The 72089-nt window shown below is 35.6% G+C and overlaps 3 protein-coding genes across 3 annotated transcripts; 1 reads left to right on the top strand and 2 right to left on the bottom strand.

Annotated features, from left to right (window-relative positions):
• Nucleotides 1-2528: 2528 nt before the first annotated feature.
• Nucleotides 2529-12879, bottom strand: LOC150093073 (very long chain fatty acid elongase 1-like). The gene is made up of 7 exons (XM_090414146.1): nucleotides 12825-12879; nucleotides 10542-10732; nucleotides 9991-10080; nucleotides 8512-8568; nucleotides 4840-4945; nucleotides 4500-4636; nucleotides 2529-3126 (listed from the first exon to the last, which is right to left on the bottom strand). Exons 1-7 carry the CDS (start codon nucleotides 12877-12879, stop codon nucleotides 2797-2799), a joined length of 966 nt encoding a protein of 321 aa, XP_090270272.1. The 3' UTR covers nucleotides 2529-2796.
• A 20955-nt stretch (nucleotides 12880-33834) lies between these two features.
• LOC150093072 (very long chain fatty acid elongase 7-like) lies at nucleotides 33835-60008 on the top strand. The gene is made up of 7 exons (XM_090414145.1): nucleotides 33835-33892; nucleotides 35003-35193; nucleotides 37325-37405; nucleotides 39378-39434; nucleotides 41034-41139; nucleotides 41513-41649; nucleotides 59811-60008. Exons 1-7 carry the CDS (start codon nucleotides 33838-33840, stop codon nucleotides 60006-60008), a joined length of 825 nt encoding a protein of 274 aa, XP_090270271.1. The 5' UTR covers nucleotides 33835-33837.
• A 442-nt stretch (nucleotides 60009-60450) lies between these two features.
• LOC150093071 (protein ZBED8-like) lies at nucleotides 60451-60918 on the bottom strand. The gene has a single exon (XM_090414144.1). It carries the CDS (start codon nucleotides 60916-60918, stop codon nucleotides 60451-60453), a length of 468 nt encoding a protein of 155 aa, XP_090270270.1.
• Between the last annotated feature and the right edge of the window lie 11171 nt (nucleotides 60919-72089).

Genomic DNA, 72089 nt, shown 5'->3' with positions numbered 1-72089 from the left:
CATTTGACTTGCCTCCGCAGAGCCCTCATCTCAACCCTGATGAACATCTGTAGGATGAAGTGGAGATTCGGTGAGGTCAAGGGGCCCAACAACAGCACAGGACCACGTTACATGCCCACAGGAAGAGGAGTACAATAAGGATCGCTATCGTACGCTAGTGTAAAATATGCTCCGTAGGCATGCTGCAGTCAACGCAGCAAAAGAAGGTTCGACATTGTTATTATTATTATTACACTACCTTATTAAGATGGGCTCCGTAGCTGTTGGTTCCTCGCACTCTGATGTTCGTTGACTTCTTTACAAGCAGTTTACTTTATCTATACTTGAGGTGGAAAAGCCCATCAAAAAAGTTAAAATGAGGAAAGGCAACTGGAATAGACAATATTCGACCAGAAATATGTATGTGTAAATGTTTCGTAGTGGCTGCATTGCATTATTTTGAAAGACTGATCAGAGGATCAAATTCCAGATGATTGAGTAGAGCTCTCATAGTACCCAACTATGAAATAGAAATAAACCTACATGCGAGAATTATAGCGATATTTAGGCACTAATTGTTCCAGGTAAGATTTATTCAAGACTACTTGAAAATTATATTAAGAATAATTGTAGAAAAAATGTTGAAAATGATAGACCGGTTTCAGGCTAAATAGATGTGTTCAGGAACAGAAAAAATTGAGAAAACACTGGAATATAACGAGAATCTGTATTTAAGTTTTGTAGTACCTAAAGTGAAAAGCTGTTACATTTATATGGCATAAATCGGACATTATATCGGGCACTAAATGGCCAATATTTATTCGTAAGATAGCAGATAGAATTGGAGGTGCAGGAGGATGGCTTGTCAGATAAGGTTGCATATTATCTCCACTGTTATTCATAATCTATATTATTGAACACCTTATGAAGGAAAGTATCATTATACCTGATAACAAAACTAAAGATTTCAAATCAGCTCATTATTTAATGCCGATAACCTTATACTCTTAAAGAAATCCAGTGCAAATATCTATCTACAGGATTCCTTAACTAATTTGAATAATTGCTCTATCAAATCTTGCATGAAAATTGCAAAACAAACTATGCAAATAACTTTATTTTGTTAGGAATGTAGACAAAAGACCGAGAGGATAACTAAATTCCAGATGGATTGATACAGTTTAAAGTGCCTACGAAGATCGAATTTTAAAATCTGATATATTTGTCATTTTGAGAAAGAAGAGATTGACTTGGATGAAAATTGTTGATAGGAAGTTGATGATAGTTTTTTATCTTAAGGTCCTGTGAATCTGCTGAGGGCACAGATTAAGAATGAGATAATGATGATGAGAAACATTTCTTATTTGTTTCAGGGGGGGGGTGTCTATTGCCTTCTAACCCATTTTGAGAGTCTGAATTTTATATTTATTTTGTTCTGGTGATTTATTGAATGTATGAAAGCGATAGAGAGAGAGAGAGAGAGAGAGAGAGAGAGAGGTTGAGCTTTCAGATTTAGTCTTTGCTGAACAAGTTCCTCTTTCAGAGGACGTTTGTCTGCTGTACCTCTGAGAAAGGGATAGAAATTAAAATACATGATATCGTGAGGATATGCACTTACACTCAGGGGCGAATGCTGGTCTTGAAATTCACGCTTACTCTCCTTATCATTCAGGGAATGAGAGGTATGATTGAAGTCTGATTAGCGGAATAATGAATCACTGACCATTTAAAACTATGTATTTAGAAATGTATGTACATTTTAATCATAAAAATACAACATTTATTTTACAAACGATATTCTATCTTTTTCAATTTAGCTACTTGAATACAAATTCTACCCTACGGTTCTTCTTTATAAACTGGTCAAGAACATCGTCATGAAAAGTTGGTTGTAACTTAATTTTCCCAAGCAACACGTACGCTTGTAAAGGCTGACTGAAGTTCACTGGCTAGAGCTACTTTGACTGCGTATGGCCTTGTGTTTAACACGACGTGAAGGGGAGCGGAAATGGCTATGCGCACGCATGAAATCACAGTGCTGCAGCGAGGACCTGGGAACTCCTACAACAGAGCAAGCCAAGGTAGCTTTGACTAGACGAGCAAGCATCGGCCTTCGATACACAACGCAAAGCTCAATTATTGCCACGCAAGCTTAAGACGCCTTCTGTCTACGAAAATAAAATCCTAAATGGAATGCTTATAAATGTATGCATTTATTAACAAATAAATATTACTTCTTTCTCAATTAATGAGCTTGCGCAGCAACCATAGCAAGCATGGAGAATTCGCCCCTGCTTATACTTCAGTCATATTTCATTTAAAATATATTTAAAAGCAATAGATAATTTTCAGATTTAAAATTAATATTATTTGATAAAGTTTTTAGCTACTCTAAGGAATGTGCAGGAGGATTTAAATTTAAATTATATTCTGATTGTTCCAAATTTATGTCCCTATGAGATTAAATGCATTAATATCGATATTAAAATATTCTGTGCATAATGATATGAAAGCTAAATCATTTAATTTTAATAATTAGTTACCTAAAATAATTTTTAATTCATTTAATAATAAAATTCCAGTTTAAAGTACAGGCATTGTTTACATCAGCGAAGTGTATTTTCTGCAAATTACCACGAGGCAGTAATATTCCTAAATATTATTGTCAGACATACTGGACTAATGTTACATTGTTCATTATTCTAGAAATGAAAATAAAATATAACTCAAAAATCACTGTACAGTGCTACCAGTTTCATGGATGTTTTATCACTTTTACAAAACAATTCTTACACATAATATCTGTGCTATTACACGTCATGAGCGAAGACTTGACAGAAACAAAGAACTATTATTAGACACCGATTTCCTGAATACTGTAGAAGTGTTTCTAAAACTAGAAGTATTTGAGATAGTTCTTGTTTGTTTGTACCCTGCAGAATCACCATTTAATATGTGACTTACGGATTTAGAGTATTTGGAACTTTCTTTGTGAGACTTGACGTATGCTTGATAATAGAAATTCACAAACAAAGCAAGATTCAATCCATAATGAATACTGTGAAGAAGGCAGATTTTTCTCGGGTAGCCACAGTTCTGGAACAAGAGAATTTGAAGATAATAGATCCACAGCATGAATAGTTGGACCTGCAATGTATTGAAGAGACTATATCAATATTCTCTTTAAATCAAGAAATATATTTGTTAATATTCTGCTATATGAATATATGCAAAGATTTTCAGTGTAACTGCGTTAATTTGTAAATAAATAAATAAAATTAAATTAAAAACAAACAACTAAAAAGCAAAATACAAACAATAGTATTCAAACAATGCCGAAGATATGTCAGCTGTCGCTGGTATTAGTGTAGAATACATTACTTCCCTATAAATTAAAAGAAATAAATATAGCAAACGATTTCTTACCTGTTAGCTCTCAAAGAACACTGAAAAGTTTGTGAATTTCAGTGTGGGTCGACTATGGAATTCTATAGACGGCGATGATTTTTACAAGGGTATATGAATAGGCATTTAGAAACAAAACCTAAACTAGAAAATGCACTAACAGTAGCTTTGTCTGTTTTTTGTTTATTTATTCTTTTAATAAAACATACATTCAGAAAAAGCATGAAATAACCTTATGTATTTCATGTATATTTTCTTGGTCGCAACCATATGTCTGGGAAATGAGTGTCTTGCGTGTTCGATTCGTGAGGATCTTAGGATCTTTCTCAACCATAGCCAAGTTAGCCGGTCTTGTGCTTGGACCGCAGGGTTTTTCTCCCCAGTTTATCGGGGGGTTTTCCTCCCGCAAGCAGGCAAACAAGCCTCGTGAACACACACCTCTTCAGACATGAGATACCTCCAGGAATGAGGGGGTAACCAATCTATTCCGTAGAATTTCGGTTCCGAATGCCTACACGGTAAAAAGTGTAGGTCTACGCGTGAGCATAAATTAGGATAGGATATTTTCTTGTTACGTTTTTTCCCTCTTTTTTTAAATGCTTATCCATATCTCCTTGTATAAACACAGAAATGAATTGTATGTAATTCTGCAGGTTTTCTAGTTGCATTTTTCTGAATGTCAACTTACATCCTATTAAACTTATATCCTCTGTACAAAATAAGAAACTAATTGCCCAGTTGATATTTTATATGAAGCTAAACAGCAAAGTAAACTTCGCACTGTGCGACGCTTTTTGAGCGTACGAAGGTGTCGTTGTTCAAATGATTCAAAGGGCAATCAGGTTCGATATCTTTAAAATATGAATTACATTTAGAATAAACGCAGAGGTTCCAAAAAGCTTCTGGGGTATGGCATTTCCAAGGGAATGATCTATTCAGCATTATCACCATAGCTCTGCTTTGCGCTATTCGCAGCAATTTTCAGGAGACGTACAGAAAAGGGTAATAATGAATTAAGCACTTCTTTAACTTATTATTCTACAAAATTGTTGATGTTTATTTTTACAGTGAACAGGAATAATAATAAAAAAACAACAACTGAAGTATGTAGTTACCATTTGCAACTGAGTGAGATGTTTCTTCCACCAAGTGTATTTACTCATATGTGGGCCTAATGACGTCAATGCGTAGTAAAGATACATAACTGCATGCACGAAGCTGTTTATCATTGGGGCTGCAGCACTACTGCCACCTGTAGGAAAATGACTTAGTTGATCTGTTAGTTTTTTTAATTTTTTTTTAAATTGCTTTATTCATGCTCTTTATGAAAGGTATATTTATTTATATTTTGGTATTATTTATTGTTGCATTCAGAATTGCATAAGGAAAACTATAGTAATATATATATTTACGTTTTTATGATCAAAAATTTGCATACAAAAAATCAAATCTTACCTGGAGCATACTTAATGATGGTCCAAGTAACCATAAAAGTTCCTGAGTGGTGAATAATATGTAAATTACTAACATGATTGAATTTTTTTCTCAAAATAAAGAAAACCTGAAAAGAAAAATATTTGAATGGAATAACACGTGAAAAACAATCAAAATATACTAATAATAAATTAATTTATTATTAGTATATTTCATTATTTCATTACTGTATATGACGTTTTAAGGTTCTGCTTGGTTTTCTTGATTTCGTTAAAAGCATAGAGTTGTTTTCAGATTAAACATTTAATAATAACGAATAGTCATTCTTCGCCTATTATATGGTAATCTAACCAAAGATATGGCAAATGCACTCTGGCGCTCTGAGTATATTAAAGGCTATATAAACAAGAGACTTTTTCTCGAGACAAAGCGTGATATTTTATCAGTCACTCACGGACAGCTCCCACAATATCAATGCCATCCACAGACATTCATAAACGTGTGTTTATAGAGAGATTCGAAACAGAGCATGTTGGTTGTAGAAATCAAAAAAGTCCAGTTGTAGATATATAATAGTGTTTCTTCTTGCGGTCCTGTAATATGGACGTAAAAATGTACCACAGGAATAAATAACAATAAATAGTGCTGCCATCTCTTGATGATTTTGAAAAGCACAGTATTTTCATTTTTCCGTAAAATTAAGTGATTTTAAGGAAGAATTTCTACTGAATGCTACCGTTGGTACTTAAATATTGAATATTAAAAACTAAAATACTAAATGCTAACATAATAAATCAATAGCATGTTATTTACACAGAAACGTTTGGATCAAAGTAACCTGGAGAACACTAATACATTTGAGAAAGAGAATGATAAACAACAAATCTTTCCCATAACCCAAAAAAAGAAAAACTCAGAGTCCAAATAGCATATTTTCTCTTGCTTTGAATAAATTTCAATTGCTTCTAAGCTATATTTTTCACAGACTATGCTGAAGAATTTAAGAAACCATTTTTATCTGGTTTAGCAAAAACAAGTGTTCTCTGCCAAGTTGGCAGGAAAAAGATCCAGAGGAAGACTAAGATATAGATGGATACAGTAAAAAGTGACTTAAAAGACAGAAATAAGATCTGATGATGTTGGAGTCTTGATAGCTTTGAAGATTGATTTGGAGGGAAAATGAAGATAGGGAATTAGTAATGATGTACGTTTTTCATGTAGTACTATGATATCCTGTACAAATCTAGAGGGAGAATGTCAGTAAGAATTTCATAATGATGATTATGACGATTTATCTGGTTTACTTCCAAATGGACAGAAAAATAATCCTCGGCTTTTGTGACGAACATTTATAGATACTTGGTTCTGATCATGCAAATCACAGTCATCTGCGTTACAAATGACTGCAAATTCGTCTGGATAATTTAGTGAGAGGATATTTGAGCATCACAAATATGTCTTCAGTAAAATGACTTTTACACAATATCTTTCCCAAATTCCAATAAACATATTGCAAGAAATTTCCAATTCGGTGGAAAGTATAAATTATTGCATCCCCAGGATGCTGACCTTTCGCAAATTTTATACTCTGAGAAGGATTAACGTGGAATAATGGAAGAAAGCAAATAGTCTGCATGTTTTATTCGGTAACGATTATGCTCATTATTTGAAAAAAAAAAATAGTCGGATTTCCGTCCTGAACATGAAGATCCTTTGTAAGATTCATTTCAAAGGTGAGTTAGGAAGTCATTTTCTCCAGTTATTTAATCTGTAAAACAAATAACGTAGACAGAAAAAACAGTCATCGAGTAGATATATTACATACTGGCCTCATAATCTTAGTGTATTTGGCTAAAATCCAAACCTAAAGACACTTGTTTAGTTTAGATCGTACTCAGTATATATGAAAGCATATATCCGTTTTGTATCGCAAGAGTATCACATTTTTAATTAAATATCTCGCCTTATGCATAAATCGAAATGTAAAGCTAATCATTTCTATTACTGAAGTCCTCAATTTCAATTCAAAAAAGCTTCTCTAGTTGAACTTTCACCACCAGTGTTTGCATTTATTGTAATCCAAACGTAGAAATATATCTGCTACTTCCGCAGAATCCACATCTATATGAAACATTTCACAGTATGGTTTCTGTTTGCTTTTGATCCATATATAATTGCTACGGAAATTAATTACAGTGTCTTCTGAAAGTATATCTTCTTTGGGGAATAAACAACAGTTCACCCCAACAATTTACAAGAACGTTCAGAAGAACAAGAAAGTTATCAGTAAAGAAGGGGATACAAATCCTTTGATGTTTATCTGCCAGTAAGCGAAACTCTAAGAACTAGGACTAAGATCTATGAGTTTCATACCGAAAAACTATTGGCAAATCCAAGTGTACCAAGGCAACTCGTATCAAAGGTGGAGCAAGCTCCCTCACTATCCTTGATATTTTCTCATAATGTAAAAACACAGCCCCTAGGGGATGTAATACTGTAATTACATTATGAGGAGAGGTCACTACCCAGACCGGTTTCAACTTTTTTTGAGGCCTCATCAGTGAGTAGGTAGACCTGGAAGATAACAAGGTTTAAGTGAAAAGAACTTAATACCTTATTATTATAACATAGAAATTTTCTATGTTATAATATACAGGCACACCTTTATGGCATTCGTATAGTGAAGGTATGTAAGTTATTTTTACATTATGTTTTTACATTATGAGAAAATATCAAGGATAGTGAGGGATCTTGCTCCACCTTTGATACGAGTTGCCTCGGTGTTGTACTACCAAGTGGTTACTTGCACTTGGATTTGCCGATAGTTTTTCGGTATGAAACTCATAGATCATAGTCCTAATTCCTAGAGTTTCGCTTACTGGCAGATAAACATCAAAGGATTTGTATCCGCTTCCTTATTATTAAGGTTGCCAGAAAAATAGCCTTTTGGCTTCCATTCTATGTTATAAGATAACAGTAATTGCGAGATAAACTGACAAAATTAATTCGAGTTTTAATAAATACACACAAAACTGTTGACAAATGGAAATAATGGTGTTCAGCATTAGATGCTGAACTAAGACGGATAATCCAGTAGCCTTTTTCTGCGTTAAATTTTTTTTTTCATGACACTTCGGATCTTGTCATCAACAAGGTGGTGATGACGCTTGGTTTTCATACAGGCTAATTTCATAAACTCAGCTCAACCCACTCACTCAATCTAGTTATACACAACGCATATGCTGTTCAAATACGGAGATTTTACAGTATTTTAATCAATATAACTGACTTTATTCTTCTCACTACTGAAAGATATTAATAAAACAGTTCTGAATGAAGCTATCAGGACTTTCCCCAACTACAGGACGCCATTTTCTCAAAAAATATCTGATTTACGCTTTCCACAGGGAGTGACTTTCAAGCACAACAGATGATCGCTAGAATTGAAATCATATTAATTCAATTCATTCGTAAAGAATCCCTTGATAAACTCGTTTTCTTTACTTATTGCATCACTGATCATCTTCAATTATATTAATTTTAAATAACCTACACTCACATTATGAATAATTTCATAACAATAACAGTTAGTCTTAACAGTTCATATTTAGAGATATTTATACTATATTTGGTGATCAAATAGATCTTTAATGGAACAAAGCTCATCTGGAAAAAAAAAACAAAAAAACTTACTGTATCGGCAAATTCCATTATTTTTGAAAACATGAAGAGCCATCCCCACATATTTCCCTATAAAAAATAAATGTATTATCTTAAAAGAAAAATACAAGCATTATTTTCATATACTCAGTAAGAACTTCAATTACAATCAATTACGAAACGAGAATAATCAAGGAATGGAATTATCGTAAAATAAGAAAAAGATTTCTGCCAATCGTTTATTCTACACGTTACAAAATCATCATCATCTCTCACAGCTAAATCAAAACTCGAGAAAATCACACAACTGTTTTAAAACGATCAGAACAAACAAGTTCCATACTTTTGTGACTCGTGCACATAGCCACTGGTATCAAATAATAACGGCGATCATCGCACCCATTTATAAAGAGGGCAAAATAAACAATACACTACAGAATACATAACCTACCAGACATCTTCAAAACTCTTGAAAATAAATAACACGCACTAGACTATAGAATTACTTATAGAAATACAAAATTATCACGGTAGATATATTTTGCGATAGCATCGCTTACTCTGTTTCACATATACAATAATGACATTTACAAGTTAACAACATGAAGTCAAATATACCAATGCATACGTTACACCGCGCTACTAATAATCCAAACATACATGAACCCGTGCTTTTTTCCAAAGAGCAACAAAACGTACGAGTTATAATCATTATTTCTTTCACTATATTCAGTTTTGCCCATATGAAAGGGTTTAAGGTATGCAAAATAATATTAATTAAATATCTTAACGTTATTATACATAAACATGATTAAAATGCATAAATGTATGCACAGGGGATGCGAAACAATCCCTGCAATTTGTTAGAATTTAATATACGATTGATTCCGAAATTTAGGTCCCCCCTATGGAACCCTTTTTTTCGCTGTAACCTTAAATAACGGAGATTTAATACATCTACAGTAAGTTACTGTAGATTTAATACATCTACAGTAAGTTAGGTACATCCTTCAGACTGTCACTCGCACTACGTGTAAGAGAAAAGTGGGGGTGGGGGACAGAAACCCAGAAACCTCTGGATATCAGCTTTAGAAAAAGCCACATCAGTAGATGACTTTCTTGACAGGACCAAGAAAGTCATCTACTCTCCAGGCTTAGATGGGAATTTCCACCAAAGAGGGAAAAGCATGCCTTTTGAGCAGCAATACTCGACCGTATCTCGAGTTATAAAAATGAACGCTGAAAGGGGAGATTAGATGAGCAGGGAGACATATATTGCATTTCATAGGGCATAATTGGTTAGTTGTAGATTTAACTAATAAGACCTTAGTGATATACATTATAGGACATTTTGGTAACTTTCCGATATATACATACATACATATACATAGTCGATGGACTCGATATGTTACAAGTTTGTTATGCCCTGTTTAATTTATTAAAACGACTTGTGTCCAACTAATCGAGTATTTTGTAAATTTAAATAGAGCTTAGTGTAATTTAATTACTTACTCTTTCGATTCCTTGTGGATGTTTGTGACTCACTGGTGCACATAAAAAAACGTGGAATGAGCCTAGCTCGTGCCAAAGTATATTCAGAGTCTGTAAAATACAACAAAAAGAATAATATCTACTATGATTCCTAATTATATAATTTACATTTTGTGCTATGAAATTAAAAAGAGAAACCAGTTAAGCGAGACAATCAACAAACTGGGTTGATAACATCTCTACTATTGATTTACTTACAGAAAGAATACGAAAATGTTTTGCAAGTTTGGTGACCATATTTTTAAACAGTCGAAAATTCAAACAAATTTAAGAAAGAATTTCCAAGGTTAATATTTTATGCTTTCATGATCAAGTTGCAGTTAATTATTTTTTAAAGTACTAACAAAACCTTACTTTAAAACGTGCGACTTTTTTTTTTAATTTTCACATATTATGTAATTTTCATATAATCACTTTATATGCTTTCGAGTGGTGGGCAGTGCCAAGTCGATTTATTCGCTTATTATTTGGGTGTTAAAATAAATTCACTGTTCGTTAAACTCAATACTTACTTCCAACGTCATTGCTGTGCTAAGAACTATCATGAGCAAGTTGTAGATCATCATTTGATGCCTAAGGTCGAAAGAGTTCTTGTTTTTCATGAGCGATGGTCCCACAATCTTAGAAAACACGACATAAGAGATTGCGATAAAAAAGATGGCATGCGATCTGTTCATTAAAGGGTATTCGATCATGTACTCATCTGAAGACAGAAAAAATGCAATTTCAAGTACATTTATTTAGACAAAATGATCCTAAATTCATTAAATGATTATGATTAGTTAAGCACAGAAAAATTAAATTATTTAAATATTAATTTAAACTTAACAATTTAAATTATTCGAAAATTTTACATTAATAAACAGCATCTCCGAAGTTCTTTTAAAGATACAAAATTCAATAAAAAAAAGACGTCGTTTGCTGCATTTCTATTTCGGCGAAATATTGTTTGGTGAAGTACTATTCCATGAATTGTCTTTCTATTAATAGTTTTTGATGATTTTTCATTGAAGATTAATTCTAGTCTTCCAATCTAGAAGATCGTTCTAATTATTGAGACAAACGAATGGAAAGAAAATTAGTAAATTGGATGTCAGAGAAGTTCGCAAATCTTTCAACCCTGCACCCTTTTCACTTCCATCACTGTAACTTTGATAAATAAATAGAATAATTCTGGAAATCAGAATGAAATCTCATATAACAAACAAATTATCGCACGCTATACCAGAAATCATGAACGATAACAAAATTTCAATAGAAAATTATAAAAACAACAAATGTCCGTTAAAAAAAAGCTTTCCGTCAAAACTCACATTTAAAGAGGCTAAACCCATGAGTGAGTTATTATAAAGCAAAACGAATTAAATTCTGATGGTGGTGCTCATGCATCGGTTAGATCTCATTTTTCCACTTCGGAGAATATCGGACCTAGAATTCTTAGTTCTTGCATCGTATTACTCAAAATGTTTGCTCCACTTCGTTGGTCTTACATTCACCTTATTCCTCTCAAAATTCTGATAAGCACTACTTAAGATTATATATCTTTGAAATAGTTTGAATTCGAGGAGAGAAACCACTCAAACACTGTGTTTCCCTAGCTTGAGAATCCCATTATATATACAAGACATGCATTATATACATACATATATATATATAGTTTTATATCCAGAAATGGTAGGGAATTGTTTTCCTTATTATTACCATAATAAGATGCTTCAATTACTTGGAAATAATACATATTCGATACTACAGGAAGATCCAATACGGGAACTTCAAGACCGCACAAGCAATTTATTGAAGACTACAGCTGAACTATCTTGCAACATTCGACTTTCTCTACGCTCTCTGCATCCACTCATCCCACGTATTTATGGAGTTCCAAAACTCCACAAGGAAAAACTTCAAAATTGAATGAAGATTTTTCTTTATATCACATCTGACTCTAATTAATCTCACCTTTGAATTAAAGTTTGTATTCAATATTTTGGATGGGTTTTCAGTTAAAGATTAAAGTAATGCGAAATGCATCTGTTATTGTTCGTTGTCTATGGCCATCAGGTAACAAAGGACAGATTGCGGTGCAGAGTTTCAGGAAGTTGAATATAAAACAGAGTTTCTAAAACTCATTACTATAATTCTAGACTCAAGTTAAGTATACAAGACATGCAGTAAATTTTGACCGTATGACGAACCTACTTTTGGAAATATATTTGCATAACAGACTGTAACAACACACGTTTTCTCCATTTTTCTAGATTCAAGTCTTCATGTTGTGGACACCAAAACAGAAATGCCTTTATAGGAGTGCCTTTCTATAAAGAAACGCATCCTTCCGTATCTTCAGCTTTGGAACTCCCATAGATGTGAGAATGAAGTAAAAAGTCATCTGGGATATTGTTCCTTATTCCTGTGTCTTCATTGTTTAACTCCGATATCATTGGTGGCAAAACATTGGCTGTTGTCCAACCCATAATACTATTTTTACATCACTAACACGCCAACAGCATCCACTTTATCTGATCTTTTCAATTTCATGATATTCAGATGGTTTTGTCACAGCGGTGCATTCTATATACACATAAAACATTACTATCCCTGAATAATCCAGAAGGTAAGCCTTATTCAAGCCACATGCACAGGACACTCCATTCAAATTATACCCAACATCTCTCTGATACTTTCATTTACATTTCAATAGACAGACATTGATGAGCATGGTAATGATTCAATTCTAAATGAGTGTACATAACTTTTTTTATTTTTATTTCTTGTTCAGTACTGCGTCTTTAGCTTACCTGGCTTGCCAAAAATAGAATTTAAACTGAGAGTAGAATTGAGAGACTCCTCCATCTTCATCCTAAACAAGAATACCGAAATCGATTATTAAGATGAAAAAAAAAGTTTATTTTCAATGCTAATTATTTATCAAATATTTTTATTTGAATTATATTTTACTAAAAAGAAAGAATTACATCTCATTCAATTTGGATAATGAACCTGCGGCATCTACGTCGGGAATTCAAACAGCAATAGAGAAATAGTGATATAATTTGCACTAATCATATCGTGTAACTATACAATTCTACATGGTTTATTTATTTCTTTATATTGTTGGACTGATAATATTTTTCGAGTTCAATTAACCAATAATTTTGAAACAATGATTCCTATAGAAACAGTAGTGATGCTTTCTGTTTATATTTGGACGACATGATGGTAGTGGATTTTCCGTAAAGTGTTTCTAAGAAGAAATTCTTAACAAAAGTGAAAAGTATAACTTTGAACTAGCATCTAGTATCTTGTAATATGTGTACTAAGTTGATGTATAATATAAGAAGCCGAGAGTGTCACATTTAACTTCACAAACCACCTTTTCAATGTTATGCTATCGTTGGACATTACAAACCCCACACTCTTGGATGATCTTAAAGCTGAGCCTTCATAAACACGGGCGTTTTAAGTGAGTGAACGACATGACATGATCAAGTCATTCTCTCACTTAAATGGCAATCTGATACTCATAAACTGTACAGCGTTCAACTTTCCACTTTCATTTCTTCAAGCGTAGCAAGCATGTTAATATGAACGTTTGAAGGTCGTTGTTCAGGACTTTAAACAAAGAGTCATACATCAACCAAAGACATGTTTCTCTCTCGTATTCAAACTAGCAGAAGCATTCATACTCTACATTACAGCCACTGCCACTCTTAAAAGATGGGTACTCCCTGTAAATGAAGTCCGTCTAAATTGAAAACTGTATGACTGAAATATCGCTTCATCACACTGATATCCAAAAACCAGAAAATCGTTTAATATCAAAATACAAATCGTTGCTTAACGAAATATAATTCATTAATGGCAAGTTAAAAATCATAGTCACTGTCTGGTTCTTCTTAAATGTTGAAAGCTATGATAGATGATGCACTTATCCATTTCCGGGTCACACTGCTTACATTCTGGGAATTTTGCCAACTTTTTGAATGATATTCCTAGTGACCTCAAGTTACGTCTAATTATAAGTTACTCATAGAACTTATTCATCATCATGAATTTCATGATATATATTCTCGATGTTGTACAGGTGTACTTTGACCTGCTAAGGTTAAGTGACTAAGGTTACATTATTACTAATCTTCTATCAACTATTTTCTTTCAAATGAATATATTACTTGTCAGCAACCCCCCCCCCCCCACCACCACCACACCAGCATTGTCGTATCTTACATTACGGTTTTCTAAGAACTTTTGGAGCCTTCGTAGTCAGTTGGACCAATGAGCCGTTTGGTTGGAATGACCCTGGTTCGAGTCCCGTCTATGACGCGGGGAACCTTTATGAGTGGTTTTCAATCAAATGATGAGTTAGCCGGTTCTGATATGGAAATGAAGGATTTGTCTCCCAGAACTTCTGTTTTTTTTTGCCCCTGAAAACGTGCAAACCAACCGGAAAGATACACTCAATATAGAGAATTAGAACACTAAGGGAATAAGGATTAACCCCCTCCCCCACCTCCCCGTTGTCGGATTTGGTGTCGAATTGCACGGTGAAGTGTGAGTCTAAGAGTAAGCTTAAATCAGGAAGGAAGGTATTTTTCTTACTAATTTTTTAGCTAATTTTTTTCTCTTATGGATGTTGAAATATGCCATGAGTTTATATATAGCTTTATGTGAAGAATTTAATTTGGCCAATGGAATATTCCAGTATTTTAGATGGTAAAGACTTTAATCTTTAATAATATAGAGAATGCTCACTTACTATCAGCATATATTAATCAGAATGTACACACTATAATAAAAAATTGAAGATTTCAAAGTGATTAACATCTATGTGTCTCCTCTGGTAGAATGGTCACCTCAAGTAATTCCCACATTTCCACATTCTACTCTCTACACAGGGGATTTTAACAGCTATCACACCTTGTGGGATTATAATGGAAATGATGAAGCCTTAACAAACTGGCCTGAGCTTAATATTCGATGCAAAGGACAAAGGAACCTTTAATGCTGCAGCATGGAATAGGAAATACAACTCAGACTTCTCCCAAAATTTGCAAAAGCAGCCAGTAAAACACAAGACGAGTCCTTGAAGATTTTTCACATAGCCAATATAGCCCAGAACTGGTAGAAGTAGGAACACAAATACCAATAATATGATCCATTCCACGACCAAGACGGAATTTTAGGAAATTGAACAGGCAGGATTTTTCACAAGAACCGGATTAAGTAGTAAAATGGATAACACTTGTGTGAGAACCACAACAGATTAATAGGAGCAGTCATGTCAACAGCGAAGATGTGTATTCCTTTCGGAAACCCCAATGAGGTTTCCGAAAGGAATACATACCTGTCTGGAATAAAGACTGTGAAGAGCTGTCCCCAGTCTGTTTAGAATCTGACGACTGTGACATAGCTGACGAATTACTCCAGAAGCTTGATAACGAGCGAAGAGTAAAATAAATAAAAACTACACAGGATTTAGACTTTAAAAATGAAGTAGAAAAGCACGGAGCCTATCCTATTCAATAAGGCAGTTGAAAGTAGCCAAGTCACCCGCACAGATCTTTTGGTGACTCCAGATCAAATTGTCTATCGAATAATCTCGCTGTTATTCGACAAGCAATGCGGCAATACACAGCCCCTCGAGATCATCAACACACATGGAGGTTAAAAGATCACTCAGAAACTTATGAAAACGTGCAGCTGATAGTTCCCAATTTTCAAGAAAATTTACCGCACACGATACAATTGTGGCTTTAAAGGAGGTTAAAACCGTCAAAACACCAGGCTTTGATGGAATTCATCCTGAATTTTTGATTAACTGTGAGAAAATATTTGTCAATGGTTCACAAGATTCTTTTCTCATATTTTAAGGAAGGGATCCTTCCAAGAGCCTTTAAGAGAACCAAAATAATGGCCATATTAAAACCCAACACGCCTTACGATCGAGCAGAGAGCTATCGCCCAATTGCGCTCCTCAGTTGCTGTTATAAGCTCCTAGAAAGACTTCCCCTTAATAGAATTGGGCCAAAAATATTATCCCTATTGAGCAAGTAGGCTTTAGGTCTCAACGTAGTTGTGCGGACCAAGTACTAAGGCAGGCTTTCAGAGCTGTTTGAAAACGTCTGTTGTGTTTGCTGACTTTACTGTCGCGTACAACAGGGTATTGAAAGAGGGATTGCTATACAAGCTGATACAAGTCATACCATGCTAATCTATCGTACAACTTATTGGTAACATGTTTTCTGAGAGGTTCTTTCATGTGATAATGGGAAACAAATGAGCAAACAGAGAAAGCTAAACAATGGTCTCCCGCAGGGCTGAGTATCAGCACCCATCTTATTCAACCTGTATCTCGTGTATATATCTGATCAACCGACAACAAGGTCAAGAAAATTTGCTTATGCTGATGATATAGCCCTCGCCATCCAACATAAGAACATTGAAGTAACTGAATTTATTCTCACAAATGACCTTAAAATCATTGAGAAGGAATACTTTTATAAATGGTGACTAACAGCAAACCTTAATAAGACCGAGATTAGCTTTTTCGCCTAAATACCAAACTGGCAAATTGGAAACTTCAGGTTAACTTTAACAACACAACGCTGCGATACCCAGATGTCCCTAATATATCTGGGTGTTACCTTGAACAGAACACTATCGTTCAAAAGACATCTGGAGAATATATCTTTAAAGATTACAATCCTTAAGAGCAATCTTGCCAATCTTGGGTAACATTTCAGCATCGAACCTCAGCAGTCAAGACGCTCTTGTAAAAGAGTACAGAAAACTAAATAGTAAACTCCTGGTACCAATACATGACGACCTCCTATATTTAAGTATAAATCGCCTCAAATCCCGACGGTTTCCAATAATATTGGCTGAAGAACTTGTAAATAGCGAATTCAACGGAAAAGGCAAGAAACTTGGAAGGAAAGACCGCCACCGGACTTCTTCCTAACCAAAATCCGAAAGGGATTGAGCTTCCACACCTACGGAAAAGCTTAAATACGATACACACAAGACATGGTATCTGTTCAGATAACTTACACAACTGGGGAAGATCACTCAATGTGACTGTGGGTCCACACACCAAACCATCCGACACATTGCAAAGGACTGTAGCATAAGAGCCTACCCTGGTGACCCAAGAGACTTTTGAGGAAGATCCTTCAGCTCTTGAATGGCTATCAAAAGTAGATTTAAAATTTTAGTGATTTTTAATCGAGTTTTATATCTTCACTAGTTATTTGTATGTATACATAACCTGTCCTATTAATCTCCTCTACATAAATATGTAATATATATTTTGATGTCATGTGTATTATTGATTATGTCATACGCTAAATAAATAACCGGACTGCTTTCAATTTTGTGATTTTTTTTGGTATTTTTTGTGGGGAAGGGATAGTTTTCTAGTTCTCAGCAGTATTGTATATTTAGGATTCCTTTTATTGTTAGCGGTAAGAGAGGAGTTAAATGATGAAGTGTGGGTGTTCAAGACCGGCAAAAAGTATGTACCATATACGAGGGTGGTCTGAAAGGTTCTCGGCCTCTACCATACATGGCAACACTATCGGCACAACTTTTTTCTAAGTTGGTACGTGTGTCATAAGCATCCATGTGAAATTGCAAATCATTCTTGTTTTATACAGCTGTCTGAAGCAAAAGTGTTTTCTGTATCCCTTGAAATGGATAAAATTGAGTATCGTGCGGTTATAAAATTCTTTGTAAAAGAAGGTTTAACGCCAAAAGAAATTCATTCGAAGATTACAAAAAATTACGGGCGCTCTTCTCCATCGTTTTCGACAATTAAGAAATGGGCTGCCGAGTTGAAACATGGCTGTACCATCCTTGAAGATGATCCGCGTGAAGGACATCCAATAAGTAGTGTAACAACACTAGAAATCATTGATCAAGTGCACGATATGGTATTGGATGACCGACGAGTCGAAGTGCATGAAATTGCTGAGACTATAGGCATTTCAAAAGAACGTGTGGGATATATTTTGCATGAAGAATTGCAAATGAAAAAGCTTTGCGCAAGAAGGGTGACGTGCTTGTTCACATAAGGACATAAAAGCACTCGCATGAAAATCTCTGAAGAGTTCTTGGAGTGTTTAACAAGAATAAAACTGATTTTTGTGCGTCACTTTATTACTAAGGATGAGACTTGGATTCATCGTTACAGATAGCAGAATCCAAATAGCAGTCAAAACAGTGGTAAAAAGCAGGCTGTTCAGTGCCAAAGAAAACAAAGTCGGTTCCATCAACAGGAAAGGTCATGGCATCGATGTTTTGGGATGCTAAACGCATCATTTTGTTTATTAATTATCTTGAAAAGGGTAAAAAACAATAACCGTGGAATATTATATTTCTCAAGACACCAAAATGCATCTCCTACTTAGAAATATAATATACACAGAAATGCATTTAGAAGAATAGTAACCACATCTCATTATAAAATGAGTAATTATGCCATTTAAGAAAAAACAATTAAATAAATATAAATAAATGAATAAAATTTAAACAAAAAATTTCTTTTCTGACCACCATGTATTATTATTATCGTAGGTTGATCGTTACTACTTTTGTTTCTGTGATGACACATTTATTTCGTACACTTCTGTCAATGGATTATTACTTTATTTATAACGGCAATAATTCATCGCCAGAATACACTTCTGGCGATGAATTATTTCCGGTATGGTAATATAAGTACAAAAGTGGGACAAAGCTTCCTATTTCTTATATATTTTCAATTTTCCTGACATTTTGCAGCTTAATTATTCAGCCATACAACAAGCCGTACGTTCTGGATTTTAAATCTGGAAGTTTAAAAAATGTCGCTGAACTCTTATTTACCAGTTAGGACTAAAATCATGAATTCGAGGTAGTTGTTTGCTATCTTTACAGATCATCGATCGAGATGAATTGTCGGAATGAAATGGTGCTAGAGTATGTTTGGACATGATGGAATTCATTGCATACAAGAAATCAACCCACACCAACAGATGCTTGCATGCTAATTCTCATTATGATTAACATCAAAAGCTGGAAATCGCATCCAGCAAATTGATATTATGAGCGTCTTCCACTATTATTTCATAATCTGCATTCGATACCACAAGTGGCACTTTCATCACGGAAAGAACCATTAAACATTTGATGTTAGTGATCGATAAGACGTAATCTGACAAATTTTTTAGATATAACGTTTAGATATAGTTTTAGTATTTCGAATTATGTTAACATCGATTTGTATATTGTTGTATCTCTTGAATAGATATTTGCTTTATGACTACGAGTGTGTACTAAATTTAGAGTTTCAATCATGCGCATTGCAAGTGTATAATCGATTTTTGAAACTAAGAATTAAACATCCTTTAAGATTGATAATATTTTTTTAATTTTATATTCCTTCGATAAATTCCAATAATTACGCATGAGAATGAGACAGAAAATATTTGAAAAAAATTCAGTTACTTACCAACGATTTGAATTTCAATGACTTGCTGCTGTCTTCACATTTCCAATTTCAGTTCGTTTAGTTGTTGTTCTTACACTTCGTTCATTCAAAACCAGTCTACTTTTTTAAAGATCTTCTGTAAGTGAAGTATGAATAACAACTATCTTACGAAACAAGTGAAGAAAATAGTCATAAAAGAAAACGAACTATACTTCGCAACGGATTTAATTTATATGACCTTGGTGAGGATGCTAGAGGAGATATTTTTAGAATACAAAATTAAGCAGAATTTGATTCAGAAACAAGACGAGGAACACAAATATGTGAAAAAAAAATCAAGTTTCTGATTTCTGATTGGTTAATGCATGACACGGTCACGCATGCGTTCCGTGGAGAGGACGGAGCTTTTTTCTTTCTTTATTTCTTTTCTTTTTTTATACCAACTAGTAAGGGACACATTACCTAACAAAGCGGTAAACAAAGCATTTTGCACGACGACGTATATGCAATATACTAATGCTTCTTGCTTTTCATCTTTCGATGACGAGAATAGTAATGAATCAAAAAAAGAAGCAGAACCACCTCTCCTCTTAACAATTAAGACGCTTTGTTCATTATACAATAGTAAAATAAATTAATTCTAAGTTCATTGGGATCAGTGATTAGAGACACATGTCTATGTACATCACAAACTACCAGATCTTTTGGATTGCAAGTTACGTTCATTAATTTTTGAACAAATATTTCCTAAATAGTTCCTGTCTATATTATTGACGTTTTTACATTACCACCTCGACTTCGACATGGATACGTGAAGGATAGGTCATGTCTCAGTTACTTGCTCACGTTTTATGATACAGCGAGAACTTTGCAAAAGCCTTTGACAGGATACCAGATGCAATTCTAATCAATACCCTACAGCATATGGGGATGGATATAGGGTTGATGAGGTGGATAACAGGTTGGTTGTTGGAGAAATATCATAGAATAGTTCATTCTAGGTTTTTGTATCATTTAATATATTAGCTGTAGTCTATTTCTCATAAGTATATCTGGGGTTACCCAATGATCGCTTATTTATTGTTTCATACTAATCTCAAAGCAAGGACTCGTGTACTGTGACATTCTTTAGTTATAACTTAAGTATCGTGGATTGCTAAACAATCAAGTTCTGAAAGCAGACTAAAAGTACGAAGGTCGTAGAATGACTACTGTAATTGGTGAATGCAACAATGAGCTCAATACCTCTACACTGGATGAGAGAATCTAAGTCTATGAGGAGGATGTACTAGAACTGTTCCATAAAATGAAAACGATTTCGGTAATAAGTCTTGATGGGACATCTGCAAGGATGTGAACAAAGAGTTCAACTGAACTGGCTGTTCCGTTGACCTGGTGTATAATTTGTGTTTCAGCTAAGGGATGATTCCACAGGAGTGGAAAGATTCGATTTGCACAAGGGTGGTACAAAGGTTCGTTCAGGTATGCAGTCATCTAGTTTTATTATCTTTGGAGTGGTGGGGAAAAGTTTGTAAAAGTTGACACGAGTTGCTCGTATATAGAAAGAGATTGATGTAGAATTTATTTTGGAAAGAACAGCATTGGTTTACTGAAGGAAGGTTTTAGTAACTTGATAACATATTATAATAAGGATCCGATTCAATTATGTAAAGGACATGGATACGTGAAAGTGATGGGGAATTGTCAGTGCCTTTGACATTGTTTAATCTAAACTCAGCTCTGGGTTAGTCCCAGTGGGTAGAAAGAGGAGAAAATAGTTCCATTGCATATTTATACATGAATGATATGGAAAAGGATCTGAGAGGAACTGATCAGATTTTTGCCGATGATGCAAAGTTGTGTATATCAATAGTTAATACCGATGATGTTGTTGTAGGATGATTTGGAGAGAATGGCTGCCGGTGAAAAGGAATGGAGGTCATTGTAATGTGGAAAAGCGTAACGTTGTGCATTTGGGTGAAACGATTACCAGCTGCGTACCATATTCATGGAACTGTATTCCAGGAAATTGACGAAGACAGAAATCTGGGAATGTTAGTGGATAGGAAGCTTAAGTTGAGAGGGCACGTAGCAAAAATGTAGAGAGCTATCAGTAACCTGTGGAGTTCCACAGGGAGCTATGCTCTCCCCAACTCTATTCAACGTTTATACGCTGGATATTAATCTACTACATTTCAAAAGTAAGATCTTCCGATACATATGATTTATTTACGTGACAATACGTGAGTATGACAAGCTTAGGAGATTGCTTGGATCAGTGCCATGGCATGTTAAACTGCAAGGGCTGGAAGCTGATAGGGCATGGAAAGTATTAAGGAGCGTTTGAAGGAGGTAATGGCCGACTGTATACCTAGAGTCCGGATAGTAAATCAAGTAGGGGTTAAATGAATAAATAACACCATTAAGCTTGAGCTTAATGGTGTTATTTATCAAAAAAAAAAAGAAACAACTGTGGAGGGAATTTAAGGAGAAAGGTGACCTGCAGACCCACTAACAGTATAAAGCCCAGGCCAGAAGGGTGACGAGTGTGGTGAGAAAGGCAAAAACGGATTATGAAAGGAAATTAGCCAATGGAAGCTAAAGAGAATCCCAAACAGTTTTTTCGATATGCTGCAAGTAAAAGAAAAAAATATATAGGGCGAAATGATTCTAAGGAATGCCGATGGTAGGGAGGTAACTGAATCAGTGGATATATTACTGAGCACTTTGCAACAGTATATCATCCAGCTGGTGATATTGCAGGAATGAAGGAACCAATAGCTTATACGGGAATTGAGGTGAATGAAATTGTGGGGAATAGCATATTACAGAACCTTAATGTAAATACATCTATGGAATTGGATGGTATACCAGCTCGAGTTTTACGTGAAGCGGCAAAGGAACTGTCAGTTCCCTTTTCCATTTTGTGTAATTTGAGTCTCGGGTCTGGGTTAGTCCCGAGGGGGTGGAAAGAGGGGAAAATAGTTCCACTGCATAAAGGAGGATCCAAGACTACTGTTGCAAATTACCAACCGACCAGCATATCAGGAATCGTTGTCAAGGTCTTGGAGAAAATAGTCAAGGGATAGATGAAAATGGGTTACTGTATGGAGAACAGCATGGTTTTGTGAAGGGTAGATCATGCCTCAGTAACTTGCTCACGTTTTATAACACAGTGACGGCTGAACTGGATAAAAGTAATGGGTTTAGAGCGATTCTACTTTTCTAAGGCCTTTGACAGGATACCACATGGAATTCTAATAAGTAAACTGCAGCATATGAGAATGGATATAGGGTTGGTGAGATGGATAGGAGGGTGGTTGATGGAGAGATATCAGAGAATAGTTTATTCAGGAGTTAAGTCCAGAAGACAACCTGTGGCTAATTCTTGGACCACTGCTATTTAATTTGTTCGTTAACGATATAGGAAAGTATATGAAAAGAACTGTTCATTTGTTTGCTGATGATGCAAAGTTGGGTAGAGCAATAGTGAATGCACATGATGTCAAAATTTTGCAGGATAATTTGGATAGAATTGTTGGACTGGGCTAAGTAGAATGGATATCAATTTAATGTGGCAAAGTGTAAGGTTATTCATTTTGGGTGAAAAGATTAGCAGCAGTATACCACATTGGTGGAACTGTACTACAGGAGATTGACGAGGCCAGGGATTTGCAAGGTGGATGCGTTGGTGGATAGAGAGTTAACGTTTAGCGGTCAGATTGCAAAAGTGGCTAAATCAGTTCATCAAATCACTCGGTTATTGAAGAATACTTGGAGGAGCAGAGACACGCAAGTTATTTTTTTTATGTATCGGACTTTGATAAGACCCCATCTTGACTACCGTGCCCAGATTTGGGGGCCAGGGTTTCTTCTTGATGGGGAGAAGGTGGAGGGGATCCAGAGGCGAGTGACCAAGATGATAGCAAGTCTATGGAATAAACCTTATGAGAACATGTTGAAGATTTGTAGGTTGCAGAAATTGCTTCATAGGCAGAAAAGGGGTGATATGATTGAGACATTCAAATTACTGAAGGGGTTCTATAAGATTAATTAAGAGGATAGTTTTAAGAACTGGACTAGTGGTGGGAGGACTAGGGGCTATCCATGGAAACTGAGCAAGTGTTGGGAAGCTACAAAATCTATGATTGAGAAATTCTCGCGCGCTAGTGCACGCACGCACGCGCACGCACGCACACACGCACGCACGCACGCACGCACGCACACACACACACACACACACACACACACACACACACACACACACACACACACACACACACACACACACACACACACACACACACACACACACACACACACACACACACACACACACACACACACACACACACACACACACACACACACACACAATAACTTGGAATATATTGATGCGTCGCTAAAATGGAAGCCTCAACGAATATATTGTGTTTCATTAAGTTGGGTGGGTGTTTCTTGCTCATAGTATGTCCTTAGAGCTCTTTTCAGGCTATTATAGTTTTTAAGGTTTCGGTATTCAAAAGGTAATTTGTTTATCATGTCTGGGATGTAGAAGTCTCGCGTGGCCTTTCCGTAGTGATGATTGTATTTATATGTGATATAATTAGTTGTCTGAGGTCTTGTTATACAGTATGTATTTCTGACTGTCCTGTAGTTGGCATCGAAATAATGTTTTAGCAAAGCTGCATAGTGACATAAATGTTTTGCTGTCAGTATTTTGTGTTCTGACATTGCAATGTCTATAAGGTCGTTATTTTCTCTTTGTTCACAAAAGATCAGTTTTATCATTTTGTACTGTAGCGACATTAATCTACTTAATATGTAGGGTGCACAGAAAGCATACGTTGTTATAGCGTATCTTAGTATATTTTGGCATAGTGCTTTGTATATTAGTGTTTTTAGGCGTATGAGAACTATGTATTTTAAGCTGTAGAGTTTGCCACTTATTGTTCGGAGTTTGTTGTGTAGATGGTTTATGTGGCTGTTCTAGTTCATATCTGCATCGAAGTAAATTCCAAGGTATTGCATTGTTTCAACCTGAGTGATTGTATTGGTTTTGCTGTTCTGTGTGTTTTTTATGTTGGAAAGTAATGTTGGATGGTTATGTATTTGTTATCAACTGGTCGCGTCAGTGGATTTCTGAATATCATCAATTTTGTCTTTTCTGAGTTTAGGTGTATGGAGTTTTTCGTGAGCCAGTCTATGATCTGATTTATGTCATGTTGCATATTTATTTGGGCTATGCTTGCGTTATTATGGATGGATATTATTGCTGTATCGTCTGTGTATTGGAATATCTTACCTTTGAGTGGTAGCTGATTAATATCGTGCTTGTAAATGTTGAATAGAGTTGGGGAGAGTACAGCTTCCTGTGGCACTCCACAGGTTACTGGTAGCTCTCTGCTTCGGTTTGACCCGATACGTGTGATATGCTTTCTATTTTGAAGGCAGTTTGTAGTGAGGAGGCGCGTCTATTCCAACATGCCTCAGCTTTTCTAACAAGGTTTGATGTGTGAGTGTATCGAATGCTTTAGTTAGATCGATAAAGACTACCATGGCAATTTTGTTTTTGTCTAAGGCGGTATTAATTACGTCTGCGAAGTCTTCCAAGAGAGATGTTGTGCCCTTAGTTTTCTGAAAACCATATTGTGTTTTGGGAATAATATGAAAGGTCCCTGTATATGCTGTGAGTTTCTTTAGTATGATCCGATGCATAATTTGATTGATAATTGGTAATGTTGCTATGGGTCTGTAATTGCTGATTAAATTTCTTTTTCCATGTTTGTATATGGGTGTGATTATGGCGGTCTTTAGCATACTTGGTATCTGTCCTGTTTTAAATATTTTATTTATTAATTTTAGTAGGATAGGACTTAAACTAGTTGTATATTGCTTTATACCTTTAGGTCTTATACCATCAATTCCTGGGCCTAACCTAATAATAATAATAATAATAATAATAATAATAATAATAATAATAATAATAATAATAATAATAATAATACCAAGTTTTAGCAGCGTAGTGTAGAAGTGAACATGAACAATATACAAACTGTAGAGATGAGATTGAACATCAACGAATTATAAGACAAAATAACAGTTTCCACTGTCATAGGAATGATAGAACATACCAAGTCATTTTGTGAAATACTTTGTAATGCTGAGCCTCCGATAATTACACTATTTCAACTTAAGAAAACACCACTATTAGAGATGGCAATATTTACCCGATTCTTAAGTATTTTGGATAATGCTCGAATTTTCCTCCTTTGTCAGTGCATGGTATAAATATTTTGTGACATGTTTATTGTACTCTTTGCCAATGAATTCGGTTAACTAAATGCACAATTATATTAATAATAAATGATTTTGTAATGTAAATAAAAATGTGTTGATATTAATAAAACAATTCAAGTGATTCAATAAAGTGAATCTGCAGTCTCGCACAGAGGATATAAGACTATGCTACATTAAAATGCTTAAAATCGAGGCTAGATTAAAAAAAACATTTCGTGATATTAGGTGTGTTCATTTGAGGGTTCATAATCGGAAAATCATATTTCCAATAAAAATAACCTGTTCACTATTTAGAAATTCTGTAATGTTTCATGTAATTCATTGGTTACACCGGAAGGTAACACTCAGCATAGATAATTGTATCTGTTTCATTTTTAGCTAAGAAAGTACCTTATCCGTTGTACATCCTTAGAAAGTGTATAGTTGTTTCAACTGTTCCGAACACGAATTCTGCTTGTTGTAATTTTAGAATAAAAAGCACCTTATCTGCAGTTTTAGCTTAAAATAGCGTTCAAATTTCCAGTTTTAGATTCCCTAAAACCTCAACGCAGAAACCGCACTACAAGTGTTAGAATTCATCATGCCTTGAATGGAGTGAATAAATTAGGTAATTAAAAGTGAGTATTAAGGAGAATATACGACTACGTATGACATTTACCGGGTATTTCAGGTTAATCCGATGAATGCTCACGTTCTTTACTTTCACATTCTGTTGCTTGAACAGTAGTTGCCTCAATGTTATAATCAGAGTCTGTTTATCATCATAAGTTCAGTGCGCAATAATCTACCACTTATTCTAATTCATGTCTTGAGCTTATCCAATGATCCACGCATGATGTCCTCCGCGTATATACTAAACAAGTGATAAGAAAGTAAACATCCTTGTCTAATTCCTTTTTCAACTTGAAGCCAATCAGTTAATCCGACACGTGTTCTTACCGTGGCTTCTTGTTCCCTGTTCAAGTTGGCTATCACCTTGATAGTGTGTGGAGGAAAACCCATTCTTTTCATTACCTCCCACAGATTCACATATAGCTGTTAATTGCATATTAAGATTTCAATACTGTTAAGAAAAAAGCGTTGAATGTAACAAATATAACCTTTACCCAATTCACCGAGTCGATTGCGCATGTCTGTTGTATGTTTATTTTTATTTATTTTTGTCATTCATGGAATATTTCCTATGATGTATGTTATTTTACATACTGTAATTCTGACAATCGTTGACTACAAAATATGTGAATTAATAAATACCTGAGTCATTGTTACTTATTTTAGGCAGTTTTAACAGTATTCAATCAACGTATATTTACAGATTTTTTTGTTTGCATCATTTCTCGTTGAAATGGCCTCGATTCTCGTCTTGAGAAAACTTCATAACAGGTTTTCAGCTGACCTTAAATTAGCTCATTACAATAAGAAGACAAGGGCTTAATAAGTTGACCTCGAAGTTTAATTCTTTCTTTTATAACATTCTGCTCTTAATTTTCCTGTTTTCAAAGAATCAGCATGACACGAACAACAAAAACAACAAAAACAAAAAAATACAAATCTGTTTAAAACGATTGAAATATCAGTTGCTATTTTTTCAGTTTCAGTTGCTATTGTTTATTGGAGAATTAAACCCTCATTTTGTTTTAAATTTCATGCCTGTCTTGTAATATCCTTTATGCCGCTATGGTTTTAAACCCTTCTGGTAATAATATAATTGATAAATAATCTGTGATTTCTATACTTCACTCTATTTTTTTATTTCTCATCAAAGAGTCAGCCTTCTTACTTTTATTATCATCTATAATCAGAAGCTGCGCTATCAAGAACGATGTCTAACCAGTTACAGTGATTAAAAAATTGAGACTAGCACAGTTATTTAGCAACGGTTTCTTTTGTAGTTTTCGATTGAAAAATATATAAAAAAACTTCCAGAGGCAAATGCCAGAGGGAAGAGTATCAGCAGATCTGTGTCAGCAAGCAAGAAATTAAACTGCGCTCTTGATAACAAATGGCTTTCAGCTATAACAACAAATGACTCTATGATGCATCTGTCTGTCTTTCAGTCAACGCAGTACAGATAAGGCCCACACAGTGATAAAGTATCAAGAAAAGTGGTTAATATAAAGTTGAAAAATGGTTACTTAGTTGTATAAATCCCAACTCCATTGGCTCAATGCTAACTTTAGGGCCAGGATATGAATAAATTAGCATCCGACAATTACCACATCTTTGTATGATGGAAGTGGCAACGAGAGACTGTTGTCTAAATAGCATTATACTATATAAATACTGTAAAAAGTCAGAGCAACCGTATACCATGATACCTTTTAAAATTCTGTGTGGAATACGTTCAGCACAATGCCGAAGTTCTCATTGCACAATAGTGGTTCCATAAATCAAATACAGGGTTTTCGATGTATTTCATTGGCTAAATAGAATTTCACTGAATATTCATAATATAGCATGAAACTAACAAAAGCTTGTTTATGCTAAATATTCTACAGTCGCTTGATATTAACATTCATGCAGTGGACGTCGTTTCTGCTATATTTATTACGATCTAATTGTTATGCATGCTATGTCACTTTCCATCAGGACAACTTTACCAAGGATATTTTCATAGGCGTAGTCAGTTATTCTCGGGAATTCTGGCCGTTTTTGTTTATATTCTTGAGGATTATAAAGAAAATTTGTATGGAACTACATTATTGGGTTTTTGATAAAGCAAAGCGAACCGTTGGTTTCTGGGACTCAGGTAAGTAATGTCTCTTGTTAAGAATATACTTAATCAAACTTTCATTGCAGTTACACAGGCTTAGAATTAGTATTCAGGTAACTTAGGTTATTATATGGATTTATTACGTTTACTAATTTCCAATTTGCGAATTATATATTGTAGATTGTAGACTGGTATTATGATTGTTGTTAAGTATTCTTATTATTAGTTTTTATTTAAATTTTTTTCTTCCTTAAATTAGATTTAGAGAATTATGTATTATTTCTGAAAGATCTTCGCAGTTATTTGGTAAGGAAAGAGTTTGTATATCTAAATTCACTTTTCTTCTAGAAGCCATATCGGACATGGTGAAAATTTAAAATGTTCCTACTTATTGCTCAGAAGGCAAAGGATTAAACCAAGAATAATTTCTTGACATCTTTACTTTGTAATATCATTTAGTCTAAATGTTCGGCTCATGCATATAAATTAGGCGCACGTATTTTTCAATAGAAACAAATAAATAAAGTGATGTTTCTCTGATCTATAAGGGATATAGAGCCTCTGTAACTCAATTAGTAGAGATGAAACTTTTTGTTTTGAAAGACCTTGGTTCGAGTCCGTCTAAGACACGAAGAACGTTTATTAGGACTTTTCAATTGCGGACGAGTTAGGCGGTCTCATTCAGTGTTGGTCGGATTTCCCTTCCGGAAAATTGGGATTTACATTCCGTAATCAGGGAAACTAGCCAGAAGAACAAACCTAATTTACAGACAAAAGAATGCTTATAGACATGGGTCTAACCACATCCTCGAACTACGGTTGCGACATCCAGAGATGTTTGAAAGGTAGTGGGCGCTTAAGTCCCGGTTAGAAGCACTGACAATGATGATATGAAAAGATTACTATTTTCTTGATTATTATTAATATCTTGTGTCTGATACAATTTTATTATTGTAAAATGTATTCGAGTTCGCATTTATTTTTACTGTACATTCACAAACTGGCACGAAACCTAGACACCAGGGACAAATGATCCTAAACCAGTACTGTCCCTATCAAACGCAGATATATGTTGACTTTAGTTATCGCTGTAATCGAACATTATCACAGCATAAAATTTTTAATTTATTTTATTTTTAACTTATCATTAGTATTATATATTAAGTAAAGAGAGTTAAAATTGTTAATTTTATTAACATAATACCAGATCTAAAATGGCTAGAAAGGAAATTTCTAACAAAATGTTTGCAGATATGAAGGATATTCCAAATAATAATGGCAGGGGTGGTCGAAGTAAAGCAGGGAAATATTCTCTCCACCTTGAATTGTATCACGTCCTTATATATTAATAAAAAATAACCTTCATGCCCAGAGAAACAGGCTATGCTTAGTTATAAGCATAACCTGTTTCCTCCTTGCATCCTATGAATTAAATTATTAAAGAAATGAAACTGACACTGTGGGGATTTCTGAGTGCTTGCTTAAAGATGACGTTCATAATATCGAAACAAGTCATGATAATTTACTATGTTGTTAAATACGTGCGTAACATAAGGATGGGCGTGTAATTGTTTATTAAGGAATAATCAGATTGACAGATAGATGATAAGTAAAATCCCTATTAGGGTTAGGAATTTGAGCCCATGTGGCTTCGAATAACTACGGGTTGGCACAGTTGGCCGTGGATGGAATTATGATTCAGTTACTTAAGATATAAAGAAAAATATTATTAATGGATGGTTTTAATATAAAAAACAGAGAGTGAGAGAATGAAACAGCTGAAAATTTAAGGAATAATAAATGTGCGGAACCAATGTTTTGATAGTTATATAAATCATGTGACAGAATGTTACGAGAAATAACAGATGTTAGCAGAGAGATATAATTTAATAAAAAAAGGCACTAATGTAAAATTGATAGTGCCCAAGGGCATGTGATATCATTTAATGTTTGCGTTTAATACTAAATTTCATAATAAACCTTTTTTTGAGCTGAACTAATAATAAACGTTTAGAAAACTATTTGAAGAATAATTATTGAAAGAGCATCATAAATTAATTAATTAGATAATATTTAAAGAATTAAGGCGTAAATAAGGTAACATAAAAGTTAAATTACAGCTATATAAGATTAATTGAAAAGCATTTACAAATAGATAAACATGGGAAAAGCATCTCAGAAGCAATTTTAATTGATTCAACTGTTCTAGCAGAATAATTAAATAAGCAATTTTGCAAGCGTACGTATGAAATCGGGTCAATTAAGAGGAAAACTAGTCCTTGTTAGACAAGTTTTATTATCTGATAGAATAAATATCAGGAGAAAATTATTAACGTATTAATAATTCGCATTTAGCAATTGATAACGTAAATGAGGAAGTTGTATCTTCCTTAGCAGTAAGAGAAATGTATATATAATAATAATAGAAATATAGAAATAATAATAAACATAAAGTCGAGCAGAGTGTAAAGTGTGATCAAAAATTAAATACGAACAGAAGGAAGTACACTGGTGTTCAAAAGCTAAGGATGGACTACATGTTTACCTGTAAATGTTCATGATTAGAGACAAATGTGGATATAAATTTATTGACAGCATACCAATGTGTTATCAACCAACAAAAATGTGTTATAAATTTCGTACAAATTAAATTGAAATACGTTTTTGGCATAGGATACAAATTTCCTAAGGACGTAGTTAAGGGATTAATTACGTCCCAAACTTGTTTTTTGGGGTTGAGATCTGGGGAATGTGTTGGTCACTCGATCCGATTAATATGCTCGGTCTCCAGAAGTAACTTCACTGCTCGTCTGAGAGGTGGTTTAGCATTGTCATCCATAAAAATGAACTCTTCTTCTACAGCACCACGAAACAATCGAATATATCTTGAAGAACTACGTTGCAATATCGTTTACAAGTTTCTGTTTTCCAGCACTTTTAGTTAGATGCGTCCATTAAAACACTCTTAATAAAGCTTTCTACTCGAAATCGTCAGTATATACAAATTGCCACAAGTTGATTCGTCTGAACTTGCGGTTGTAATCTTCAGAAATAGTGTTCCTCCTTGAATCTGGACACCAGCTTATATAACTGATTTGGTAAGGAACGAAAGTTTCTATCTGATAAGGAATATAAGTTCAGAAATCAAACCATTAAGATAAATAGTAAATGTGTTGATTGTAGGATTAATTTAAAAAATTTCACCCTTTAATGACATGAAATTAAGTTAATTAATTTTCATCAATTTAGGTTAATTAAAATGTCTTTAATCAGACCAGTATAAAGTTACTGCTACTAACTTTCTTTAATCATCACGGTTTTTATGGGTGCCTAGAAAATCGAGGATATTCACGAAGGATTGATTAAGTGCATAAGGATATTCTATCATTAAAAATGATCATGATAAATGGAAAATCGACTGGATAATTGTAGTCTGATGAATTTATCTAACAGGAGAGAGAGAGAGAGAGAGAGAGAGAGAGAGAGAGAGAGAGAGAGAGAGAGAGAGAGAGAGAGAGAGAGAGATTGAAGTTGATAAGTTTAATTTGGGCATGCAGAATAGTAGAAAATTTTGGCATTTTAATGATTGGGCATAATAAAATTATAATTCATTGGAAATTATTGCAATATACACATGGAATACAAGGGTGGTGTGAAACTTTCTCGGCCTCCACCATAGATAGCAACACTATTGCATTCTCCCTTTAACCACCATCCGAGATATTTAAATTTTTTCACTCTTTGTATTTGTTTTCGATTTAAAGAAAGTGCTGAATGAAGACTTAGCTTATTGCATATGACCATGAATTTAGTTGTGATGCTATTAATTTTTAATCCCCGTTTTTCACTCTCTTCGTTCACTACTTCCAGAAGATTTTGAAGATCCTGAATATTGTCATTCAGGAGAGCTGTGTCATCAGCATATCGGATGTTATTGATGATTTCACCAATTACGTTAATTCCTTCTTGTCTTCTTTTAAGGTTTTTTGAAATATGCCTTCGAGTATACGGGGGTGGTCTCTGAAAAGTTCTCAGCCTCGACCAGAGATGGCAAAACTAATATTTGTTTCTAAGTTGGTACATCTGTCATAAGCATCCATGTGAAATTGCAAGTCATTCTATCAAGTAATTTGTTTTATATAGCTGTCTGAAGCAATCTGTCTGTATCCCTTGAAATGGATAAAAATGATAAAAGAGTGCCAATAAAATAAAATTTTATGGGCACTCTTCCCCTCCGGTTTCGACAATTAAGAAATGGGCTGCCGAGTTTAAACGTGGCCGTACTAGCCTTGAAGATGATCAGCGTAAAGGACGTCCAAAAAGTGTAACAACAGCAGAAATCATTGATCAAGTGCACGATATGTTATTAGATGACCGATGAGACAATATGCGTGAAATTGCTGAGACTATAGGCATTTCAAAAGAATGTGTAGGATATAATTTGCATGAAGAATTGCAAATGAAAAAGCTCTGCGCAAGATGGTTGCTGCGCTTGCTCAAAGCAGATCAAAATGCACTCGCATGAAAATCTCTGAACAGTGCTTGGAATGTTTGAACAAGAATAAAACTGATTTTGTGTGTCGATTTATTATTACGGATGAGACTTGGATTCACCATTACACACCAGAATCCCAACAGCAGTCAAAACAGTGAACAGAAGCTGGTTGTTCAGCTCCAAAGACTACAAAGTCAGTTCCATCAACAGGAAAGGTCATGGCATCGGTATTTTGGGATGCTAAAGGCATTTTGTTTATTAATTATCTTGAAAAGGGTAAAAAAAATAACCGGGTTAATATTATTCCTATCTTTTAACCAGACTAGACGAAAAACGTCGTGATCAAAGGCCTGGTTTGAAGAAGTAAAAAATCATCTTCATCAGGACAATGCACCTGCCTACAAAGGTGTTTTGGAAATGGGAAAATTAAGGGATCTGCATTAGGAATTGTTGGAACATCCCCCCCATATTCTCCAGATTTGGCTTCTTGTGACTTCTATCTCTTCCCGAAACTAAAACTCTTTCTCGCTGGTCAGCGTTTTTCTTCGAATCAAGAGGTGATTACATATAGAGGTATTTTACAGATCGTACTGAGAACCACTACAGGGATTGATAATGGCGCTAGAGCATCGCTGGAATACATGTATTAGTCTTAAGGGAGATTATGTTGAAACATAAAAATAATTTTGAAATTATAAATTCGGTTTTTCATTGCTAGGCCGAGAACTTTTCAGACCACCATGACACTACGAAAACTTCAATAATCTATTGGTTATCATACCGACATTATCTTACATTACTTTACAACTTGTACATTCTTTTGTTAGAGGAATCATGGAGGAATCGTTGACTTTTCCAGTCGATTTGGATTCAATATTTGGAGCACCAGGTAAGACAAACTGATTTTTATATATTAAATATCTATTATTAGAATAATAGGAACTGATCTTGATTTCAGTTACGCTTTAATAGGCTAAGGAAGTAAGTGTGTTATATATCTACTCTACATATAAAATGATAAGCTGAAATTGGAAACGGATGTGACGTCGGCTTGAAACGGATGTAGGCTGTAACGTTTTTGTGTAACGTTTTTATGTAACTTTTTTTGTAACTTTTTTATGTAACGTTTTTCTGTAACGTTTTTTCAAGTTATTTGAAACGTTTTGAAACTCAGGGAATACCTTGAGTGTCGAGTCTTCAAAATTCGATTCATCGGAATTCAAGGAGAACCGGCCTACCAGTCCGGAACACGGGGAGTTGAGCGCGTAGGCGCCAGGGGGGAGGAGGAGACCTATATATATATATATATATATATATCCAACTAAACTTACCCAACATATTCTTCTTGCGTTTACAAGCTACACTAAGAGAAAGCTATGCTCAACAATTTCAGAAGCACAAGAATAAGTCAGGCATCGAAACGAGTGTAATGTCATCACCTCAGATCCCTCAAAATCAACAGAGGACATCAACAACCAAATTCTTCACTAGTTGAATACACACATTAATTAATGACCACTAATGTGGATTACACCACTCTCGCTCCACATTAGATCCACTAGTCAACTTACTCGTCTTCGGATACAAGCTATGGCAAAGGTTTGAAGAAACTTAGGTGATCAATCTTGACATTTACAAGACATCTGATCAAATCTCTTATATAACCAAGCAATCCTACATCCCGTGCAATTAAATTTCCAGTTTCCTCTCACTGTGTAGCATCGTGATTTCCTATTTACAGATTTCTGCACCATTGGTGACATATTACAGGCTGTGCTTTCGCAGTCGATTTTCTTCTTCCGGTATTTTAAATATTACAGTATGTACTGTAAATACAAATAAGGTTTCGAGTTCGTTAACAATATATACAAATGAAACTATGCCAATAAAGTTTTATTCATTAAGAATGAATTTGACAAAAATAATATAAATAGAATACAAGGTTGATGTTTTACTCATTTCGTGAATATAACGACATTCATTCTTCTTTTTTTCTCAGATGAACTAATGTCGGCTTATCCTCTGATGAAAAATGCAAACAGTGTCTTCCTTATCTCAGTTTGCTACGTCATATTTTCCAAGACCGCAGGTCCAAAATTTATGAAAAACAGAAATCCATTTGACCTTCGCTACGTAATGGCTATCTATAACATCGTCATGGTAGCACTTAGCACAATGCTAACCATTGAAGTAAGTACAGATCTTAACAACATTTAGATTAATATAAGCAGAAATACTCCTTTTGATATAATCAACTGGATAATATGAAAGCTTCAAGCAATACATCTTTTCAGTTTTGAGAAGTAATGTATTTTGCAAGATAAAAGATGAACGAGTTATTTCAGATATCCATCATAAACGAAAAGCACAATATGAATTTACTTAAAATCATATTCAAACATCTCTATAAGGAAAACCAATGGTTTTCATTAAAGTGAGATTTGAATTTCCTTGTCAAGATAGTTGACTGAATGAGTTTTAATGATCACGGCTAACTCTCATACGAATAAACATTAAACAGCGTGCCAAATATTGCCTTAATAGTGGTAATTAATTTTATGTTCTACTTGATAAAGATTTGTTCAAGATGAGAACTGTAGGATCAAAAAGGATTTCCATGTGTAACAACCATTCTATTCCACTAATGAGTGATCATTATGATTAATTTCTGAATTAATGGTAACCATCATCATCATAATTTTGGGAGCACTACTTGCTATTTAATGTATTCATATATCCTACCATGGGTGAAACGGCATTCTCAGATTCCAGAGGTACTTATTGTCCTCTACCACCCAATTTATCGATGTGTGATACAGTGAGTATTATTGAACCACTACAATTCCTTCTTGTATGCCACTGTGCAGAAGTATTCTGCACAGTCGTATGGAATCTCTCTGCAGGAGACATGAACAGAAGTTAGGTGTAACAATAAATTTTGAGTTTATGTTATTACGAAAGCAGTAGATCGAACCCGTATCTCGTAGATAAGTGCGTAATGGGTCAGATCCTTCTATCATGGCAAAGGTGTTTATCCGAAATAGAAACAATAATTAAAAATAAACGAATAAACTACTTCATAGAATTAATAAACAAAGCTAATAAACTATAAAATATTTTATTACTTTTTGTTAATTATTTAAAATGTGTTGATTATTTAAAAAATCAATAATAATAACGAAAGAATTTCCAGTTTAAAAATGAAAGGAAAAGGTCCATCGGGTAATATCGGGAAAATCTCGATGCATTTCAAAATTTCACAAGATTTCCCTTTGACGTTATAGAAATTAATACGTAGAATGACTTTTATATTTATGAAGAAATGCTCATAAAGAAGGAAAACGAAAAACTGATATATCGTAATTACGATGGAAAGATAGTGTGATACGAGATATTAACTCGCGAGGGTGAACATCGCAGAAATTTCATAATGAATGATGAAGGCTGGAAGAAGTTTCTGAAGAGACATTTCTCACAAAGAGAGGAGCCAATGATTAGGCGATGTTCTTCCAAAAGGGAAAACGTGCAATGGAAGAAATGAAGAAATTTTCAATCAAGGATGATTTAAAGAGTAAAAAATCTCAAGAATTTACAATAAAAACTATGCAGCCTAGTTTTATTTAAGGGATTGAATTTTTTGACCAGTTACTAAAGATAAGATAGGTAAGTGCATGTTGTAATTTGCTGGACCACCTGGTAACAATTTACTCAAAAACGAACTAGAAATTTTGGATAAGAAAGGACTCCAACCACATCTATCGAAATGCAACAAAGAGAGCCGAAAATGCAGCAGTAGGAACAGCGAAATATATTGGGAAAAGATACGTGTGTAGAGGAAAATAACTATATTTCATACATCAACTGATATCATCACCTGATGATGTTATTTGATTCATGATTCAGCCAATGAATCATGTCTAATAAAACAAAATTAGAAGTGCAAATCACTTATATAATAACAACAATCACTCAATCTTTCTAGTTAATGAAATAAATAGAAAGAATACTGGTGAAATAATAATAATATTAAAGAAAAAAAAGGGAATTACTCTAGTAAATACAAGACAATTATTCCTAGACTTTTGTTTTGTAGAACACTTCCAATTATTTTCAAGTAATCTTGCTAAACTATTCAAAGCACTATTTTAATTATATCTTTAGATTCACAGTAACGTATATTAGTAAGTTACATTAGTATATTAGTATATTAGTTATACTAATGGTATAACTTCGTTTTTGTAATAAGGATATCTAAGATATTCGCAGAGCTTAAATATATTGGGTAGACAATGTATTTTCATTTTTGTATTTTTTCTTACAGTCTTTAAATGTGCTTCGAGTATCGTATCATTCATTCTTCTGTGCTTCACCCAGCATTAAGCATCCATTTGGAGTAGAGAGAGTAAGTAAACCGATTAATATATAATAAATATCTAAAAAGAAATAGCCCACTCAAGTGTTTGAGTGGTCATTCTTCTATTTAAGGATGTTCAGTTTTCTCAATTGTCTGCTGCTTCCCCAAAACAAGCACCGATGAAATTAATCTACAAATATCCAATAAACATCCTCTTCCAATTCACTCTCTGCTTTCGAGAATGCAACAGAGAAGTAAGGAATTGCTTAATGATATGTACCTAAATAAACGCGTTTTTTTATCTTTTCCTGAATATAGCTTTTAAGCTCTATATATCAATAAACCCGTAACGATACTTCCACTCAGTATGGAACTATTCAATTATATTCTTTTAAACATTTATGTATAGAACTGATAAGCAAGGAATTGGTTTTAGTATATGAAGATATGTACTCTCAATTATACTTTTATTTAGGCAGATTGTTTAGATTGATCAATATGACTTTACAAATGATAGAATAACTTCTAATTGATTCTGAAGTTGGCTATTCAATTCTAAAATTAAGGGATATTTACCATCGTAACGAGAGCCGAGATCTTTTACGATAAATTACTGTATTCTCCAATATTAGAAAGTCTACATTATATGAGTATGCTTCTGAAGTTTCTGAAAGACTTTAAACGCAGTGCTCAAATATGTTACAGAATTAAATGCTAGTCCTATTCTGATATTGCATATGAACATGTTTTGGAGCAGCGAAAGCAGTGATAGGTTTTTCAAACATTTTGCTCTCAAAATTTAAACTGTTGTTGTTGTTGTTTCTATAGATTTGATTTTCATAATGAAGTTGCTCAGTTATGACATATAAGATTTCTGGTCACACTTACACTGAGTATGTGTGTGTGTGGGTACGGAATTGTGCAAATCATAACGGACAGAAAAGTAACGTGCGCGAGTATAAAGCAAAGGATGTCTCCTAACAAATTCCTTAAATTCTAAATTACATTTAATCACCACCTTTGACATACACCGCTTAAAAGAATACTAAGTAATTTCAGGTTTAAAAGCACCCAAACATGTTTAATATGTTTGTCTGCATACTACCACCCTCATTACGACACTGACAACTTCAATTTAACAACATAGCCATAATAACTCTTCCTCACTCCTTGAATTCGGGTCCTTCCAAGCAAATCAACGGAGAGAAAAGTGTCCTACCGAGATATAGTACAGTATAGGAAGAAAAATGCGTTTTCGTGAGCTAAAAACCTTCTGCACTTTCTGAAGTGGATGAACTCTGTTTCAGTGTTACAAACTAGAACGTGGTAAGGGACTGATGGAACTGAAATAGTGCATTTTCTATTCTGAAATAATTGTTGACCATGCTGACATTGTTTCCCAGGTATGGAGAGAACTTTCCTCTTACTATTCAAGTAAGGATTATCCACATGATGCAATAATGACGACAATATGACCAGTAAATACTTAAAGCATCGTATCCTTTTAACACTTACTCTTTCAGAAGGTTAGTAATTACAAATCTTGCTGATTACTTTCACTGAAAGTAATCAGAAAGATAAACATCATTCTTAGGATGACAATGATTAACAGTATCATCAAACCATGGTACGATTCGATTCTAGGTTTCATGTAGCTGTTCTTCGTAAACCGGACTTTTAATCATTAATGAGAAAAGAAAGATTAAAGCTGATTAATATGACTGATAATTACTCAGACCTCTCACGTATTAAAAGAAAATGGATTACATCGCAATCTGGTCTAGAAAAAAGTAAGAAGAAGATGAAATTCCAGTTGCATTCCTTTGGAATTTATTAGATCAACGATTCTGGAAACACGCCATTGATATGAAAGTTTAAATAGGGCAGAGCTGCATTCTACACAGAAATGCTATCTTTTTATTTTATTATTTTACTTTTTAAGCTGGATGTTGTAATAGGTTTTTATATTTTTTGTAAGAAGAACACTGTAATATTATTGTTCATCTTTTTTTTTCTTTAGGGAAATGTAGCAGCATGGATATATATGTTTACAAAGATAATGGAACTTGCTGATACAGTAAGTATCGTCTCTCTCTAATCGTGGATTGTCTTATTGAGGTTATTGTAATTTTGCAGAAAATAAACAGTTTCATACAACAAACATTAAGCAATTTTGATAAAGCACTGAATGGACTCTCCCTGTTTCTAAAAATAATATAAAAATCTTCTTTCCCATTTATTTTTCTTATAAAGTAAATTCGTTCACTATTGAAACAATTTAACTGGATGAAACTAGATTTAAATGGAAAGAAGTTAACTGACTGCTTATTTAATAACGCAGAAACGGGACCAAGGGAAAACAAAAACACCGTTCGATCGCTATGGCTATAAGGCAACTTAGACGTGAACCATTAATGAAGTCGCTACTTTGTATGCTGCGCCATTCACATTTATATTTATTATTTAATTATGAAAAGACAAGCCTTATAAACTCAATAAGCTATACAACCTGTCCAGAACAGCGGTTTACCAAATCATCTGTACGTGAAGATAAAGAAAGAAATATCATTGAAATAATTTCAGCTGAAAGATAATCTCCTTCTGCTGCTAGGCATGATATAGAAAGTCTAAACGTGGCCTTAAGAGCATCATGGTTAGTGATATTCCAAGTGTTTATTCAGTATATATGTGTCATCCTAGTTGTCCATTGTATCACGAGTATCCAGAGGTCAACATGTTATCTAATTTTTCTAAAATTTTTTGCTGTTTTTTTTTTTGTTTGTTTCCGGAAACATTTTGAAATGTTTAACTTATCAAAAAAAGCATCTCATATGTCAGTTTAATTCATTTATTCATAAAAAATCAGGCAGGGACATTTTGATAGAAAGTATTGAATACTGAAGAAGTGCGATTTATTTATTTATCACGTGTAAGGAGACAGTTCTGGTGTGGCCCATATACAGATAGGTCTGGTACCATCTACGATGAAGCCAGTATAATGCTAATGGTTGTAACGTATTTTGGTCTGTATATTGCGTGTGTTCTCCTGGCAGTTTGTCTGGTTGCGGGACGAAAAAAAACCATAATTTCCTGTAAGTAAACCCTTACCTCACTATGAGACCGGCTAAGTCACTTTCATTTGAAAAACTGTGATAAATGTACTTCGCTTTCTAGAACGGGATTTGAACCCAGATCATTCCAATCAAAGGGAATCGTCGAAAACGACTTAGCAATGGAAGTCCTTTATTTTGATATAAAGATTTCTCACAATTCAACACTTAAACCAACTCATAATGCTCTCTTTTCGTATCCTTAAGTGCCTTTTTGTAAAGAACAGCTACAGTTTACAATTGCTTCGGTGGATGTTTGTGAAACCTGAAAACGTGAAAGCCAAATAGTCCCCAAATCCCCAAACATAGATGTTATTCTTCTGATGTGTAAGAAGTAAATTGTCCCGATAAACATACAAGAGATATTGGAAAATGACTTCGTCTGTATACGTTTTCATGAAAACTAGAAGAATGCATATATTCCCACTTGAATAATCAATAAATATTAAAATGTTTGTTTACTATTGAAAACACTATTATATATATATATATATATATATTTCTTTGTTTCACATTCTCAAACTTATATGTGTTCGAGTGTTTTTAGTTATTGTCTTTCTTTGTAGATTTTCTTTATTCTGAGAAAAAAATTTACCCATGTAAGTAACTTACACGTCGTACATCATTCAGGAACTCTTGTGGGAACGTGGATTATCATTAAATATGCTCCAGGTAAGATGAATGTAAGATTATGTTTGCTGTAGAGAGAATACTGTAGGATTAAGATTATTGTAAGATTAAAATTATTCTGAGATTATTTGCAAGATTATTAAAACTGTAAGTATATATAAAGCAACAGACGTTCTGTGTCTTAGGGAAAAAATATCGAACTGGTTCTTGGTGTAATCACTTTGTTACAAACTAAATGGGGAATAAGGAAACCAATATTGTTTATCATTTATATTTATTATTAAACGTAGAAAAACAGAATGTTGTCAAATAAGGGGCTTCCATAACCAAGACATTTAAAAAAATGAATTTGTTTTTTGTAGCGAGAATGGAGAGAACGAATTAAATCGGAATAAAAAAAAGCATTCTCTTGTAGGTGGAAGTTCCGGAATATCTTTAATGTTAAACAGCATCGTACACATGGTCATGTACACTTATTATGCATTGGCAGCATTAGGTCCACAGATGAGCAAATACACAGGCTGGAAGAAACAGCTTACCCAACTGCAAATGGTAAGTGGTTCATACAACGTAATTCATAAGACAGTTTTGTTTTAGCCACGGACAAGTATAATCATAGAAGCTATACACTATTATCAAATAATATCTTCTTCTTTGAGTTCCATTTCCTATCGGGGATCGCCGACCACCTTGGCAAATTTTGAGCGATCCTTAGCCGCTCTGAACAGTCCCGCAGAGCTTAAGCCAGTCCACTGTCTGATGTCTGCCAGCCAAGATTTTCTTCGTCCTCTTCTTCCATTTATTTTCCCATTTATAATCAATTGAAGTATCTTATATTTTTCATTACGAAGTAGGTGACCAACATAAGCAGTTTTCCTTCTTTTTATGGTATATAAAAGTTCACGTAATTTTCCCATTTGTTCCGGTGCTTCCTGATTGGATGATTTTGCTGTCCATGGGATTTTTAACATTCGTCTGTATAACCACATCTCAAAGGCTTCAAATTTTTCTATTGATGTTGTCTTCGACTTAAAGTTTCTGCACCGTACAGCAGTATAGACCATGCGTAGTATTTAACCATGCGTACTCTAAGCTCTAAATTTAAACTGCGGTTACACGATAGGATTTCATCAGGAGAAAATGTTTTCTTGCCATTTCAATTCTAACTTTTATTTCCATTTCTGGATTGCATTCTTCATTTAACCAGTGCCGAGATATTTAAACTTTGCCGCTCTTTCTATTTGTTTCCCATTTAAAGAAAGTCCTGAATTAAGAATTCGTTTCTTGCTTATGACCATGAATTTAGTTTTGATGATATTTATTTTTAATCCCCGTTTTTTCACTTTTTTCTTTCACTAGGTCAAGAAGATTTTGAAGATCCTGAATATTATCAGCCAGGAGAGCTGTGTCATCAGCATATCGGATGCTGATGACGCAGCTCATCAGCATCCGATTTGCTGATGAGCTGTGTAAATGATGAAATCATGTTACTGATGATTTCATCATTTACATTATCCTCTTCCTTTTAAGATTTTTTGAAATATGGCTTCTCAGTATATGTTAAAAAGAAGGGGTGACAGCACACATCCTTGCCTTACTTCTCGTTTGATGTTAATGGAGTCTTTAATAATGTCATCAACTTGAAGATGCCTTTTGGTTCCAATATAAGTTTTCAATGATCCTGATTACTTTACCATCTAACTCGAGACTTTACCATCTAATCCGATTCCTTTTTAATAGTGTAATCATTTTAGTATGTTGGACTTTGTCAAATGCTTTCTCGAAGTGAATGAAGCAAATGAATACTTCCTTGTTTTGGTTACTACATTTTTGGAATAAGATTTGAGAACAGAAAAGAGCCTCTGTTGTTCCCAGACCGTTTCTAAAACCGAATTGGGTTTCACTGATGGGCTTCACATTTTTTGTAGATTCTTTTTTGATTTGGTGATATTTTTTTTTGATAAAGTAGAGAGACCAAACAGAGATGATTCATCTAATATCTTGGTGTCTTTTTGTTTTCAAAATATGTTTTATGGGTTTTGTTTTTCAACATTTCCAAGTTCAACTGCGATCGAAATTATTATATGGAGAAGATCTAAGGAAACATGATGACATTTTTAAGCAATGTACACCACCAAAAGCAGAATAACTAATAAATATAATTTTAAATGCAGGATAGTCTCATTCTGGGGTTCTACGATATCATATTACAATTGTCCTTATGATCAGGAAATACTTTGATTTGATGATATAACAGCTCTCTCTCTCTATTATCAAGGACGGTTTTCTAAACACTATGTTTGGCCTTCAATACAGATTTTCTGGTTTGTATTCCTCTCCTTCCTCATTTCTCGAGCATACTCGGCGAATAATATCTTTCAAGGACAAGTCGAACATATTGAGGACATCAAGTCCATCCTTTATTTTCGAGAAAAACACAAATCGAGCAGTTTGGCAGGATTACTAGATTTTGTATGAATTTAAACTGATGGCAACTTGTTTTGGAGACTTGTCGATTAGTTGGCAGATAACTTCGCTATCATACACACTGCCAGTTTTTGTCTGGAGGGAGGCAGATTAGTGGTATGCTCCCTTTTTTCAAGTTTCACTCAAGAGGCTTGTAAACAAGCTAAAGTATTTGATGTCAGCAATAACCTGAAGCAAACTGATATGAATACCCGACAGTTTGCTCTATTCACGCAGCACTTTAGAGGTTTTATTAAAGTTCTCCTACGTGATACATTATCGCTATTATTTCTGCTCTTGGTTATTCAGATACTTGACTCATGCAAGTTTCATGTCGAGCGGAATACTCTTCACTCAGGTATTCAGAACTTCGTACCCTTTGTCCCTCCAACAACGCCAAGTCAGCAGATCTGTGGAGTTTCTACACATCATGGTCAGACCACTCTTTCCATTTTCCAGATACAGCTATGCAATGCTTAAAAAGAAGTCAACGGACTCCGCAATAGGCACGGTGCATTGTACCATGTAACGAGTCAAGCGTTTGTAGCCGCTATAAATTGGATGAATTTGATGTCCCCAAGTTAGTGCAACTGTGTCCAGGTGAAACGGTTGCGAGAAGGGAATTGACGGACTTTGAAAAACAGACACTGTGGTGGGATGTCATGCTGTAGGCATATGTGTTCAGCAAACTGTTGAAAAATTGGACCATCGCAGGTCGATAATCAGTAATACTATAGTGAGATGGATGCGCAAGGAGTCAACTGCAAGCGCCTCCTGTGGATGACGACCCATCATTTCCACCTAACGTGATCATAGGGTGCTACTGAGGATAATATGTAATACCTGCCATTCGTCGGATGACACGTTTAATGCAATGTTACGAGCATCGACTGGTACAGGAATCTGCAGAAAAACATTCAAAACCGAAGCACACCACATCGGTTTCAATTGTAGGACTGCAATATGCAAGCTCCACCTTATCCGAACCAAAATGCAGCTTCTTCTGAAAGCGTATAAAGACCATGAACAGTGGAATGTGGAAGCTTGGAAAACTGTTATGGGAAGACGAACCAGGCTATACCCTCTACCGAGCAGGTGACGGAAGTGAGTGTGGCAAATGCCCAGTTACCCTCTCTTACAAGAGAGCGTAATCCCAATTATGAAATTCAGAGATGCCGCTGTCATGATATGGTCTTGTTCTTTCTTGGTTTGGCCTCGGACCTCTATTATAGTGCCACGACCACTGAACTCCAAGAAGTATCTGAGCATTCTGAACAATGCAATGCTTCGTACGTCGTGGCGTTCTACGTTACTGACCATTCATCAAGACACTGTACCACATCATAAGGCTGTAACTGCATGGTCTGTGAACATCCAATTGACTGGTCTTCACAGACCTCTGATCTCAACCATATTGAACATCTGTGGGATGAACTGGAGGGTTGGTTGAGAGGGGATATCCGCACCACAACAGTCCAGATGACTACAAGAAGAATAGTTCAAATTCCCATTGATTGTTATCGTGCGTTTCTGGAAATTATGCCCCACATAGATTGCTGCAATCATCATATCGAATGGAGGTCCTACATCTTATTAAGGTGGGCTCCATGGCTGTATTGGTGGGGGGGGGGGGGGGTGGGGGGGGGGGGGGGTGGGGGGGGGGGGGGGTGGGGGGGGGGGGGGGTGGGGGGGGGGGGGGGTGGGGGGGGGGGGGGGTGGGGGGGGGGGGGGGTGGGGGGGGGGGGGGGTGGGGGGGGGGGGGGGTGGGGGGGGGGGGGGGTGGGGGGGGGGGGGGGTGGGGGGGGGGGGGGGTGGGGGGGGGGGGGGGTGGGGGGGGGGGGGGGTGGGGGGGGGGGGGGGTGGGGGGGGGGGGGGGTGGGGGGGGGGGGGGGTGGGGGGGGGGGGGGGTGGGGGGGGGGGGGGGTGGGGGGGGGGGGGGGTGGGGGGGGGGGGGGGTGGGGGGGGGGGGGGGTGGGGGGGGGGGGGGGTGGGGGGGGGGGGGGGTGGGGGGGGGGGGGGGTGGGGGGGGGGGGGGGTGGGGGGGGGGGGGGGTGGGGGGGGGGGGGGGTGGGGGGGGGGGGGGGTGGGGGGGGGGGGGGGTGGGGGGGGGGGGGGGTGAATGCATTATTTTGTTAGTGAGTTACTGAGAATTTCTTCTCTTGTTGGGGAGTTAATGGTAGGGTTTATGTCGTACTGAGTTAGTATATCTAGATATGTATTAGTGGTTGAAGAAGCGTGTTCAAGCATATTTATGTTAATGTCTCCTATTAGGATGAGCCTGTGTGTTGTACGGGGTTCGATGCCGCTTAGCCATGTTTCTAACTCGTGAAAAAAACCGAGTGGATTAATAATACTACTAATAATTTTTTTTACAAAGTTTATTATCCTCTTCATATATACAAAATATTTACAAATATACAATTGAAGTATTACTATTACATTTTTGTTCTTTACAAATATTCAGTATTTAATGTTAAGTGAATATCTTATTTAAATACATAAATAATAATAACTAACAATGTATTTTCCATTTTTCCATACATATTTACAATTATTCATTTCATGTGTTAAGAGAGAGAGATTTTTCATATTAATGATATTGGTTGTGGAATAATTTTTTTAGATAAATATACATAATTTTTTTCCAGCATTTTATCATTTGCATTCATATTTTCATCTGCAGTTCAATTAATTCTCAAATTATATCCATAATTTATTTTTTGGTATCAGCAGGGAATGATGAATGGATTCATTTCACTTTTTCACAATGCTATTTTTAAATTGAAAATAATATTAATAATACTTTTTTTATGAATAATAACACTGTATTTTCCGTTTTTTCACATACATATTTACAATGATTAATATAATATGCTTAGAGTAATCTCTTTCATTTTGACAATATTGGTTATGGATTAAATTTATATAAATATATATACTAGTTTTTTTTTCTACATTTTATCTATTGCATTCATATTTCAAAATTAACAACAAATAATAATAATTTTTTTTCCTCCATTTTTTTATTACATTACATACATTTGTTACAATTATTGCATACATTACATACATTTGATTACATATCATACAACATTACTTACATTTGTTTACATTTGTTAAATAATAATAATAATTTTTTTTTTATTGTTCCTTCAAATATTTACATATGTACAATGATCATCTCTTCAGTATATTATTTTACAAGGTTCAGCACTTTGTGCTACATATAATGAGATTTAAATAATTTGAAAAGGTGTGATATACAACAGTATTTACGCATATGCAATCTAAATATTATATTTCCTTATTCTCACAAACATACAGTATAAACTCATGATTTACATTTAAAAGAATTTTTTTTTTACATTGCATACATTTGTTACAGTTATTATATACATTACAGACATTTATTTACATGTGATATTTACATTACGTACATTGGTTTACTTATAATACATACATACATTGGTTTTCATGTGATACGTACATTAAATGCATTTGGTTACATATGATACATCTTGGACGAGAACTAATTTCTTTGCTTTCATGCTCGAAGCTTATATGTAAGCTTATCTGAGGATGACACCAGTTGGTTATTATGTATTTTTTTTTTTTTTTTTTTTGCTGTGTTGGGAAGCTACAAAATCTATGATTGAGAAATTCGCGCGCGCGCACACACGCACACACACACACACACACACACACACACACACACACACACACACACACACACACACACACACACACACACACACACACACACACACACACACACACACACACACACACACGCACGCACGCACGCACGCACTCACTCACTCACTCACTCACTCACTCACACACACACACGCACGCACGCACGCACGCACGCACGCACTCACACACACACACACACACACACACACACACACACACACACACACACACACACACACACACACACACACACACACACACACACACACACACACACACACACACACACACACACACACACACACACACACACACAAAATAACTTGGAATGTATTGATGAGTTGCTGAACTGAAAGCCTGAACGAATATATTGTGTTTCATTAAGTTTGTATGGTATTTTTGGTGTGTGTTTCTTGTTCATAGCATGTCCTTATAGCTCTTTTCAGGCTCTTGTAGTTTGTAAGGTTTCTGTATTCAAACGGTAATTTGTTTATCATGTCTGGGATGTAGAAGTTTCGCGTGGCCTTTCCGTAGTGATTATTGTATTTATATGTGATATAATTAGTAGTCTGAGGTCTTGTTATACGGTATGTATTTCTAACTGTCCTGTAGTTGGCATCGAAATAATATTTTAGCAAAGCTGCATAGTGACATAAGTGTTTTGCTGCCAGTATTTTATGTTCTGACATTGCAGTGTATATAAAGTCGTTATTGTCTCTTTGTTCTCAAAAGATCGGTTTTATCATTTTGTACTGTAGCAACATTAATCTATTTAATTTGTAGGGTGCACAGAAAGCAGAAGTTGTTATAGCGTATCTTAGTATATTTTGGCATAGTGCTTTGTATATTAGTGTTTTTAGGCGTATGGGAACTATGTCGTTTAACCTGTAGAGTTTGCCACTTATTGTTCGGAGTTTGTTGTGTAGATGGTTGTGTAGATGTGGCTATTCCAGTTCATATTTGCATCGAAGTAAATTCCAAGGTATAGTATTACAATATTACAATATTACAAACAGCAAAACCACTACAATCACTCAGTTTCAACCTGAGTGATTGTAGTGGTTTTGCTGTTCTGTGTGTTTTTTATGTTGGAAAGTGGATGTTGGATGGTTATATATTTGTTATCAACTGGTCGAGTAAGTGGATTTCTGAATATCATTAATTTTGTCTTTTCTTAGTTTAGGTGTATGGAGTTTTTCGTTAGCCAGTCTATGATCAGATTTATATCATGTTGCATATTTGTTTGGGCTATGCTTGCGTTATTATGGATGGATATTATTGCAGTATCGTCTGCGTATTGGAATATCTTACCTTTGAGTGGTAACCGATTAATATCGTTCGTGTAAATGTTGAATAGAGTTGGGGAGAGTACAGCTCCCTGTAGCACTCCACAGGTTACTTGTAGCTCTCTGCTTCGGTTTGATCCGATGCGTGTGATATGCTTTCTATGTTGGAGGTAGTTTGTAAACCACCTGTGAAGAGGCCCGTCTATTCCAAAATGCCTCAGCTTTTCTAACAAGGTTTGATGTGTAAGTGTATCGAATGCTTTAGTTAGATCTATAAAGACTACCATGGCAATTTTGTTTTTGTCTAAGGCGGTATTAATTACGTCTGTAAAGTTTTAGGATAGGACAAACTAGTTGCATGTTGCTTTATATATTTAGCTCTGATACCAACTATTCCTGGGCCTTTGTTTGGTTTGATTTGATGTATTGCTGAGAGAAGTTCTGCTTCTTTTATGGTTAGGAACCATAATGTCTGTTTTGATTGCGGTCCAAGTGGAGGATCTCGTTTTGTGATTGGGGGAATATTTCTGTGCAGTTCTTGGATGGAGTCTGCAAAGTATTGGTTAAAGTCATTTGCTAGTTGTTGGATCGGTTTTGCGTCTTTCATGAGGCTGTGTTTTATGGTTTCGGTGGCGGTGGTGTTGGGAAGAAAATCTAGCATCTCATTGAACAGATGCCAGGTTTGTTTCATGTTGTTTTGTGTGGAGGTTAGTTTGTCTCTGTAGTAGCTTCTTTTTGCATTTCTGATTTGTGTTGTAAGGCGATTCCTTGTTATCTTATATTCAGTTTTTAAAGTTGTGTTATTTGGATATCGCTTTAATTCTTTCCATAAAGCGTCCTTTCTGTGTATTTCTAGGATTAGGTTTTGTGTTATCCAAGGATTTTGTGTTGTTTTTGAACGAATTCGGACTTTCTTTGTGGCTTTCTTATATATTTCCTCCAGTGTGAGTTTAATGTTGTTGAATAAGATATCTGCTGAATCTGAAGCCAGGTGTTCCCAGTCTGTTTTTCTTATTTCGTGGTTGACTATTTATTCGTCTATTATTGTTTTCTGTCGTTTTTCTTCTGTGGGACATTGCATGGGTAATTGTCTTGGTGTGCAGGATTAGAGCGGTGAAGTAATGGTCTGCTACTTTGCACTTTATGACTGATGCAGTGTAACTATTTGGTGGTGCTCGGACGTTTATATGATCTAGACAGGGGGCAGTGATAATATTTCCGAATATTTCTTCTCTAGTACATGATGTTATTGTTGGTATTAGATTATACATGGATAGTGTGTCTAGGTATTGTACAATGTTGTTCTGGTTTTCATTTGCAATATTTATGTTTATGTCGCCAATTATCATTAGGTGTTCGGTTGAGCATATTTCTTGGCTTGAAAGCCAGCAATTGAGTTCATGCAAGAATTTTATCATGTTTAGGTTTGGTGGCCTGTAAATAGCATTTAGTATTATGGCCTAACTTTAAAACTAGGTCTCTGAGATTTTCTGTGGATGCAGTTTCTGGAAGATTGTTTATGACAAGATCTTTATGTTGCTGTTGATTTAAAAGTTCGTATTGTAGTTTTGGGGAATTAAGTTCTTGACAGAGTTCAGATGTGTCTTTCATCATTTTGTGTTGCTTGTCAGTTAGTACGTTAATGCTGATTTTGATGTCTTTTACCGTTTGCAAAACTTCTTCGACTGTTTAATTATTATATTTAACAAACTCTTCATATTCGCTAATTAGTTTTGTCATTTGTTCGTTCTGTTGATCAAAGAGTTCTTGAGCAAGATCTAATAAGCTGGTTTTTATATCCTCTGAACCTTTTTCTAGTAATAAATTTACGGAATTCAAATTATAAGACTCACTTTTATTTTTTGTCTGTTCAGTTCATCGTCCGATTTTGCCTCTAGTGTAATCGGTTGCGCCGTGGATGGCAGCATTTCTTTATTCTCTCTGCAGTATACGCACTTACATTCCTCTCGTTTGTCATTGGATTTGAGTTGCCATGTTGTTTCTGAAATTTGAGAACATGTAAAGTGAAAATTCCTAAGGCATTTCCTGTAGGTTATATGACTTCCCTCTGACGATAAATCCTTCAGGTTCTTCTGCACTTCATGACTCACCTTTCTTCCCTTGAGCAACTGTAAAGATGGCGATGGCCTTTGTTCTTCGCTCACTGGTAACCACGGTGAACTCTGTTCAATTTTCAGCGCACTCAAAATTCGGATTCCACTTGGACAATTTCGGTGAATTATATTTCATTGTCTTCAGCGTGATAAGTAGAATCACTTTATGACACTTTTAAATTAAAAACAGAAGTTAGAACCACTTTAAAACTATAAAAAACTGGAGCAGCGATACCAGCGTGCAGCCGTTCGTATCCTTACACGGCGACCTCTAGGTCATAATAATAATAATAATATATATTTTTTTTAAACATTTTATTATGTCTCAGTATAAATTACATACAATAATAATATTTACAATATTTACAATAAGGATTATACAGAATTTTTGAATTTGGAATATATATAATAATAATAATAATAATAATAATTTTTTTTTTTTTTTTGTTCTTTTAAATATTTACATATGTACAATGATCATCTATTCAGTATATTATTTTACAAGGTTCAGCACTTTGTGCTACATATAATGAGATTTAAATTGTAATGACGATAACAGTTTTTTTTTATATAACAATCATAATAATAATTTACAGTTATATTGTTCAGAGTTACATAAGTTGTATAATATTACATGTTGTGGTTTACTATTTTTTTTTTCAAGTTTGAAAAGGTGTGATTATACAACAGTATTTACACATATGCAATCTGAATATTATGTGTCCTTATTTTCACAAACATACGGTGTAAACTCATGATTTACTTTTAAGATAATTTTTTTTACATTGCATACATTTGTTATAGTTATTATATACGTTACATACATTTGTCATAATTATTATATACATTACATTCATTTGTTTACATATGATACATTACTTACATTTGTTTACATGTGATATTTACATTACGTACATTGGTTTACATATAATACATACATTGGTTTTCTTGTGATACGTACATTACATGCATTTCGTTACATATGATACTTCTTGGATGAGAACTAATTTTTTTTCCTTTCATCTTCGAAGCTTAAATGTAAGCTTATCTGAGGATGACACCAGTTGGTTATTATGTTTTTTTTTTGCTGTGTTTGGATTCTACGGAATCTATGATTGAGAAATTCGCACGCGCGCACTCACACGCACACGCACTCACGCACCCCCCCCCACACACACACAATAAATTGGAATGTACTGATGCGTCGCTGAACTGGAAGCCTGAGCGAATATATTGTGTTTCATTAAGTTTGTATGGTATTTTGGGTGCGTGTTTCTTGTTCGTAGTATGTCCTTAGAGCTCTTTTTAGGCTATTGTAGTTTGTAAGGTTTCTGTATTCAAAAGGTAATTTGTTTATCATGTCTGGGATGTAGAAGTTTCGCGTGGCCTTTCCGTAGTGATTATTGTATTTATATGTGATATAATTAGTAGTCTGAGGTCTTGTTATACGGTATGTATTTCTAACTGTCCTGTAGTCGGCATCGAAATAATGTTTTAGCAAGGCTGCATAGTGACATAAATGTTTTGCTGTCAGTATTTTGTGTGTTCTGATATTGCAGTGTATATAAAGTCGTTCTTGTCTCTTTGTTCCCAAAAGATCAGTTTTGTCATTTTGTAGGGTGCACAGAAAGCATACGTTGTTATAGCGTATCTTAGTATATTTTGGCATAGTGCTTTGTATATTAGTGTTTTTAGGCCTATGGGAACTATGTCTTTTAACCTGTAGAGTTTGCCACTTATTGTTCGGAGTTTGTTGTGTAGATGTTTTATATGGCTATTCTAGTTCATATCTGCATCGAGGTAAATTCCAAGGTATCGTACTGTTTCAACCTGAGTGATTGTAGTGGTTTTGCTGTTCTGTGTGTTCTTTGTGTCGGAAAGTGGATGTTGGATGGTTATATATTTGTTATCAACTGGTCGAGTCAGTGGATTTCTGAATATCATTAATTTTGTCTTTTCTGAGTTTAGGTGTATGGAGTTTTTCGTGAGCCAGTCTATGATCAGATTTATATCATGTTGCATATTTGTTTGGGCTATGCTTGCGTTATTATGGATGGATATTATTGCTGTATCGTCTGCGTACTGGAATATCTTACCTTTGAGTAGTAACTGATTAATATCGTGCGTGTAAATGTTGAATAGTGTTGGGGACAGTACAGCTCCCTGTGGCACTCCACAGGTTACTGGTAGCTCTCTGCTTCGGTTTGATCCGATACGTGTGATATGCTTTCTATTTTGGAGGTACTTTGTAAACCACCTGTGAAGAGGCCCGTCTATTCCAACATGCCTCAGCTTTTCTAACAAGGTTTGATGTGTACGTGTATCGAATGCTTTGGTTAGATCTATAAAGACTTCCATGGCTATTTTGTTTTTGTCTAAGGCGGTATTAATTACGTCTGTAAAGTCTTCCAAGAGAGATGTTGTTCCCTTATTTTTCTGAAAACAATATTGTGTTTTGGGGATAATATTAAAGATCTCAGTGTATGCTGTGAGTTTCTTCAGTATGATCCGCTCCATAATTTGATTGAGAATTGGTAATGTTGCTATGGGTCGGTAATTGCTGATTAAATTTCTGTTTCCTTGTTCGTATATGGCTGTAATTATGGCGGTCTTTAGCATACTTAGTATCTGTCCTGTTTTAAATATTTTATTTATTAGTTTTAGTAGGATAGGACTTAAACTAGTTGCATGTTGCTTTATATCTTTAGGTCTGATACCATCTATTCCTGGGCCTTTGTTTGGTTGGATTTGATGTATTGCTGAGAGAAGTTCTGCTTCTTTTATGGTTGGGAACCATAATATCTGTTTTGATCGCGGTCCAAGTGGAGGGTCTCGTTTTGTGATTGGGGGAATATTACTGTGAAGTTCTTGGATGGATTCTGCAAAGTATTGGTTAAAGTCATTTGCTAGTTGTTGGATAGGTTTTGCGTCTTTCATGAAGCTGTGTTTTATGGTTTCGGAGGCTATAATAATAATAATAATAATAATAATAATAATAATAATAATAATAATAATAATAATAATAATAATAATAATAATTTTTTATAACATTTTATTATGTCTCAGTATAAATTACATACAATAATAATATTTACAATATTTACAATAAGGTTTATACAGAAGTTTGGAATTTAGAATTTTAGAGCCTGTGTAGCTCAGCGGATGTGGGGTTTGCACACCGCCGAGCTTTGCCGCACGAAGGAAGACTTGGTTTCGAGTGTAGTCGGCGACTAGAGGAAATTTTTCTAAGCCTTTTTTCGACCGGTTCCCGAGTTAGTCGATCTCTGGCACAGGTAAGCAGGTTTTTCCTCCCGGAAACTCGGGTTTTTCGTCCTGTAAACTGAAGAAAATCGGCCTTAGAACCCACATTATTTCAGACATTAAATATATTGTGTTAGGGTTAGGGACCACGAGATGGCGGCACATTTGAGCCGTCTCTCTTCCCTGCGTACCGCTTAATTAGCGATAGCCTTGGGCCATCTCTCTCTGATTGGGTACCAGTGGAGATTGAACTGCCCACTCAGTCTCCAAAAGTTAGATAGGGCTAAATGGCCTCGCCTACTCCCGTATACGGGAATAAAATGGCGTTAGCTGATTTTTTTTTTCTTTTGATTAATAATAATAATAATAATAATATATTTTTTTATTTTTTATAAACGACTTATTTATTTTTACAATGAAAATGATAAGGTTTACAATCACACAGAGTATCTGCACACACACAATGAAAAACATATTATCTTTTCTGTACAGTACGAAAATTCGATATACAAAATGCAGAGTACATTTTATAAATAAGAATATATATTTTTTTAAACTAGCTAAATATGGATTGGCACCAATGTGCACACAATTCACGATACAATGCAGTAATGCAACTTACACACGCAATTCAATAATAATAATAATAATTTTTTTTTTTTACATTTTATTATGTCTTAGTATAAGTTACATACAATAATAATATTTACAGTATTTACAATACGGATTATGCATAATTATTTTTATTTTTATTTTTTTTATTTTTTATGTCTCGGATGAATTGCATACATAGTTGCTGTAGTAATTATATGTATGTAATATTTATAATGCATTACAAGTGTGTATAACAGATACTTGCAAGTTAGTAATTTTCTTCCTCGAAGCTTAGCAGAGCTTATCTGAGGAAGATAATAGATGACAGAGGGTGGTGGTTTCATATTTGTGTTCCTATAGTGGTCACAAGCCAGGTGTTGATTTTACTGTTTGTTGGTACGTGCTTGAAAGACTTCGCTTGCTATTACAGTTTAACTTTTTTTATGCAAATAGGGTTGGATTTAGACATGGTGTGTTTGTTTCTTTGTGTTCTTGTAGTGAGAGTTTTTTTGGGAGGGGGGGTTGGCGTAGGTTTTTGTGTGTGTGTATGTGTGGTGGGGGAGAGAGAAACAGGAATTGCTCTAATTTTTATTCTCACTATAATATTTATATAGTGCCTGTTTCAGTTCTCTGTATGTTCCAGGTTTCTGTTGTCGAACGGCAGTTTGTTTATCATGTCAGGTACGTAGAAGTTTCGGGTGGCTTTGCCGTTTTGATTGTTGTACTTATATGTTATGTAGTTTGTTGACTGTGGACTTGTTATTTGATATGTTGTTCTGGTTACTCTATATGTTGGGCTGTAGTAGTGTTTTAACATTACTGTGTAGTGGCGTAAGTGTTTCACCTTAAATATTTTGTGTTTTGTCCATGCTTCCTGCATAAGAGTGGGTTGTTCCCAGAATATCAGTTTTATCATTTTATCTTGCAACCATTGTAGCCTGTTAAGTCTGTAGTCTGCGCAGAATGCGTATGATGTGATTGCATATCTTAAAATGTTTTCACATAATGCTTTAAAGATTAGTATTTTTATGTGGGTTGGGGCAATATCTTTTAATCTGTATAGTTTGCTTGCTATTATCCTAAGCTTGGTATGTAGGTAGTTTGTATGGCTATTCCAACTTTGATCTGCATCGAAGTGAACTCCAAGGTAGCGTGTTGTTTTCACCTGTGTGATGGTTGTGATTTTAGGTTCTGCACTTTGTGTATAGGAGGATGAATGTTTGATTGTGAGATATTTAGTTTCTATGGGCAGGATTTGGGGGTTTTTGAATATCATTAGCTTGGTTTTTCCATGGTTTATATATATGCCGTTTTCGGTTAACCAGTTAGTGATTTGATTGATGTCGTGTTGCATATTTTTGTAAGCGATTTTTGCAGTGTTGTGAATGGATACTATGGCAGTGTCGTCTGCATACTGGAAGATTTTACTTTTTAGGGGGAGTTGGCTTATGTCGTGTGTGTATATGTTAAATAGAATGGGAGATAGGACAGCTCCTTGCGGTACTCCACAGGTTACATGTACCTCTTTGCTGTGTGCTGATCCTATACGTGTGATGTGCTTTCTGTTTTTCGTGTATGCTTTAAACCACTGGAGTAGACGACCTCCAATTCCGATATGGGTAAGTTTCGTTAACAAGGTTTTATGTATTAGTGTGTCAAATGCTTTTGTTAGGTCAATGAATACCACTAATGTTTTTCTGTTTTTATCCAATGCAGCGTTTATTAGATCTGTGAAATCTTCCAGGAGTGTTGCTGTTCCTTTATTTTTTTGAAAGCCATTATTGTGTTTTGGGTATGATTTGAAAATTTTCAACGCATGTGGAGAGTTTCTGATGTACAATGCGCTCCATGATTTGGTTGATTACAGGCAGCGTGGCGATAGGTCTGTAATTACTTATTATGTTTCTTTTTCCCTGTTTGTGTATGGGTGTGATTAATGCAGGCTTCAGTGTTTCAAGTATGTGTCCCGTTTCGAAGATTTTATTTAAAAGTTTTTGTATAACTGGAAGTAGATCGGTTGAGTGTTTCTTGATGTCTTTTGGTCTGATTCTGTCTATCCCCGGTCCTTTGTTAGGATTTATTTGTTGAATTGGCAGTGATAGTTGTTATTTTGTTACTGTGGGGAACCACATCGACTGGGTTGCTCGTGGACCTAGTGGAGAATGTTCGTATGTGTGAGGAAAGGTTGTTTCTTGTAGCTTTTGGACAGAGTTCACAAAGTGCTGATTAAAGTTGTTTGCCAACTGTTTGAGGGATTTGGGGTCGCAGGCAAAGCTGTGTTTTATTGTTTCTGTGGCAGTGGTTCTGTGTATATTGTCCAGCATTTCATTAATCAGGTGCCAGGTTTCCTTTATATCATTCTGTGCTGTTGTTAATTTGTTGCTGTAATAGTTTCTTTTTGCCGTTCGAATCTGGGTTGTTAGGAGATTCCGTTTTCTTTTGTATTCAGCTTTTAAAGCGATATTGTTTGGTGACTTCTTAAGTTGTTTCCATGGGGCATCTTTTCTTTGTATGTCTGTTAGTATGTTGTCTGTTATCCATGGATTTTGTTTCGTTTGGGAGCGTATTTTTATTTTTGTTAATGCTTTGTTGTATATTTTGTTAAATGCAAGTTTAAGATTATTATATACAGCTTCAGCAGAGTCTAAAGATGCTATCTGCATCCAGTCAGTTTTTCTGATTTCATCGTTCACTATTGCTTCGTTTACAATGCTATGATACTGTTTTGTAGTCTCAGTGATTTTTATGGGTTCTGGTTCAGTGTGTAACAGCAATGCTGTGAAATAATGGTCTGCTAGTTTGCATGTTATGACGGCTGCTGTGTGGCTGTTAGGAGGGGCCCTTATATTTATATGATCAATGCAGGTTGAGGTTGTTGTGTTTCCGACTATCTCTTCTCGTGTATACGACTGTATGGATGGGGTTATGTTATATGCCGATAATAGGTCTAGGTATTGTTCTGTGTTGTTATTTATGTTTCTAATGTTTATATTAATGTCTCCTATTATTATCAAGTATTTTGAGGTGCCTACTTTCGTGGCTGAAAGCCATCTTTTAGTTCTTCTAGGAATTTTGTGGTGCTTAAGTTGGGTGGTCTGTATATTGCGTTTAATATCAGGGAGTTTTCTTGTTTGATGTTTTTAATTTCGATGCATATGTTTTCTGCGTATTCTAATTTATAGTTTATTTCTGTTACTTCTAGTTTATGTTTGGTAAATATTATTATACTACCGCCTCGTTTTGTTTGTCTGCAGTGTTTGTGTTGTTGGAAGTGTGGCATTTGGTAGGAGGATGCCTCTTCGTTTGTCGTAGATACTTCAGTCAGTATTAAAATGTCTATTTCATCTATATCTTCCTTCAGATAAGCTTGCAGGGTCAGCCAGTATTTTTGAATGCTTCTGATGTTGATGTGGAGAATAGATAGTCCTTTTTTGGGGATTGTCAGTTGTTTCCATTCTGATATTGATTTCAGAATGTGGCAGTTATCATGTTCCAGGGTGATTACGTCTGCTTGATGGTGTGCGTTCATGTTGGTTGGGGTGCTGGTCCTTCTTTAAGGGTTGTCAATATTCCTTTCAATGTGTCAGCCTGTTGAGGTCATCTACGGATTTTATTTCGATTGATTTTGAGTCTTGTGTCTTTCTAAGGAATATTTTGCTGTCTCTTATCCATATAAACTGGTAATTGTTTTCTGTTTTTACTTTCCTTGCTTGGTAGAATATTTTCTGATAGTGTGGAGTAAGGTATTCAGACAAGTATATTGGGGTGTTGTCGTGGTCTCCTTTCAGATCCTTTACTACTGGATTTTTAATCCTGCTAGCTTTTATAAGTGTAGTTTTTGTTAGGCTGTTGGTGAGTCGCACTACGACGCGAGAAGGACGGGTATTATTTTCTCTTTTCCTTTTTTGTGGTAACCGATGCACTGACTGGATGTCTCTTGGTTCAATGGGGGAGCCGATTTTTTGGCTTAGTTGTATTACAATAATAATAATAATAATAATAATAATAATAATAATAATAATAATAATAATAATAATAATAATAATAATAATAATAATTTTATTAGTAATAGTAATTTAATTAATTAGTAATAGTAATTTATTGATTGCTAAAATATTTACACATACAATAGACATCTTGATTGACGTTGCAACTTATAATTTTACAGAATTCAGCTCTAAGTGCTGTATTTTCTACATCGATTTCAACTAAAATTTTAATAGTATTTTTTGCCTCTATATTATGTATTTACAACACATGTTCTTCCAATGTTAACAATGAAAATTATTCAGAATTCTTGTATAATAATTTTTAATGATAAGAATAATTTATTACATTATTTTTTCATGTTACATAAGAGCATTATATTAATGATATTATCACATAATAATCAGTATCTTCAGTATCTTCTTTATTGTTCTATACGTTACTAACCGTTTTATTACATAATCTGTTTCTTTGGTTATAAGGATTACATGTGGTTGAGTGAGACGAGTTAATCCCACCTACTTTGAAGCTTGGGTTAGCTTTTGTGAAGAGAGGCGATATAGTCTTCACTATTTATCTTGCTGCTCCTGTTAATGTATGGGATGATGGCATTGGATGTTGGTGATTTGTGATGTGTATATTAGTGTTGATGGTTTCTTAACTTTGTTGGTATATTTTCCAGAGTTCGTGTTTTAATGTTCTGTACTTATCTATGTGTTTTAAATTTCTTGATTGGTTATTGAGTTGCGTGGGTATCTGATGTGATCTCGCAAAAGAACCGTATGAATTGTAGAAGGGTGTAGGGATGTAGAGAGTTGTTGTAGGTCGTGTTATAATATGTTTATTATGTTATATTAAAATTTTATTATGTTATATGAAAACATTTATTATGTTATAATAAAATGATGGTGAAGAAGTCACGCCACGTCTGGCTGCCTGGCAAATGGTGCATCAATTGAACGGGAAAAAATTGTATATCATGGAGATAGATGGCTTGGAAATAGAATGTTTGATTTCTTTTCTTATTACTAAACCAGTTGATAGTGATAACCGCGCAGGACATTACATAAATTACACATAAAATAGTAAATAATGATCAGTAATATTAAAAACAATCTTAATGAGAAAAAATCCTTGTCTGCTGCTACCAATTTATTGATATTTGGCTCTGTCAGCAGCATTATAAAATCACCGCGATCAGCTATTTGCAGTCTGTTTCGTTTTTAGACAAAAAGATTTGTGACTGCACTGACCACACGTTTCATTAAATATGATGTTGAAATTGCGATTAGAAACATTTTTACTACAGCCCACAATCCAGGATAAAGTATGGGCATCTGCTTTTGTAACAAGAACTGTTGGTACGCGTTTAGGAATTTTAATTTCAATTACTCATTTGTTGTTACTTTTATTAGTTCTTCTTGTAATTGAAAAGCTTCGTCTGTGTTTGTACTTGAAAATGGGTCCAAAACCCAATCGGGTATTTTCATTTCAAGAATATCTTTAAATCGTTGGTTGAAATCACAATGGAGAGCTTCCAAGTACTGACAATAGCTAAGCATGTCTTCGTCATATTTTTCCACTGTGAAGATTCGAAAAATGACTGAATTTTCCTCGTCCTAAGTTTCGTTTGTATAGGAGACGTTTAGACACAAACGCAGAAATAACAGCTTTTGCTTTTATTAAATTCAGCTCATCTTCTTTGGAGTTGTAGATTTGTTTCATTAAATTTGTTAAGCAAGTCGGTCAAATAAGCTATGTCACTTTTGAAAATAATCAAGTTAGCTTGTAAAGAATGATCTCTGTTTTCTAAAACAGTAGCACTGCGTCAAAGAGTTTATAAAATCGATTCCAACAGGCACCCTTTGAAGCCAAAGAACCTGTATGGAGCAGAAAGTGATTGAATTGTTCATCGTTTTGAATACAAAGTTGTTCAAACAATCTGTAATTCAGTGAATGACTTTTGATTTCGTTGATGTTGTAATTACATAATGTAATGACTTGTGTACGCGATCACTCGGGTATTTGGCAACTAAATGTTTACGATGAATCACACAGTTTACATTGAACATATTGGGCATCGCCTCTTTGAAATATGGAATAAAACTGCAATAGCGCTCCACCATCGCAGGAGCACCATCAATAGCAACTGAAAAGATACGATTCAGAGGGATTTCTTTTAATTTAAAAAGGAACTCTTCCAATGCATGAAACATCGATTCTCCTTTAGTATCAGTTAGCAAATTTTTAGCGAATAATAATTTCTGACAACTTTTTTCTTCTGTTATGTATCGTACATATGCTAAAATTAAGGCTGCATTTCCTGGTAAAATAGACTCATCAAGTTGTATAGAGAGCTGGGTTGTTTCTAAATACTCACATGAGTCTTCATCATCCTGGGCAATTCTTCGTTGCATTCTTCTGTATTATTGCTCAAAGGAATTTTCTTGGTAATATCAGAGGCTGGCTTGTGCAGTGTACACTACGTATATGACCTCACTAACAACTGGTAGGATTAGTTCTTCAATATTATGGAGTTTTCCCGATTTAGCAATCAGTAAGGAAATGTCGTAGAGGCACCCAATCCATCATCATCTAGTTTGGATGCTGCTGAAAACACCTGCCAATGTTGGTTGCAACAAATATTTTTCTTTAAGCGGTTGAAAATACAATAAATCTTTTTATATCAGCATGAACTTTTGCCAAATGTTCTTCTAGTCTGAAAGTCTTCATAGATTCATTTGAAAAAAAAAACTTAGTGGGAAATCAGGCACATTGTAATGTTTTGTTTGTAGCTGACTGAATAAAGTCGTATCTCAAATATTCGATATTATATTGCGTAAATTTCTTCTTGAGTTCAGCCAGGATATAATCTGTTAAAAAAGTTAAATTTACAAAATTGCTAGAATGTAATTTCTCACGTACCTAAACCAAATTATTTTTACAAGAAAATGTATAAAAATACTCATGTGAAACCTGTTGTTTTAGTGGAACAACAGACATTTGCTTTGTGTGTAATCCGTGAAAGTGAGCTACCGACAAGGTATCGAATATGCACTAAAACTTTTTATGCACTACATCGATTGCTAACTGCTTGTTACACAATTCAGAAACAATCTAAAACTGATTTCGTATGTCTAACGTATTTATAGTATTATACAGTGCCAAGTCATAACATGCACATGTTCCTGCCGATTCGTATTGGAATTGTAAAATTCCGATCACTTGAAAGTGCGCGCCCGCCAACACTTTGCTTGTTAAAACCTGTCGTCGGACTTCAACGCGGATCGTCTGTAACTTGCATTTTGCACGTTTACTTGTAAAATAAAGCAACCATTACGACCTTTACTTACGTTATCCAACAGTTATATCATCAAAAGTTTTGATGATAAAATGTTTCCAGCGCTTAATTTTTTTTCTTTGTGCTTTCAACGCCCCCCTTGACTTCAATTTGACGACCCTGTTGCTCATGAGGCCATTCCCGCCCCACTAGATCGTTAAAATTAGGAATACTCTTTGCCTGTGGTGAAATTTGATTTCTTTTACAAAATGACACCCCCCACTCCCCATGGGGAATAAAATGCGTTAGCGGATATATTTTTTATTTGCTATATATATATACATACCAAAACCCGTATCCAAATTCTGTAGAATCGCTGCTGGTGTACTTTTTTTATGATATTTTGTCCTTGATGGGTTTTACGAATGTTGTGCATCATGCTTCTATACCTTCAAACTAATTAATAGCGTTCAAGTTTTTCTAATCATAGATTCTTGTTAACATTATATATATATATATATATATATATATAATGTTAACAAGAATCTAAGTAATGATTATATAAAAGACAATTTCTAGAATTATTGTCTGAAGATACACTAGAACCAGATGGTATATACTATATACCACCTAGTTCTAGAGTATCTACAGACAATAATTCTCTATATTGTTATTATAATTACGGATATTATAGACTGTTTTTGTTTTGGAGTGTCTTGTTTAGTAGTAGATAGGGGCGGTGGACGTTGATTGAATTTTCATCGCATTTTATGGCAATAGTTTCGGATATTCTAAGCATTGTTTCGTTGTCTTGTTTGTCTATGATTATGGCTTTATCGATTTGGGGATATGTTTCAATTCAAGGGCGTCAGCTGCAATTTATGTCTTCCCTGTACTTTGTGTTTTATTTTTCTTTTTCATGTTGTGATGTTTTTTTGTGTTCAGATATTCCTGAATGGGAATATTCCAATCCTTGATGGGCTCTTGTAGTGTAGTCCATAAAGACCTAATTTTAGAGGCAGTGTAGGTGATATCACAGTCTTTTTGACAAGGAAATTTGTAGACTACGTTGTGGTGTTCGAATATTTCTTTGTGTGTGAGAGATTTAGTGGGTTTTAGGAGAGTTGCTAATTTTTGGTTCGTAGTGAATACTTAGCTTATAGTCCGTGTGTGTGTGAAAACGTATTTGTAGGCTTCGTATGTGTTTTGGATGTATAGCAATTTGATGACCATACGTGTAGTGCAGTCTGTTTTGGTTGTATTATGCTTATGACGGGATTTTGCCGTACAGTTCGCGTAACTTATTAAATGTGTGGGGTAGTTGCGATTTTTGAACACCTGTGTTAAATACTTCAATTCCGTATTAGGATAATTACTGTTGGTTGAGAATTTGTAAGCATTGATAAATTGTGATAGGATGATTGATTTGTTAACAGAATAGAATATGGGTGGCATGAATTGAAATATGGGGGGGGGGGGGGGTGGGGGGGGGGGGGGGTGGGGGGGGGGGGGGGTGGGGGGGGGGGGGGGTGGGGGGGGGGGGGGGTGGGGGGGGGGGGGGGTGGGGGGGGGGGGGGGTGGGGGGGGGGGGGGGTGGGGGGGGGGGGGGGTGGGGGGGGGGGGGGGTGGGGGGGGGGGGGGGTGGGGGGGGGGGGGGGTGGGGGGGGGGGGGGGTGGGGGGGGGGGGGGGTGGGGGGGGGGGGGGGTGGGGGGGGGGGGGGGTGGGGGGGGGGGGGGGTGGGGGGGGGGGGGGGTGGGGGGGGGGGGGGGTGGGGGGGGGGGGGGGTGGGGGGGGGGGGGGGTGGGGGGGGGGGGGGGTGGGGGGGGGGGGGGGTGGGGGGGGGGGGGGGTGGGGGGGGGGGGGGGTGGGGGGGGGGGGGGGTGGGGGGGGGGGGGGGTGGGGGGGGGGGGGGGTGGGGGGGGGGGGGGGTGGGGGGGGGGGGGGGTGGGGGGGGGGGGGGGTGGGGATGACGTCTACAAGTAAATACAAGAATAAGATATTCGCTATACCTTAAAATATGAATATCTTTACTCAGCGGATCTCAATGCAGCTGAACATCTGATGTTGAGATGAGGTAGCACTACGTGTAATACTCTATGAACTCATGCTGTAAACCTAAAAATTCATCATGATTGACCTGCTGTACGATTCCTGTAAATAATGTTTAGAATACTCCTGGACTATTCTAAATTTTGTAGATGCTCTGGCATATCGTGTCTGTATTGAAGCCTGACAGCAACTGAACACTCAGGTTATTTTTATTTTTCTGTCAATCCCACACACACACGAATAACTGGCTGCAAGGATTATGACGACAAGCAATGAATTGTGGGTATTGTTTTCGGAGAGCTGTACGTTCTGGTTTTTCGGAAAGACTTCACGGGGATAGCTATCCGATAGACCTGAAATAGATGAAAGTAAATGTTAAATGAAAGATAATTGTTAGTAGCAGAAGAAGCGAGTATTGAGGAATTCAAATGAAAAAAAAGCCATTTGGAAGCTGATGTAGAAACAGAAATGGAGGCAAACGAGATACTAGTTCTGCTGAATATCACCCATGGAAATAACCGAAGAAGTAAAAGCCCTTTCATTTCTCAGTTGGTTTGGACGAAGCCCATTACTTGGACACACCTGTTCGAAACCTGTCTAGGACCAGAAACCTTTATCACTCTGTTTCAAATGAATTTAGGTTAGGCGATCTAATACGGCGGTAACAAGGATTTTTCACTTGCGGTTTCATCTTTTAAGATTAACCCACACGAAGAACGAAGCAGTTTGCATATTAGACATTACATTTAGATATAAGGCTAACCAACTTATCCTCAACAATTATTTTATTTAAGTCAGTCTGGATAGTTTTTGAGACTGAATGGTCTGTAAGTACTGAAGATAATTATTATTTTATTCACATAATTGATACACAGTCAAAACAAGATATCATATAAACAAACATTTCACTGGTGATACAGAACAATTCAGATTCTACCCAAGAATCTAAGAAGTCCGTCAGATAGCTTCGTAAAATACAGACTGTTCCAAGTAGTGCTGGTTTTTGTAGGTCATATGGGGTCTCTTCATTGATGTTTAATTGCTGTAAATAGTTGGATAGCTTCTTTGAAGTTGCACCGATAGCTATTGGGATGACTTTGGTGTGTTTAAGCCAGAGTCGGCCAACTTCGATAGCCAGATCTCGATATTTAGTATTTTTTCCAGTTATTTGTTGTTATCACTGGGTACTGAGATATCAATAATCCAAGATTGTCGATGCTCGATAATTGTGATATCAGGCCGATTGTGTTCCAAATGCCGATCAGTTTGTATTCTAAAGTACCAGAGAATTTTTGCGTTTTGTTTTCCAATACCGTCTCTATTATCTGCTGCCACCAGTTATCAGAAGTACGGAAGCCATATTGTTTGCATACATGCCAATGAATTACTTTGGGCGTTTTATCATGGCGGTATTTATAGTCAGTTTGAACTATGTTGCTGCAAGCACTGATTAGATGTTCTACAGTCTCATTTTTCTGATCGCATAATCTGCATTTGCTGTTATTATTGATTTTCGAAATGTTTGCTTTGATTGCATTAGTTTGTAATGTCTGTTCTTGAGCTGATAGAATAAATCCTTCTGTTTCTTTTTTAATGTATCCGTGTTATAGCCATTGCCATGTCTTGTTCACGTCAATGTTGTCATCAGTATCTCGACGAAATTGGCTATGCAAGGGTTTATTTTTCCAGCGTACATATCGGCTATTTTGTTGTTCCTTTTTGTAATCGGATTTGTTTCCTGTTGCTTTTAAGTCCTCTTGTGTAATTGCTTGAAGCATTGGCTGAGAGCTATTGTCTATGTAATTTCTTAAACCAATTTCTTCTTCTTCCACAGTCTGTCTCACTTGCAGTAGGTCCCGTTCACCTATTCTCCTTGGTAGGTACAACCGGTCAACATCACTTCGTGGATGTAATGCATGATGTATAGTTATTAGTTTTCTAGTTTTGCGGTCCAGTTTGTCCAGGTCTGCTTTTGTCCCATCTATTATGCCAGCTGTGTATCGGATCACTGGTATATCTCCCAAGAATTCATTGCTCTAATTCTGTTCAATCCATTTAGTTTTGTTTTCAGAATATTTCTAACTCTTTTCGTGTATTCTGATGTTGCTTGTTGTTTAACGTTCGAGGGAGAATATCATTGGCTTCTAATAATCCTAGGTATTTATAGTGTTCGTCAGCTGAAATTGCTTTTATATATTTCTCCTGATCAAAATTTAAATTGACAGTATCATTAATGTTTCCTCGTTTAATAGATAAAATTGCGCATTTATCTGAACCAAATTCCATTTTGATGTCCTGACTGAAAATACGAACTGTGTTCAATAAAGAATCTATTTGCTGGGCGGATTTTCCATATAACTTCAAGTCATCCATATACAACAGATCCGAAGTTTTAATATGACATTTAGGAATTTCATAATCAAGTTTTATTTTGTTCAGAATCATATATATCAAAGGTATCAAAGAAATGTTGAAGAGCAATGGTGACAAGGAATCACCTTGAGAAATTCCACGTTTAATGCTGATATCTCCAAATCGTTCATTATTCACTATTAATGTTGTTTTCCATGATTTCACGGCAGTAGCCAGAAACGAACATATGTTTTTGCTAATTGCAAATATTTTTGTCATTTTAGGATCAAGGAGTGTGGGAGGGAATCAAATACTTTCTTGTAGTCTATCCATGCCATGTTTAAGTTAGTTTATCGTCTTTTTGAGTGTCTGGGAATCATACTATTAATAAGGAACTGATCTTTTGTTCCACTAGATTTTTGAAAATTGCCTTTTTGTTCAATCGGATAAATCTGATAAGTAGTGGTATATGGAATTTGCTATGATTGCAGTGAACAGCTTAAGCATAGTTGGTAGGCATGTTATTGGACGATAGGTGCTTGGGTCTGCACACCCTTATCCTTATCTTTCATGAAGAGAAAACTGCGCCCAGATATCATCCAGGCTTCAGTGATGTTGAAAGCTATTCAGCCGGTACCATAGCTGCCAGCAGGGCTACCCTTGTCAGACAGGTCTCAACTGAGGAGCCAGACTAACAGTGATCCATCCCCTATCTTAATGGTGAAAAGGAAGAAGAGATCCATTCCGGATCATTCGACGCCCGGGTCTTGAAGGACTGCGTCAGATATTGGGGATCCTAGGCATCAGACTCTCCTTGCTGGGCAATCATGGAACCTGATTACCCACAAGGAGAGTGAGGGCAGGAAGCTGAAAAGCGACTGGAAGAAACCAAATGTAAAAAATGGATTGTAGAAGAAAACAAAGAAATTAGGAAATGTTTTTACAGACCAACACCAGAAAAACGAGGCTTAAGAAAGCGAATGCATTTAATTTGGAAACAAAAATTCCCAGAATCTGCAATAACAGATCAACTACTACTGGATCAAAAGAATTTCATTTTCCGTAAAAAAATATTTACTAAACTTGAGCTGCAAGAAATACGTAATAAACCAACAACTCCAGTAACAGCAGATCATCAGGAGGTAGCTACATCAAACTTTGGAATTCAACTGAGTAAACATCAAGCTGACAACATACATCAAAATGTTTTGACAGAAGTGCAGTGTAAAATGAATTTAGGGATATTGGAACATATGAACTCCATAAACAACCGTATAAGACTACCACCAATAAAAGCTTTACAACAATCTAAGCTAAAACAGCTTGCTCCTCTTACAGGCAAATGCTGTAATTGAAACCATCACAACCAACAGTATAAAGGAACAAATCAGCTTCTATACAGCAGAACCTATATCATTACAGTGAAGCTTGGTTGCAAACCGAAAGAGCAAAAGCCGAGGATGAAGCAATCTGCACCATGGAAAATCCGGTTAGAAGGAAAGATTAACAAACTTCGCGCTAATCTAAGCAAATTAAATAGTTTTAAAGAAGAACTGCTGAAAAATAATAACTTCAAACACAAACTGTTTAACACATATAATTTGGTCAACAAAACAATTGCTGAAGTTACCGAAGATCTAAAACAAATAACTACAGCAACTGCTCAGAAATGTAAAACATATGAAGCAAGAATAAACCAATATGTACAAAATATGCAATTTCGACAGAACCGATTTCAGTTCTGAAAGTTTATTTTTTCACTTGGTTAGAGTATAATAAATTTAGTTTCATCCTTTATCCAAGTGTGAGCAAACAAAGTTTGCGCCTGAAAGTATCTTCAGGACTGGGGTAAGGTGGTACAACACCAGACCACTCCTTGCAAAGGTGGAGCAAGATACCAACACTCCTATCTCAGTATCTCCCATAATGCAAAACACGTCTTCTTGCGGATATGTATAATGTTATGCATTAAGGGAAGGGCCACAATCCAGACTGGTTTCGACCTTTATTAAGGTCTCTTCAGTGGGAGCCAATGCATAACATTAGAGATATCCGCAAGGAGATGTGTTTTGCATTATGCTTAACACGAATGAAAACGGTGCTTTAAATGAATATTTTTCATTGTTTTTACTGATGCGATGAATTCAATCTGCACTTTATTTTTTTTCAAATATTTCGAATACGAATTTTCTTTTCTTTTTGGGCTTTGGATTGAGACTTCTCACTACTTGTCATTTAAAATATAATATTGCGGCGATAATAAAATTATTTTACATGGGTATTACTTAATTTATTTTAAGCAGGGTTTTGCACGATTTCATTAACTAAGGGTTCAAACATAAAAAATTAAATTACATTTGTAGAGATGGCATTCATTACAGATGAAAACTCAGAAACAAATAATACTCGGGTGTGCTGAAAAGTTGTGATAATCACCATGAAGGAATTGAGGTAGAACCATGTAACTTACACATTATTTTACGTATTCCCCATTAAGTGTTATATGCTTGTTACAACGCTGCAGAATCATTTACAATTCTCTGAGAAAAATATCTCACGCCTGTTGTAGTCCTCAGATGCAGATGTGACTTCATCTTCTGCGGTAAATTTGTTGCTTTCAAGTGTTTCCTTAAATTTGGGAATAGGAAATACTAACATGGGACCGGTCTGACGAATAGGGTGGGTGAGGCAAACATTGAAAGCCCAAGTTGTGAATTGTCTGCTGCGTTTCATGAGCAGTGTGAGCAAGTGCATAGTCCTACAAAAGGACTGCGGCTATGCTTAGTTTTCTTTCACATACTTCACAGCAGTTGAATAAACTGCTGCTGTTACAGTTTCATCTTTGTTTGATGTAATTGGTAGGGATTACCATCCATATCCGAAAATAGAATGCCAAGAACATTCCCTTCTGACGTTTGAGTTTGGAACCACTTTGGCCGTGGGGACACTTTGTGTCTCCACTCCATTGACTGTTGTTTGGTCTCTTGGTCATAGTGATGAAGCCATGCTTCATCAGCAGTCACAATACGAGCAAAAAAATTTGCACCACCTGATTTCATAAAATAACCCAAAATTCATTGAGTAAACGACAGTGCACGTTCTGTCTTTTGGTCGGCATTCAAACATTTGGAGATCCACTTCTCTAAGTGCTTCTCATGCAGATATTACTGGATAAGGATCCCAATTCTTTTCCGGGATATGTCCAGAGTCTTTGCAATGTTTCTGACTGATATTCGTCAACCATCAAGGAACACTGCATCGATGTTTTCAGGTGAGATCGCTGAGGAAAGTCTTCCTGACATGGTGGCAACTGTCGTCTTATGATGCCCAGTTTTAAACTTGGTCTCATCTGGCAGCTGATGGATATGTTGGGGCACAAATCCCGTAAATCCTCACAGAAAGTTTGGTGAATCTAAGTTGCGGACGTTTCTTTTAGCACGGAAAAACATGTTGATAGCCTTCACCTCTGTGTCTTCGAATTTATTCAAATCCTCTGACATCTATTCTTATATTTCCTAAAAGAAAAAGAAAAAATTACAACAGTTTGATGAAACATGGGAGTTAAAAGGTTTTACGATGTGTTCTTTCTTGTTGTTATATCAATTGCTTAAATATCATTTTTGTTCTAGCTGTTTATCAGAAACCCCTCGTAGTAAATATAGCAAATGCTTCCCTCAGTTAAAAATTCTGGGAATTCCAAGTGTTGTAGAGTGGAGCACTATTCGGTGATAGAAGTTTCAGCAACGATGTTTATAGTTACATATGCATGCAAATTTCAAATGTTTGAAATCTCCCTGATCATTTACAAAGCGAGTACCTGAACTCAATTGGCCAAGACTGCCAGTTGAACTAGTGTAACAATATTTTAACATTTCTGATATTTAGTTCTGTAGTGAAGTTCGTAGTTTGTTTTGTAAAGATATCAGTATTTTCGTCTAAATATTCAGTCTCTTTTATTGTTTATAACATTTTCTGATTTTCTTTGCAATAACGTTTGGATGTGATGCTATTAATTACCTAATAAAAATCGAATTATTTCAAAAGACAGCCAGTTGCTAGTTGGTAACGTCTTCACATCATTATTATTATCAAGAAACACCACCAGAGAGTTCGAGACTGATCGAGGGAGGACACATACTACACACACCAGCTATCGTACGCATTCTTGAATTCATTCATACTGCTTCCACTCACAACATCCAATGCAATCCATTCCAATCATGCACCACCCTCTGAGAGAAAAATCTGGCATTCACACCCTTCTTGGCGGCCTTCATTCTAAGCTTCCAAGGATGCCCTCTCGTCCTTTCCCCACACTGCATAAATTGAAATCCTGTATGATCCTTTCAGAAGTTTGTAAGTCTCAATCATATCACCCCCCTCTTTCACCTGTTTGTTAGTGTCAGCAGTCTACAAATTCTCAGTCTATCTTCGTAATCAGTATTCCACCATCCTGATATCAGTTGTAACACTCTCCTTTGTCTCTTTCCAATATATTAGAATCACAACGGAACACAGAGCTGCACACAATAGTCCAAGTGAGGTCTTGTAAAGTCAGTCATCCTCTTATCCATGCTAATATTGTATAACCCAAACCCATTTTCTCTAATTTATGCAAAAGTCTGCCATGCTGTATTCTGTCAAAAGCCTTACCAAAATCCAAAAGAATTATGATGTATCCATTCCCCTTGTCTAGTTCAATGGTAACGTTGTTATAGAATGTGAGCAAGTTGCTAAAACATGACCATCCCTCAGTAAACACATGTTGTTCATTGTAAAGTAGAGATTCACTGTCAACCCATTTCTGAATGCAGGCCCTAACCAATTTTTCCAAAATCTTCACCACCACTTCTGAGATACTAATTGGTCGATAGTTGGATACATCAGTCTTTGACCCACCCTGGTGCAATGGAATTGCTATACATTCCTTCCATTCCTACAGAATCTTCCCTGTTCTGAGACTCATATTTAACATCCTGGTCAAAGGAATGGCCAGTTCAGCTGAACACGCTTTTAGCACACATGCTAATATTCTATCAGTTCCTATTGCTGAATTCTTATTTAGTTTGTGCAACATCTCTAATACCTCGGCCTCACACACCTGCGTTTCTTCATCTAGTGAAGAGATAACAGTGAACTCAATGTTGCGTTCACCAAGTTGATAGCTTTTAACGAAATGGGCACTCATTAACTGAACAACCTCTTCTGCATCGATAACCCTCACGCCATCTGGATTTGGAAGAGTTATTCTTTCATATTCAGTCTTTCGTTTACTTGCAGCATATCGATAGTATTCTTGTGGGTTGTCTTTAGCACTCCGAGCCTTTCTTTTCATAATCAGACTTAACTTTTCGTACAACAGTTGTGACTATTCTAGCCTGCTGCTTATAACGTTTATAACGGACGTCATTCGGATTCAAACGGTATTCCTTCCACATCGTACTTTTCTTGCTAATCTCTTGCTTAATAAGATTATACACCCATTTGACTCCTCTCTATTTATTCTTCGAACTCTCGGGACACATTCTGATATGCAATAATTTAAATATTGTTTAAAAGCTTCCCATGCACTGTCGATATTCTTTCCATCCAGCAACCGATCTCATTCCACTGAACTCAGTATACTCCTCAGTTGGTCATACTTTCCTACTTTTCAGTTCAGAATGTAACCTTTTCTGAATGGAACATTCATAAACTTAGTCACTTCCCAAGTGAGTACCGCATGATCACTGTCACCAACTGGAGGCAAAATAGTTACGTCTTTAACTGAAACGTCCTCTGATACTATTATCAATTCTAACACTCTTTGGCCTCGAGTTCCTTCTGTCACATGCTGCTTGAGGAAGTTGTCCCGCAACAGCTCAATAAATGCATTTTCATTCTTCTCATGAGATTCTACTGCTACC

This window comes from Typopeltis vanoorti, chromosome 24 (genome assembly GCF_054136105.1).
Source record: "Typopeltis vanoorti isolate ZY-2024b chromosome 24, IOZ_Tvanoo_1.0, whole genome shotgun sequence".
NCBI lineage: Eukaryota > Metazoa > Arthropoda > Arachnida > Uropygi > Thelyphonidae > Typopeltis > Typopeltis vanoorti.
Note: the sequence above shows the minus strand (reverse complement) of the source record. Positions and strands in the feature narration are given on the sequence as shown.

Excerpts from the sequence above, each read along its gene's own strand:
- LOC150093073 (XM_090414146.1), bottom strand. The coding sequence starts at position 12,879 with ATGGAGGAGTCTCTCAATTCTACTCTCAGTTTAAATTCTATTTTTGGC. Across the intron at positions 4,637-4,839 it reads CATCATTAAGTATGCTCCAG|GTGGCAGTAGTGCTGCAGCC; the intron begins GTAAGATTTGAT and ends ATTTTCCTACAG. Across the intron at positions 3,127-4,499 it reads ATCTCACTCAGTTGCAAATG|GTCCAACTATTCATGCTGTG; the intron begins GTAACTACATAC and ends AATACATTGCAG.
- LOC150093072 (XM_090414145.1), top strand. The coding sequence starts at position 33,838 with ATGGAGGAATCGTTGACTTTTCCAGTCGATTTGGATTCAATATTTGGA. Across the intron at positions 39,435-41,033 it reads TAATGGAACTTGCTGATACA|ATTTTCTTTATTCTGAGAAA; the intron begins GTAAGTATCGTC and ends CTTTCTTTGTAG. Across the intron at positions 41,140-41,512 it reads TATCATTAAATATGCTCCAG|GTGGAAGTTCCGGAATATCT; the intron begins GTAAGATGAATG and ends ATTCTCTTGTAG.
- LOC150093071 (XM_090414144.1), bottom strand. The coding sequence starts at position 60,918 with ATGCAACGAAGAATTGCCCAGGATGATGAAGACTCATGTGAGTATTTA.